The sequence below is a fragment of the Pleurodeles waltl genome, chromosome 2_2 (assembly GCF_031143425.1).
Source record: "Pleurodeles waltl isolate 20211129_DDA chromosome 2_2, aPleWal1.hap1.20221129, whole genome shotgun sequence".
Taxonomy (NCBI): Eukaryota; Metazoa; Chordata; class Amphibia; order Caudata; family Salamandridae; genus Pleurodeles; species Pleurodeles waltl.
Window position 1 is genome coordinate 737,817,391 of NC_090439.1, and position 72,089 is coordinate 737,889,479.

The window sequence follows — 72,089 nt, forward strand, 5'->3', positions numbered from 1 at the left end:
AGATTCAGTCACTCACTCATACATCACTCACTCACTCATTTAGTCAGTGATACATAATTTCATGCTTTCTCTCCGTCACCCATACAGCCAATAACGTATACACTCACTTGCTCAATACAGCCATTTATTTGTTCACCCCGTCACTTATCCATAGATGCACTCATACATTTACATACTCACCCATCCATACACTCATACACTCAATCACTCATACGTACACTATTCATCACAGTCAATCATCCATACATGGACTCACATACTCACTCACTCACTCACTCACCCATACATGCACTCATTCACTCAGTCACTTGCCTAAACATGCACTTATGCACTCACACACTCACAGATGCACTCAATCATCCATACATTCACTCATACACTCTCTCATTCACCAATACATGCACTCATGCACCGAGTTAATCACCCATACACACACTTATACACTCAGTCACTCACTCATGCATGCACTCATGCACTACCTCAGTCATGCACTCATGTACTCACTCACTGACCTATACACAAACTCATACACTCAGTCAATCACCCATACATCCACTCATACACTGACTCACCCATGCATACATGCACTCATGCACTCTATCACTCACCCGTAAAAGCACTCACGCACTCACTCACACACCCATGCATGCACTTATACAGTCTTTCACTTACTCATACATGTACTCATGCACTGAATCAATCAGCCATAAATTACTCATGCAGTCAGTCACTCACCCATGCACCAGTCATGCACTCACTCAGTTGCCCTAACATGCACTCGTACACTCACTCATTGACCAATACACCACCTATGCACTCACTCCCCAATACATGCACTCATACAGTCACTCATTCAGCCACAAACTAGTATGACATTCACTACTCACCCATACATGCACTCATGGTCTCAGTCAATCACCCATAGAGCACTTACGTACTCCCTCACTTATCAATACACGTACTCATGCAGTCATTCGCTCAGCAATACACATTCACATGCACTGCTTCACTCACCTATACAAGTCATAAACTAAATCAATCAGCCATACACCACTCAGGTACTCACTCACCCATGCATCCAGTCATGCAGTCTGTGACTCACCAATACAGCACGTGTGCACTCACTTACTTATCCATTCATGTACTCACTCACTCACTCATGCACACACTTATGCATTCCATCACTCACCCATACATGGACTCATTCACTCCTCCATACACCGTAGTCATACTTCTAGTAATCTGCTCATTCAGTCATTCATTGATCAACTTTAAATATAAGCACACACATACATTATCTCTTTTTTAACCATGAAAAGCAGTTCTAAGAAGAACCTTTTTTTGTCTTCTTTTTTCCTGGAACTGCTTTTCATTTTATTTTTATTTTCTAATGGTTTTGAACTATTTTTGGATTTTTTTTCTTTTATCAAAATGGCATCAAAAAGTAGAAAAACCTATCTCGAACAAGAGAAACACATCCCAAAAAACTGGGGAGAATTATGAACAAGATAAAAAGAAATAACAAGTGAGATTTCTTGCTGCTTCTAATACTAGGTCAAAGGACTGCTCTCCCATGGTGAGAGTGACACTGCATTTCAAGCAGTATGTTCCCATATCACGTAGCTCAGGATGGTGATCAGGCCTTTGTGATTGGACGTGTCTTGGTATTGTCTTTCTGGCAGCAGGTATTGTTGAGGAAGATGTACCTTCTCCTGCTGGTCTACGCTTTGCCCTCTAAAGATGTCTTCTATGGTATATCTTGAGGTGGTAGAGCATGCTGGTGGTACTGCAAGAATATCTTTTTGAAGTCCCTCTTGAGAGGGTTTTGTTGCACAAAGTGCATTTTTTAAAATTGGACACAGTTTTAGATTCACCGGAAGGGATTGAGAAAAAATATCATGCCACACTTTGTTAACGGGCTAGTGGCCCTTCATCTTCAGAGTCCTCTTCATGCTGTAGTTGGGCATCTGCTGCGGCATGCTCTGAAACCACCTGTACTTCTTCTTCTCTCTCTTGCAATACCTCAGCATGTTCACTTCCTCCACTAGACATTTTGCAAAGCACAAAATAAAAAAAAAAGTACAAATCTGGAAAAAACTACAACTGAAAGGAATAGGACTTTCGGGAAGAATGAAAAGGTAGGAACTTCCTATGAAAGTGTATGAAAGGTGTCTCCTCCAATTACAAGGCTCTATTTCTAGGTCACATGATAATCACGATGCCATCAGTCGTCACGGTGAACAATGTCACTGTGTACACTCAAAATACACTTAGAAACTACATAACAAAAAAAAGAATTACAAAAGATTTGTTTTAACACTGTACCACAGCAAAGCTGTAGTCAAACATCATGTATAATATGTATAAATTAGTGTTTTCCCAAAACACGCCATCTCCGTGATGTATTCGCAAAACCAGAACTTACATATCGCGAGTGTTTGTGTTCATCGCACAAATGAAACTTATGTTAAAAAAACATTCTTCTTTACTGTTCTTTCCTTTCTCCTTGTTTTTTACCATTTACATGACCCATTCTGTTATTTTATAATATTTGATTATTGTATGTAGGGTTCTTAGTTAGTTCTGTTTTAAAATGCTTGATTAATGATTTTTAGCACGTTTCTAAACATATTTGAAATTTTTTCTTTACATTTCTTACGTCAGCTTCTACATTTATACTAGTTTAAAACTCCTTTCTAGTTGTCAGTTTCTATATCTATTTACTTTTTTAAATTTGTATATCCTCATTCCAAGTCTTTTTGACTTGTTACGTATACTCTGTTTGAGTGATTCTTCTTACATGTTTGTCCTCTGCTACAGTCTGTGTTCTATTTTCTTCGCATTTTTTCATCTCTATTTTTCGCTCTTTTTAATTAGTACTCTCCTGTTTTTATCTTGTACCCATTTTGCACTGATTGTTTGCTCTCTGTTTGTCTATTTGACCTCTCATATTGCACTTTGAGAAAAACCTTCTTTTCTATCCATTTGCTGCATGATACTAATCTCTGTTTGACTCTCTCAGAGCTTCCTTTACGTATTTTACAACCCTTTTCGTGATTTTTAGCTTAGTTATTACCCTCTAGCTCACTGTTCTTACACAGTCACAAAGTAAAACACATATTTTAATTAACATTCAAACTTACACACTCCTTTGTACAGTCAGAAATCCAGATAAACACTGATGCACACTTTCATATACTCAGTCACATACTAAAACTCCCATACACAAAGTCACTCTCAGCTATTACTTTCTACAATTAACAAATACAATTAAAAAAATGACACAAAATCTCTAACAAAACCATACGTTACAGGGATGCACATTTTAGCAATTTATTTTTTAAAATCTTAGAAATTCACTTAAGAGGCAAAGGTTACAGATATGTTATAGTTAGGAAATAGACTTAAAAATACTATAGCAATTCACTGAAAAAACAAAGGTTACAAGAATGCTATAGGTGGGCTCACAATTTAACCGTACAAAACCAGTCAAATTCAGCAGTTTTAGTTACCTCATCTAACAATATCTTGTGCCCCCGTAATGCACTGCTTGTCACACATTACATCACTCATGACATGGTCAGTGACATCACTGATGACATATATTTCCCTCAGGGCCCGAATTACAGTTACTTGCGATAACCATAACTAGTACTGCTGAATTATTATGGTTTTGAGCGAGTGAACTCAGAACCTAACTGTAACCTCCCTGTAACCTTTGTTTTGTGGGTGAATATATATTTTTCACAGATATTTGAGGTGAGAAAACCTACAGTGTTGCTGGTGTTGCAGGGTGCTCCTTACAGGAGCTGCTCTCTACTTATACTTGGGAACTACCCAGAGTTCCTTCTTTTTTGTATGTGTGTGCACTTACTGCCACTCCACTCTACGCTATTCCACTGTACACTACTACACTGTACCTAGCTCCACTCTATGCCACTCCACTCTAAGCCACTCCAAGCCACTTCAATGTATGCTATTCCACTGTATTCCACTCCACTATACCACACTCCACTCCACTCTTCACCACTGTAAGCAACTCCACTGTACCACACTCCACTCTACTCTACAATACTACACTATATGACATCACACTGCTTGGCATTCTCCTACATTCTGTTGTACAACACTAAACAATGATCATTCAATGAAAAAACAAAGGTAATTTGTTTTTATAGTTAGGAACATTTTATGTATTCTTTCTATACAAACTAAACAGACTGCACAACCTTTAATTTATAATTTACGCAACACCTTCAAATTATCATAACTCATGTGCCTCCTTACACAGTGTATTGAACTCTGTAGCCTATAACAGATGCATAACAACCCATCTTTCTGTAGCAGGGAAATCCTCATCACAGCAGAGCCCTACATATCTTAGGAGGGTTCAGCTGGAACATTGAGGGGCAGAGACCATCTTTGACCCTTAAAAGGCAGGATGGAGACTGCCCAGTGTAAAACTTGGAGACAACTGTAGACTGACACAAGGCAGTTGTGTGCTGTCATCTTACTTGTTTGTGGTAAAAAAAAAAATCTGGGATGGGTGTTGCAGTAAATTAACTTTCTGAAACAAGAATTGAGTCACACTGTTGAAAGTACTATGCATGGAAACTGTGAGAGTCTTAGTTGGAATTGATTATGGGCTCTTGCAATGTTCCCTGTAATAGTTTTCCTTCAACAACCAAGAGTGCTGCAATCAAGGCAATGCACGCTGGAGATCTGCAGCAAGTTACAACGTAAATACGAGATCTAGCAACATTTCTTACATTAATGACTTCTAACTTTTGTTTAAAACTGAAATGCAAAAAGGTGCTTTTTCACACATTCAGCTCCTATTGATGGATTTTGTGATGTAATTATACACCCATCCCCATAACAGCATGAATTGTTTACTAGAGTAGAGGTTATACCTTCCAGACACAGTACTATGAATAAGTACCATTATGCACATCACTTGGGGGCTTTGAGAAACTATGCAAGATCAGGAATTTCAACTTTCAAAATACATCAAATGCATAGTTACTTTGCAGGTGTTTAGAATTTTCTGTACAAAATACAAATTAATAATTTCACTGTAACCTTGTAACCCTTTCTAGAGGCAGAATGTATAAAATATGTGCACACATGCTACACTGGGAGCTGGGAGCTGGAGTCAGAGTCATACAAGTCAAGTATTAGCACTAGATGTGTGACAAGTTTGCTTCTCCCGCTAGTCCTTGCCATTGTTCCAGTGCTGATAAACTCAATACAAGGTCAACATTTCTATTTAAGAGGTATGCCTTTGTCCTCATCAACATATCAGATGCCTCCATTCTAGTCTTTTTCCTGATTTGGAGAGAGTTCATGAGGCTGAATCCTCATTCATGGTCTGTGCTTGATGCTTTGAAAGTTGCACATATATTAGCAAGCAAGATTATTATACTGAACAGCATTGTGCAGAGTGAAATGTACCATGTCATACATGGTTTTAAACAGCCAGCTTTTCACATGTTCCACAGCAACACATTTGTATGCTTTGCAGTGTTCGCCAATATCATTAGAGCTTCCACAATCACCCAGAACCAGGGCCTTCCTCTACTTTTCAATATGCTTCAGCACAACCTCAGACCTCCATTCTCAGTCCCAAACTCCAAATGTTATTGTGTTGCTATTCCCTGGGATTCAATACCTATTCACTCCTTTAATTCATCTTCGGGCAACCAGTTTTACACATGCTCACAAAATAGGAAAACAAAAGACAAAACGGGGATACTTTTGAACTCTTGGTGTTCTCTATTCAAGACAATAACCACTGACTGTGCCGCTCCAAAAGACTGTTTCATCTAAGTACTGCTCCTTAATGTGCATACTCCTACATATTGTACACTTCCAATGGTGGTCAAAGAGCTTTTGTTAAGTACTAAGATATAAGTATATCTAACATGTCTTCCAGCTCTATAAGGGAAATGGTCCTAGCATACTAGACTATAATACGTGATAAAAAAACATATTAAAAAATTAAAATAGGGTTACACCAGGTTCCTATTCTCATTAAAAATTGTGTCCTTTAGTGCAGTGAAACCTCTAGGAAGTGTACTAACTGGTGATTTCTGTAAGTACAGGTGTCTGTCTAAATCCAAGTATATCACTCCATGTGATGTCTGCAACAGAGGAAAATATGTTTGAAACAACAGTTTTATATTGCAGTTCATCAGATGAACCACTAGGAGGCTCCATGAACTGATTACCTGATCTATTCTGTAATCAAACCTGAAAAATCTATGTGTGCCACTGTTTGTGATGCTTGTAACAGAAAACAAAGTGATTAAAGCTGTTTTTTATGATCATATACTAGACACAATTCAAGGCAGCACTATGAAACAGTGTGAAAAACTATTCACCTAGTCAGTTCTGCTTGCATTTGTGCCTGCCTGTCTACCTTCAGTTGGATCACTATCTATGAAGCCTTCAATGGAAGAAAATATTATTGAAATAGGTTGTTTTTTTACAGAGCACCAGACACACCCTCTAGGAGAATCTACACATTAATCTCCTACTCCTTTTTGCTTGTTTTATGCCTGCTTATCCCATGCCAAGAGGATCATTGCCTGGGAAGCCTGGAAAAACACAAGAAGACATGGGTCATGAATGTAATTTAAACAGCAGAAACCAATGACTCACTGGCAAATGCATGTCTGCCTGGTATTGCTACAACTGGAGACAAGGGGCCTGATGTGTAAAACTATGGGCCAGATTTAAGTGAAAATTACGGTGTGCGTCGCTGCATCAAATTTGGCAGTGTTGTGCACCGTCATTTTCAAAATACAGGAATGCGTTGTATTTACAATAATACGGTGCACCCCTATATTTCCCCCTGTGCCGTCGGGAAAATTTGCTGCTGTGCGCCAATGTAACCACCCTTGCACTATAGTTCAAGGATGGCTGCGTTGATGGGTAGATTGTTTTTGTGCAGGAAGGAACACCTTCCTCCACAAAAACAATCTCCAGTGGCGATTTGCTCCTTCTATGTGTGCTTCAAAACACAGTAGACATAGAAAGAGCAAACAATGAGGAGAAATGAAAGCATTTCTCCTCGTTGTGGCACTCTAATGCAACCCCTAGCGTGGCGTTAGATTTTGGCGCTGCCTCAGGTTTATGAAAACTGGTAAATCTGGGGCAGAGTCCAAATGCAATGGGTGTTGCTGTGGCATGCCCACAGCAACACCCATTTCATGCCCCTTCCACGCAAAGTGCTGAGTGTGAATGGGCCATATTTATAAGGTGGCGTTAAGCCACAAAAAGTGGCCTAACGCCACCTTGTTCATATAGTGCAGTGCATAGTGCCATCAAAGCATCACTAAAAGTGACGCTCTAGTGGCGCTAGGGGCTCTTAAATATGCCCCTATGTTTTTGTGATTCAGAAATAGTGATTTCTACAAAATCACTATTTTTGAATTACAAAATGTGATGTACGATGTGCTACTGTTACCATATAGCAACTTCCTTATATTTGCTATGTTTAAATTACGATTCCCTTCGTGTGGTTGGTTCTTAATCAAAATTAGCAAATCAGCGTTCACAAATTGCAAACATTGCGTTGTTTGCTAATAATGACATCACATACCCTGGAAGAGGTGAAATCTGTAGAGCTAATTCAAAACATTACAAAGACAGAATGCAGCAGGCCTAGAGAGAACATGGATCCATCCCTACAAGTACCCAGTGTGAGACAATAATAATTCAGTAGATATGGTGTGCAACTCCACCCTGGCCCCAGCTGCAAAAAGGAACCAAAGAGGCAAAAGAAGCCCCAACAATACAAGAACATTTAGGGGGTGCACCACTCTGGAAACATCCAATAGACACAATATAGAAGAAAAGTCCAATGTCGTAGAAATAATGCGAAGTTCCTTTCAGTTGCTTTCCGAAGAAATTTTATTGTTGACAAGTAGAACTTGTTGTAACAAGAGGTTCATAAAGGAAAAGGCAGCCAACGCGTTTCGCCTCATACACAAGGGGCTTCATCAGGGCTGCAAAGTAACATATAACCATGAGACAATAAAAAATGATGTGAAAAAGCCCATATACCACCAAAAAACCAGATGTTGACAAATAAATGAAATACTTGTTTTTAATACTAGAAGTTAAGTGGACACCTTGTGTGGTAAATAGTCAAAAATACAATATAGAAAAAAAATTCTAAATATTCGCAAATATTTTGAAATATTTTAATGTTGTGTAAACCAGAACAAGAAAGAGAAAACGCATGATCAAAAGAACCGGCAAGGATATGAAGCAAGCACCAAAGGAGTCCATAAAGTGCAACGTAAACTAGTTAGAAATTGAGGAAATTGCCGTTCAAAAAGCGTGATAAGACCAGGTTCCTCATAGAAGATGAGTATACATGAAATATTAGAAGTTTCAGCAAAGAGGGGGGGGGGAGATTTCCCTACAAAGGGGCACCCTTTCATGTGAGTATGAGAAGTGAAACGAGTTAATAAAAAATATTTTGAGTCAAAAAAAGGGGCACATACCAAATAAATAATTTCTGATGATGTAAGAGTAAGGTAGTAAAATATGGCCACACGAAGGTGTATATTAGGCCTAGTGGGAAGAAATGGGAGATAATATTTGACCTGAAACGAGAATAAAAAATGAACGTGTGAAAAAATAAAAATAATGGGAAATTGAATATCTCCCAAAGAGTCGCCCGGCAAATCGCCGTGTTTACCTGTACAGTGCGTGGAAATAGCTTGTTTTCTTCTTTCTATCCTTCTCTCCAAAAAGTGTGAGAGGCCGGTAATTCTGGACGTATACAGGGCCCGGCCGTATGCCGCCCGTATCACTTGTTGTGTGTAAGCGCGTCCTGTGCGCGATGCAGTATTTGGAGGAAGTGGGAATAACGGAAGTCATTGGACGAAAGCTTACGTCAGGCCAAAAACAGTGTAAACATAAAAGACGGACTACGTCTGAAATTAAATGCCTGTTATCACTATTCATAAATCCGTGCTTCCCATGTCCGATGCGATTGATCAAAGGAGGGTGGGGGACAGTGCGGAAGCCAATTCTTAAGTGCTTCCGTCATATCAAAAATAAGAAAAGGAAAAGAAAGGTAATAATAAAAAACGGACCGCAAATTAGCAGTCGCCATGTTATAATGTATTCACTATCGAGTCAGGGAAAAACAGAGAACTGAAAACAAAGGCGGCCATCTTAGAAAAGTAAAAAGGAGGCATGAAAAATATATAACGCGCTGAAAATGGCCCCTTGTAAGCAAATAATGTGTGATAAGGTAACAATATAAAAAATCAACAAAAAAGAAGAGAAAAGAGGAAACGAAGAAAGAGAGAGAGAAGGTAAAGTGAGTGGAAGGAACTATAATGTGAAAAAACTATAATGTGAAAGAAAGGGGGGGGGGAGAGTGGTTAATATTCCCAGGTAAAACACAGGTTGTAGGAAGAAATGTGTCATAACAAGTCCTAAAAGAAGGAAAAAAGAAGGAAGAAAAAAGGATAAAGTAAGAGAATCAAATAGAAGAATGTTACCAATAAGTTGTGAACAAAAAGAGGGTTGTGCATATTACAATTGAAAAAATATAACCAATTCATTAAACAATCCGATGGTAACGGTGTTGGGGTCACATAGACTAATCATACATGAAATTTGAGCAAAAAATACTGTTTGATGCCATAAATAAGAGATACAATTTGAGAGTATATACATTCACAGAGACTGGAAGATCTCCAACAGGTTTTCAATAGACGGATGACATTGTGTGAAGAATTGTCTGAGCAGAGTACTAAGTGCAGTGTATCATAAAAAGAAATGAAATTCATGATCAGTATTGAGTCCCAATTCTACTGCTCGTAATCAGCATATCGACGCAGCCTCCCTTTTGCGTAATTGTAATTCCCTATTACCTCCCCTAGGATGTTGTGGAATATGGTCAATCCCTTGAAACCAAATTGAACTATCACGAGGGTGGGCCAACACAATATGTGATGTCACTGGGTACCTACTGTCATTGTTCCTAATGGCCCGCACATGTTCCTGTATTCTCTGTTTAAGGGATCTAATGGTACTACCCACATATATCTTATTACAAGCACATCGTCCCACTTGTAGGGATGGATGCGTGTTCTCTCTAGGCCTGCTGCATTCTGTCTTTGTAATTTATTATTAAGGTCCTCACGCACTCCCTATCCCAACTCAACATGTCACGTTTTAAGGACAACCGTGAAGAATTGGCAAGGGACCTTTTCACACATCAAACTTGCTCGGTCTCAACAAGTACACTCACACGTCAGACTGACTGTTTGAGAGTTAAGTTCCAAAAATTGGAAAAACTAAGAAAACAGTAGCTAGCAAGATGGTGGGACGGGACCACCTTACAAAAATATTTAGACAATAACAAGATACCAAGAGGTCTTAGAATTTTTATTTTTCCAACCTATGAAGACTTAGATGAGGAGTCACTTAAGGACTGGGAGGACAATTTACAAAATGCATCATTTAACATGATGCGTATTTTAATCAAACATACTGACAAAAAGGTCACCAAATTGCAGAGTGACATAGAAATACTTGAGAAAGAGATTGATGAAATTCCTCAGAAAGATCTTATAAAAAAGAATTACGAGATTTTGGAAAGGATAGTGGAGGACTACCAAATTTACCTTCGCGATAAAAAATTACGTAAAGTCAAACGCGATGACCTTGATTATAAATTGGGCAGAATTTATACTTTCGCCCACAAATTTGACAACATAAAGGTCTCTGAGATCATGACTAACAGGGGTGGCCCCTCTAACGATACCGATCTTTCCAGTGGTAGCTCCATGTCCTCCCTTGATAGTAGCATGTCTAAAACAAGTGGTTCCTCCAAGCAACATCTTCACAGTGCTTCCAACAATTATTTAGTCGAAATGGAGCGACTACGTCTTGGTACAAAAACAAACCAGAGAGAAATAAGACCAGAAGGGGTGGTAGACAGTGGAGAAAAAGGTTCAGAAAAATAGGGGGTCCTAGTCCCTCTGGAGAATCGGGAGGTGACCTGACTATAGTCAATCTATCTGACCGTCATTTGAGCAAAACAGAATGCAATCTATTGAGTAAGGGCTTGGGATTCTGCCCCACACAGACTAATGATCAGGTTGAGACCTTTGTTGATCTATTTAAATTTACCCGTCAACTTAAACTGAAAAATTATTTTTCCTCCCGACATGGAGGGTTTTCTAGTGGCGGTACCCCCACTCCTCAGTCCGTTGATCACACACATGGGAATATTCACACACAAGTTGAATCAGTATCTGACCTGTATGGGATTCAACTTTTGATGTCCCTACAGGATGACGGTGAAATTAGTATTGACGACATCAGAACTGATCTAGAAATTTAAGGAGAATGTCAACATTACTAGTGACCTCAAATTAAGGTCCAAATTCATACCTTCTAACATACATAGTAACATTGACTTATTTTCTACAAAAGTCTCATCAGAGTTATCTAAATATTTCAGTACTTTTAAGTTTAACTGGCAGTATAAAGACAACCTTTCCTCACTAGAACGTAAGGCTCTTATCTGCCTTAAAAGGGATCAATCCATTGTAATTCGTGAGGCAGATAAAGGTGGGAATGTAGTCGTTATGAATAAGGGCGACTACTTGCAAGAAATAGATAGACAATTGGCGGATCCTACATGTTACAAACGTCTCACTGGTAATCCAATTTATGCACTGACAGAGTATATCAACAACAAATTGTGGGGTTGGCATGAACTGGGTCTCCTCTCTGACCACGAATACAAATACCTATTAGTAAAACATCCTAGGTATCCTTGTATATACATCCTCCCGAAAATACATAAAGAAGGCACTTTCCCCCCGGGAGGCCTATTATATCGGGGATCGATTCCCCCACAGAGAGACTATCGGAATTTGTAGACTCTTTTTTACAAAAATGTGTTTCCAACTTACCATCATTTATCCAGGACAGTAAAGACATCCTCAATAAGTTTGAGGACTTTCCGTGGTCTGAAGATCTTATGTTTGTCACTATGGATGTGAATAGCCTGTATACTTGTATTCAGAAACCGTTTGGTATTTGGTTAGTTACTTTCTATCTCAATACTCGTACTGCTGATAATTTCTCTCACAACCAGATGCTTCTAGAAATGATTGATATAATTCTATCAAGGAACTATTTCTTACATAATACCAAGTGGTTTCAGCAAGTACAGGGGACGGCGATGGGTTCTAAATTCGCCCCGTCCTACGCCTGTCTCTTCCTGGGATGGTTCGAGAAAATACATGCTTGGGGCAAACAAGCCTCCCCCTGGACTGAATTTATTGTATTTTGGGGGAGGTATATCGATGACATTATTTTGATATGGAATGGGTCTATTGAACAACACACCCAGTATCATGCCTTCCTCAACGACAATCCCTACAACGTTAAACTTAGTCTTCAGCATAGTAAGTTGTCCATTGACTTCTTGGATATACGATTCTTCATACAACATAATTCCGTACAAAGGCCCTCATTCTGACCTTGGCGGTCTTTTCGCAAGACCGCCGAGTTACCGCCGCGGTGAAGACCGCCGACCGCGGCGGTATGCCGCTGTGCGCATTCTGACCGCTGGGAGCGTTCCGCCGGAAAACCGCCAGCAGCCACACTGGCGGTCGGCGGGAAAGTGGAGACTGGTCAACCTCCACCGCCACGCCAGCAGAACACCGCCCACAGAATTACGACCCACATTTCTGTGTGGCGGTCTTCTGTTGGCGGTCTTCTGTTGGCGGTCACCTCCCCATGGCTCCCGTCGCCTCCCGGAGGACCAACGCACAAGGTAAGTTGACCGTCCGTGAGGGGAGGGGGTGGGGGGGTGTTGTGTGATGTGGGCGTGCATGGGGGTGTGCGTGTGAGTGTGTAGAGGGGGTGTGTGAGTGCGTGTATGCGGGCGGGGGGTGCTGCTGTGTCTATGGGTAATGTGTGCTGTTCGGCAGGTGCGCATGTCTGCATGTATGTGTGCGGGTATGTGTCCCCGTTGTGTATGTGTGTGTAGGGGGTGTGTATATGTGCATGTTGGGGGGGTGTGCATGTCGGGGTGCATGTATGTGCATGTCGGGGTGGGGGTGGGGAGGGGGTTCGTACCACCTCTGGGGGGTGGCAGGGGGGTGGAGGGGGTGGGGGGAGGACTCGGGTGGGTAGTGGGGGGTGGGGGAGACCCCTATCAGTGCCAGGGAAGGAATTCCCTGGCCCCGATAGTGCTTACCGCCATGGTTCGCACGGCGGTTCCCGCCCGCAAGAAACCGCGGCGGTAGGCAGGGTCATAATACCCTTGGCGGTCTTGGGACGACCGCCGGGCCGGAGTGCGCAAACTCCAGTCCCGCGGTCATGACCGCCGTGGCGGTCGGAGTGGAGAAGTGGCGGTCGGTCGCGGCGGGGACCGCCGCGGTCAGAATGCCATTTTTAATACCGCCGGTCTGTTCGCGGTCCGACCGCCGTCTCTCCGCCGACCGCCAGGGTCAGAATGAGGGCCAAAGTGTTCTATACAGGAAATCCACTTCTTGTAATAGCCTCCTTCATGCGACCAGTGCACATCCATCTTCAGTCATCAATAACATTCCCTTTGGTGAAATGATACGCGTACGACGCAACTGTACTACAGATGACAAGTTTCTGGAACATATTGGATTGGTTAAGCAAAGATTCACCAACAGAGGCTATGATCATATGATCCTTTCCAAAGCAGAACAACGCATCACGAATACAGCAAGAAAGGATACTTTGATTCTAATGCCTCATGGCAAAAATAACAAAAAACGCACCAAACACTTGTCTTTTGTTACTAGATACTCAGTTCTCAGTCAGGGTATCTACAAAATACTCAAACGACATTGGCATCTGCTAATTGATCTAACTGGCCTTAAAGGGTTCCTCCCTAAAACTCCCAAGATTACATACCGGAGGGGTAAGACCCTTAGGGACTACCTTTGTCCCAGTTATGTACCTGTATCTAATATTACAACATGGCTTACCACTAAACCCTCTGGTTTTTATACTTGTCATGAATGTAATATGTGTATTTTTGGTTTGGACAAAACCAAGACTTTTTGTTACAATAATACTGGGATACACACCATCACCAGTTTTATCAACTGTAACACTAAATTTGTGATTTACATTTTACGATGTGCTTGTAATAAGATATATGTGGGTAGTACCATTAGATCCCTTAAACAGAGAATACAGGAACATGTGCGGGCCATTAGGAACAATGACAGTAGGTACCCAGTGACATCACATATTGCGTTGGCCCACCCTCACGATAGTTCAATTTGGTTTCAAGGGATTGACCATATTCCACAACATCCTAGGGGAGGTCATAGGGAATTACAATTATGCAAAAGGGAGGCTGCGTGGATATGCCGATTCTGAGCAGTAGAATTGGGACTCAATACTGATCATGAATTTCATTTCTTTTTATGATACACTGCACTTAGTACTCTGCTCAGACAATTCTTCACACAATGTCATCCGTCTATTGAAAACCTGTTGGGGATCTTCCAGTCTCTGTGAATGTATATACTCTCAAATTGTATCTCTTATTTATGGCATCACACAGTATTTTTTGCTCAAATTTCATGTATGATTAGTCTATGTGACCCCAACACAGTTACCATCGGATTGTTTAATGGAATTGGTTATAATTTTTCAATTGTAATATGCACAACCCTCTTTTTGTTCACAACTTATTGATAACATTCTTCTATTTGATTCTCTTACTTTATCCTTTTTTCTTCCTTCTTTTTTCCTTCTTTTAGGACTTGTTATGACACATTTCTTCCTACAACGTGTGTTTTACCTGGGAATATTAACCACTCTCCCCCCCCCTTTCTTTCACATTATAGTTTTTTCACATTATAGTTCCTTCCACTCACTTTACCTTCTCTCTCTCTTTCTTCGTTTCCTCTTTTCTCTTCTTTTTTGTTGATTTTTTATATTGTTACCTTATCACACATTATTTGCTTACAAGGGGCCATTTTCAGCGCGTTATATATTTTTCTTGCCCCTTTTTTACTTTTCTAAGATGGCCGCCTTTGTTTTCAGTTCTCCGTTTTTCCCTGACTCGATAGTGAATACATTATAACATGGCGACTGCTAATTTGCGGTCCGTTTTTTATTCTTACCTTTCTTTTCCTTTTCTTATTTTTGATATGACGGAAGCACTTAAGAATTGCCTTCCGCACTGTCCCCCACCCTCCTTTGATCAATTGCATCGGACATGGGAAGCACGGATTTATGAATAGTGATAACCGGCATTTAATTTCAGATGTAGTCCGTATTTTATGTTTACACTGTTTTTGGACTGACGTAAGCTTTCGACCAATGACTTCCGTTATTCCCACTTCCTCCAAATACTGCATCGCGCACAGGACGCACTTACACTCAACAAGCGATACGGGCGGCATACGGCCGGGCCCTTTATACGTCCTGAATTACCGGCCTCTCACACTTTTTGGAGAGAAGGATAGAAAGAAGAAAACAAGCTATTTCCACGCACTGTACAGGTAAACACGGCGATTTGCCGGGCGACTCTTTGGGAGATATTCAATTTCCCATTATTTTTATTTTTTCACGCGTTCATTTTTTATTCTTGTTTCAGGTAAAATATTATCTCCCATTTCTTCCCACTAGGCCTAATATACGCCTTTGTGTGGCCATATTTTACTACCTTACTCTTACATCATCAGAAATTATTTCTTTGGTATGTGCCCCTTTTTTTACTCAAAATATTTTTTCTTAACTCGTTTCACTTCTCATACTCACATGAAAGGGTGCCCCTTGGTAGGGAAATCTCCCCCCCCCTCTCTTTGCTGAAACTTCTAATATTTCATGTATACTCATCTTCTATGAGGAACCTGGTCTTATCACACTTTTTGCACGGCAATTTCCTCAATTTCTAACTAGTTTACGTTGCACTTTATGGACTCCTTTGGTGCTTGCTTCATATCCTTGCCGGTTCTTTTGATCATGCGTTTTTTCTTTCTTGTTCTGGTTTACACAACATTAAAATATTTCAAAATATTTGCGAATATTTAGAATTCTTTTTCTATATTGTATTTTTGATTATTTACCACACAAGGTGTCCACTTAACTTCTAGTATTAAAAACAAGTATTTCATTTATTTGTCAATATGTTTTTTTTTGGTGGTATATGGGCTTTTTCACATCATTTTTTATTGTCTCATGGTTATATGTTACTTTGCAGCCCTGATGAAGCCCCTTGTGTATGGGGCAAAACGCGTTGGCTGCCTTTTCCTTTATGAATCTCTTGTTACAACAAGTTCTACTTGTCAACAATAACATTTCTTAGGAAAGCAACTGAAAGGAACTTCGCATTATTTCTACGACATTGGACTTTTCTTGTATATTGTGGCTATTGGATGTTTCCAGAGTGGTGCACCCCCTAAATGTTCTTCTAATTCAAAACATTGAAAGGAAAGAAAATGTCCACATAAGAGCCACTGAAGGAAGTCAGCAGGATGAGAAAAATAAAGTATTTTGGCAGAGTTAGAAATTCTTGTGGAGTAGTGTGTTGTAGAGAATGAAAGGTTGTTTAGGAAGTCTTACAGAGTGAAACAAGCAAATCTAAAGAAGAAAACAAACCAGAAAAAACTGATGTTGAGGTTGACCAACCAAAGTGTGGAAGGGATTAGGGAAAGGTGGTGCAAGCTGAGGTTGAGGAGCAAAATAAAAAGGAAGGAAACACCATCTCCTTTGGAACAATTAATCAAACCTTCTCTCCAGCTTGCCTTAGTATCAGGAGAGTCAAGTAGTCACTTTTTGAACAAAGAAAGAAAAGTGAATGTATTTGTGTTTTAAATACTTTATTACCTTTTAACATTTAATATTTTAATTCAGAATCTCCATTACGATTTCTAAAAAAGTTTATTACACAAAATCAGCCAATACTCTATGTTGAATTTTACAAAATCCTTTTACAGGGAATTATGAGTATTATAGTCAATCATTTGGAAGATTAATGTTGAAAATTGACCTTTTTGCAGGGCTGTCCACAAACATTTTTGTCTCTGACCTCCCATTTTTTAGTGTGTGCCGCATTTCGTTTTTTGCTAGTTTTAGGACTCTGCTGACCAGTGCTATAGTGAAAGTGTTCCCTGTCTAACTTGTGTTGGTGCTTGTCCTATCCAGTATTGGTGTATTTGATTTACTATTAAGTCCCCAATAAAGTGCACTATGTGTGCCCAGGGCCTGTGAATCAAATGCTACTAGTGGGCATGGAGCACTGATTATGCCACCCACGAGTAGTCCTGTAAACATGTCTCAGACTTACCACTGCAGTGTCTGTGTGCAGTTTTTCGACCTGGAAAGTGCACCCACTTGCCAGGCCCAAATTTTACTGCATGTAAGTCACCCCTAAGGTAGGCCCAAGGCAGTGCCATTCACAGGGTGCAGTGTAATTAAAATATAGGACATGTACTGGTGTGCTCTACATGTCATGATAGTGAAAGACTGCTAAACCAGGTTTTCACTATTGCAAGGCGTATCTCTCTTATAGGGTAACATGGGGATTGCCTTAAAATATCTTTGGAGTGTAATTTACAATTAGTAGCGAATAGAGATATGGAGTGTGGGGCTCTCTGATCTCACAATTTAAAAAATACATCTTTTGGTGAAGTTGGTTTTTGAACTGGGAGTTTGAAAATGCCACTTTTAGAGAGCGGGCATTTTCTTGCTTAACCATTCTGTGCCTCTGCCTGTCTGCTGAATAAATGTCTGGGTTAGCATGACAGTTGCCTTTTTCAAAGACAGAAATGGGTGTATGTACTTGACCTCAGACACCACATAGAATCCTTCTGTACTGAGGAAATTCTGCCAGGAAGAAGATCTGGGTGCTCTAGTAAGGACTGCCACTCTGCCTGTTCCTCTGTTGTGCTGGCCTGCTGCTTGCTGCTTCTGTCCTCGGAGTGAAAGGACTGGACTTGGCTTTCTACATCCTGCTTCCAAAGGTTCTCCAAGGGCTTGGACTGAGCTTGCCTCCTGTTAAGAAGTCTCAGGGGCATCAAAGACTTCATTTGCCAGGGCCTGGACTCTTCTGCTGAGAGTCCTGACTTGCCAAGTGGTGTCAGCTCCAGTCTTTCGGCCCTTGGAAGTGCAAGCTGGTGATCTGAAGATCCACTCATCAATGCCCTGCGCCAAAAGAATCGATGCAGCGCCTGTCTCGTGGCTGAAAAATCATTGCAGTATTTGTCCCTTGACAGCAGAATCGATGCTGCACCTTTTTCACCGTATTTCTATCAACACAGTGCCTCTGGATGTTCCATGCATCATCTCTTGATGCCAAATTTTCATCGACCCCGCATGGCAGTAAGCAACTCAGGCCGTGTGTCTGAAAATGTACACATTTCCTTTCCAGCAAGGAAAGAATCAGCGCATCACCTCCCCTGCGAGTAAGGAACGGACACATCATCTCACCTGCGAGTAAAGAATTGACACATCACCTCCCCTGTGCCGTAAAGAACCAATGCATTGCTTTTCTTTTCCAGTGCCTCATTTCCCCTGTGGCCTGCATCATCATAGTTTTTGATGCATCCTAGGTACTTTGTGCTAAAGAGATACATCCATTGATTCCTTTGGATTAAAACTTGCTTACACCTTTAAAAAGTGATTTCTTGACACCCCCACATTGGCGCCAACTTGATTTTGAGCAGGTGTCAATGTTAAGGCTCTGTTCACCGCAGGGCCAGCAGGTGGAAAAACTGTTTAATAGGTTCGGCAGAGTTTTGGCTGCACAGGTATGAGTTTGGCAGGTAGCTTCCCCCCTCCGCCAAACTCGTAATGAGAGCCCATGTTTGAGTGCAATAATATAACCTAATTTGGTATGTCAGATATTACTTAGTGGGTGAGAAAACTTTGTAATGCAATGCCATAAGAGACACAGGCAAATAAGTGTAAACAAAGACCTAATGATATGTGCTTACATACTTTAGTAGGTGTATTGATAGGTGGTAATCTCCAATGAGTAGACACATCTTTAACATGCACGTAGAAATGATACATCAGAGCAGTGATGTAGCCAAAAGTAAGGCCTAAATGTCACATACTATTGAAGAAATACAAACTGTAATGTAATGTGTCTAATAGTTCCAATATTCCGGAAAAGAGAGGAAGGGCCCAGTATTAGTAGTCTGTCTGTTATATTTAAATGTAGTCTTCCTGGAACAACTAAAAGTCAAACTGTGCGTAGCGAATCCAGTCTAACATTATGTCCAGTTGATAAATGGACTTTTACATCTTCTAGACATAAATAACAAGTTTGGCAGTATTGGAAAATGGGTTATTGGTAAGGGCAGGAAAATACCTACACTTAGCAATAGGCCATGAATCCCCCTTAGGTTCATTTAGTTCTCAATAAATTAACCCCAGCTCAACCCTTGGTAGGTTGACAACGAGCGACAAGGATTAATTTAGGAGACAAAGCGTAAAGTATTGAAGTATCACAAAACAGTAATTAAATAAAACACAGGACACAGTTTAAAAATACAAAACCAATTTATAAAAATAGGAAATATTTTTAGTGTTAAAATGACACCAAAACGAACAATATCAGATAAAGGAAACCGGGGATATTATTTTTTAAAGAATGAATGCTTTTTAGCACTTAGAAATAAATAGCGCCAATCTGGTCATCTGGTCACACCTCGACCAGGGCAAAGTCAAAGTTTAAGACCGACCGTGATGGAGCCCTGCTTGGTTACAGCCCCCGGGAGACCTCGTTCAAAAGTTTACCTTCTGACTTAGTTGTTTTCTTGAAGAGTTTCTTCAACGGGACCAAGTCGCCAGTCCAATCCGACCTCCTGAAACTCTTCCTTGGATAGGCGTCGTGGGAACCCTCAGTGCAGATTTCTACCTTCAGACTAAGGCCCATATTTATACTCTGTTTGCACTGGATTTGCGTCATTTATTTTGGAGCAAATTTGGTGCAAACCTAACTCCATATTTATACTTTGGCGCTAGACCCGTCCAGCGCCAAATTTATGGAGTTTGATTAATTCTTTGTACGTGAAAACCTACCTTGCGCTAATGACATGCAAGGTAGGCATTCCTGTGCAAAAAATGACTCTGAGGTATGTGCGCCTTGTTTACCCTCCGGCGTCAAAATGACACACAGGAGGAGGCGGCCCTTAAAACAAGTTGCTCAGCCGTTTTTACGCCGTTTTTTAATGCCTGGGTCAGGGCAGGCTTTAAGGGACCTGTGGGCTCATTTCAATGGTGGTAGACCATGGAAGCAGTCCACAGGTGCCCTTCCCTGCACCCAGGGACACCCCCTCCCACCCTTGCCCATCCTGGAGGACTCCCATGGATGGGGGACCCATCCATGCTGAGTGCAGCTAAGTGCAGGTAAGTATATATTTTTTTTATTGAGTGGCATGGGGGGCCTAACTTGGGCCCTCCTACATGCCACTGTGCCCAATGGCCATGCCCAGGGGACAGCAGTCCCCTGGGCATGGCCATTGGGCAGGGGGGCATGACTCCTGTCTTTATTAAGAGAGGAGTCATTTCCATGGGGGTGGTGCATCGAAAAATGCTGCTAGTCAGGTTAGAACCAATATTTTTTACTCTAACCTGACGTGCACCATTCTTTGGCGCACAACCCCCAGACGCTAACCAGGCCGCAGCACCGGCTAAAGTCATTCCATAAATAAGGTGCCCGGCTCGCACGTTGGAATGGTGTTAGCTGGCAGTAAAATATTTGTTAGCGCTGATTTGCTTAAAAAGGTATAAATATGGGCCTTAGTCGTTTTTTCGAGTTGAAAATCCTTCTACCGGGCAAACCTGAACCCTGATCCAACATCCTTGGAACCCTCTTTGGACACACTGCGTTGGAGGTCCAGGTCAAATTCTTACGTTCGGACGTAGTCACTTTTTCAGAGATTTTCTTCACTGGGATGAACCTGCAAGTCAGGCCGGGTCACGGTTGAGGCAAGCCGGCTAGAGTTGCCACAGCGGGTCGGTCCCTTTATGGAGCTTTTTTTCAAAAAGTTCTCCAAACTTCTGGATCTTCTCCCAGATGTTTTTTAAGGTTCTTTTGAGGTCCACTGCTCATCCCTGGGTTCCAGAAGCTGTGAGATGCTCCTTGAGTGTGTGGACTACAACTTCCAGAATGCACCTAGCGCAAACTCCAAATTGGCCACTGGACAGTGATCAGCTGGTCAGTTTCTTCAGGAGTTGGCGCAGGGGACTCTATAGTTAGCAGTTTTCACCTGTAGCAAACAGGGAGTCCCTCCTTTAACCAGTTGAAGCCAGGCAAAGTCCTTCTTGTGGTGAAGCCCAAATGTGCAGCTGGTGCAGTCCTCCAGAGTGCAGTGTCCAGGTGCACGACAGGGGTCCAGCCGAGCAGTCATTCTTCTCCTGTAGTTCTTCCTTGTAGGGATCTGAGGTGTGGGTACAGGTCTGCCATTTTTATCCTTGCTCCTGGGTGAAAAACAGGGGGGTCCTGGTTCTAAAATCAGGCGCAGGGTCCTTCCCCCTGTGATGACCACTTCTTGGGAAGTGTGGCAAAAAACAATCCCAGGGGGAAACATTCCTCAAAAATCCATCATGGCTGAAACTGATTTTTAGTGCTTACATCTGGCTGAGCTCACCCACTGGTGTGGCTAAAAATCTTTAAAACACCTCTCTCCTGCCCTCTCCTAATCTACTCAAGAGGGCACCCAGTTGTCTGGGTTTGCAGGATGTGAGGGAGGTGCTGGGTTGCTCCAAATGTCCTTCCCTGCCTTTGAAGACCAGTTTGGCAGCCCCCCACTTCCTGCTTCTCCATCTGCTGAGGGAAGTTCTCCTCCCCAGGCACATCTCTTTCTGTTCAGCCTAGGCTACTTCACACCTCATCAAGGCAGCTTAGCCAGGCTGCCAGAGGCTGGCCAATCAGAGCAGAGCTGAAGTTAGCAACTTTTTAGGTAGAGTTTAAAACTCTTTACCTGAACAAGTTATATTAAATCCAAACATTGTAAGTTGTGGGGTTTATTTTACCAATGAATTTGATACACAACTTGAGGCATGTGACTCTTAGGGGGACTTTATAAATTAAAATAAAGTCTCCCCATTTTAGCCTATGGAGGCCATTTTAAAAATTAAAATAAAGTCTCCCCATTCTAGCCTATGGAGGCCATTCACTACAATGAGGAAAAAACTAATTTGGCTGTTTTACCTCCACAGGGCTTATAAAACTATTTGTATGAGGCCCTTGCTTGTAGTTACATGGCACCCCACCCTAGGGGGACATAAGACATACCTTAAGGGTGACATGTGTAAAAATAAGGTCGTTTAAGATTTTGGATGTACTTTTAATTCCAAAGTCGAATTTGCATGCAACTTTAATTAAAAAACAGCCAGCAAGGCAGGCCTGCCTTTAAAATGAATCTGGGCACCTCAGCAGTGTACCTACCTATGCTAGGCTCCCTAAACCTACATGCCCTACCATATACTAGTGACTTATGGGTAGGTTAATATTGTCAATTATAATTAGCCTAATTGGCATATCGACTCTACATAGAGCACTGACCCTGGGACTGGTAAGCAGTGCCCAGGGCACAGCCAAGATTCAGTAACTGCCAGTATCTGTCCAAAAAGTTTGGGGGTGACCAGGGCAAAAATGAGGACTTTCTTACAGGCAGAAAACAAAATAAAACAATGTGTTGTATTATTTGTATATCTCAAAAATAACTGTTACTCCCCTAAAAACCTCTGCAATGTTGACCTTCAGCAGCTCTGGAAGCATCAGATTTTGATTCTCATTGTGAGAATCATCTAAGACAATTTCGCAAGGCATCCCTCTTCTTGTTGTAACAATTTCACATCATGTTGCATGGTCCTATTTCAGTACACTACTAGACTTACAAAAACATCAAAACCTCCCTTCCTGTAATCCAAATGTCCTTTCCATAGCTGCTCATGTTTGCTTGGATGCACTATTGTACCTCCTCTCTCTAGTCAACTTTGGTTGAACATAAGGTAGAAGACTCTAAGCTGCCAAGGAATATGGACTGTCATCTAAACAAATATATCACTATTTAATATTATTAACATATTTTTGCAATAATAATTGAATTTTGAGTCCCAAATGCATCCTTATGAAGCAGCCACCCATTACCTTAAAACTCATAATGTCTAGTAATGTGAGAATCATGGGTGCCTCCTGGAAACCATGCTACAATATCCATTTTGAGGACAAATAAGGATATTTAATTTGTCAAGCATAGCATCTAGAAAGTTCTGGATTATTTGAGGTAGAGTAATCTACGATATACCTCCCAGCAACTGTTAGTGTGCACTGTAACTCCAGGGTGCAAGTAGATGAAGGCTATATGAACATTGAATATGTGGACGGATAGCAACATTATGCTTAGTGGACTGCCCTGAAACAGGCTTTAACTTAAAAATGTTAATGAAAATCACATTCTTAACAAATCATTACCTGTCTATACCTCCAAATCTGTTTGTTTAACCAAAATAATACTCTGTCTAAATATCCTTTCTTCTCTTTATCCTCGTCTGCTGGACTCATAGACTGTGCACCGGCCCCACACCACAGCATGCAGTCCTTCCATAGTGAAAGAGTACAATGCATATTGGTTAAGCTCTGACACCTTGTGACCTTATTCAAGTTGATCTTAAATTGTACATGCAATTTGTTGGTTTTGCAACCATTCACAAATTGCAAACTGAGAGTCACAATTTAAGAAACGCAGAAAGCAATTTCAAAATAAGAAAATGTTAAATATTGAGTTTGTTATGCACTTTTAGCAAACCTACATTTTCCTACTCATGATACATCAACTTAGACATATTTAATGATCGCAAACCATTTTGGGAATGCTTTGCAATTTGTTATGTGTTAGGGACAAAAGGTTTGGACCTGGTTGTTGCAGTTGTGAATACAATTTAGATGACAGTCTCAGACAAATCATTAATAAAAGCAACTGAATAGTTACACAAGCTTTCTAATTTACACCAACACAAGTTTGTTCTAATACAATTTTTCCACTGACACCCTTTTAAATTGCCACCAAGATTAGAAACGTTTGAGAGAAGCAAGTAATTATTTAACAAGCATAGCACATAACAATGTGCTGTACAGAGTGGGCACCAACATTTAGCAAATGGCCAAATTAATTCTGTCAGCCTTTGGGTAATCTTCTGCCAAACTTTTTGTCTCGCCTGCTTTATTTATATTCCTGCAATTGTTTTTGTTTTTCTTAGGACTCTGCACACTTTACCACGCAAACCAGTGCTAAGGTGTGTGTGCTCACTCCAATCAACATGATTACTATGGCTTATACCCAAGTGGAATATTTAGTTTCCTTATAAGTCCCTTGTAGAGTGGTGTAACTTATTTCCGAGGACTGTAAATTAATGCAGCAAGTAGGTCTGCGGGACTGATTGTGCCACCCAACTCAAGCAGCACCCTAAAACATGTCCTTGATCTGCCATTACAGCATTAATGCACTGTCAAACTGCCATGTTAACTTGGCATTAAAGCCCTCTTACCATACCTTAATACATATGTCATCCCTAAGGTAGGCCTTAGGTAGCCCATAGAGCAGGGTGTTGTGTAATAAAAGTTTGGACTCACACTTTTAAGTTTTACATGTCCTGGTAGTGAAAAACTCCTAAATTTGTTTTTCACTGCTGTGAGGCCTTCCCCTCCTTTGGGATAACATTGTGCATTCCTTTTTACATTTAATAATCTGGAATTTCCAGTTGTGAGCAGGTAGTAAGTTACCTTTCGTGTTGTTGTAATTGTGGTGAAAAACCCTATTTAATGTTAAAGTTGGGTTTTGAGCCCAATTTAAAAAATGTCACTTTTAGAAATTTGTCATCTTTCTGCCCTTCTCCCTTTTTGTGCCCTTGGCCTGGCCTGGGTCACATGACTCAGTGTAACTGACAATTAAACTTTGAGAATTGTTCCCAGACAGTCACACAATAGAGGAATGTGTTGCACCTGAATGAGCCATCTACTGGCAGGATGGGGGGCCGAAGCTGATCACAGCCCCACTTTGAGCTGAATAACCTGCACTCTGCCTTCACTTAAAGGACCTAAAGAGCCACATTGTTACTGCAGCCAGCTTGGAGCCAGGGTAGGGGAGGCAGGAAGTTCCATGCACTTCCAAGTTACTGTCTAGAAACTTCTCCTATCTTCCAGAACCAGGGCGCCAGGGTATAAACACAGGACCTCAAACACTAACTCTTCAGTACACTTCTGGACCTGTGGATACCCCTGCCAGGAAGAAGACAGCTGTGGTGCTGGAAGGACTGACACTCTGTTGTACTGCTGCTCTGAAAGACTGCTGCTCTGCTGGTTTGCTGCACTGGTTGTCCTGCTGCTCTGCCACCTTCTGCCTAGGGACAAGGCCTGGATCTTCAACTGTCCCAGGACCACCAGAGTGACTCACAAGGGCTAATTTGCCAGACTCCTGTTCAGAATGACAGGGACACAAAAGGCTTCCTCCATTTTGAGCCTGCACTTGGACTCAGGGTGAGTGAGTTCTGTCCTTCTAAGTCCTGGATCCATGGAAATGGTGCTAAAGGTATCCACCCAAAATCCAAAAGTAGGGACTTAGAAAATGTTTGCCTAAAAACTGCTCTGAATACCCTGAGGGTTGCAGAACCAACCTACCTTCCTAACCGCCTGAAGTGCATCCCTAGTCAGATTGTTTTACAGCTTCTTTCGCTATGTTCTTCTCTGCAGCAGCAAGTCCTTTTCAGAAGTCCTCCGCCAAAGGGGTATCCAACCTTGTGGAACTCTCTTCAGACACAGCCCTCTGCCTCATCTTGCTGGAGATTTTTCACTTTCATCTTGATGACTACGTACAAACGTAGAAATCTTCATTTTTGCTTTGACACAAGGCCATCTGAAAATGACGCTTCCTCCTCAGACACCGCCTGCAGCCTTGCCCCACTGAACTTTGCCCTCTCAGAGCACTTTCCTCAAGAATATTTCTAAGTTCGAAGATAAGTGCTTACCGGGTCAAATGTCTGTGGTTGGCACTTTGATCTTTTAGGCACAGGTTTTTACTGAACAATTAAAAGTTAAGAACTCCAGTTCTGCTGATTTGATGTTTGACATTTATTTCAATTTGCATTATTTTTCAAAATTGGTTTGGGATTTTTCTTCAATTGGGTTTTCACTCTATTACTGTTTGTGTGTTGCATAAATACTTCACGCATTGCCTCTAAGTCTAACTGCTTTTTGTGCCAAGCTACCTAGGAGTAAGCACAGGTTAATTAAGTGACTTTTTGTGATTCACCCTGCAAGGGATTGTGGCTGTTACTTGACCCAAGTCAACCACCAACATAATTTCTAACAACCTTCTGCGTTCTTTTGTTGACTGCTTGATTGAAAACATATTCAGAAGTTTGCTTTCAATGCCATGTTCTCAATTGTCTGCTGTGAACTAGAATGCCTGTTTGATAGTCCAAAAAGATTGTGGCACATGGGGACAGAGCAGTTTGGGATGTTTCTTGTGTTGTGTCTTCACTTTATTACACTTTGTGTGGTGCATAAATACTTCATAGATTGTCTCTAAGTATGACTGCTTTTTGATTTGGGAATTTTCTGGTGTTGTGTTTTCACTTTATTACTGTTTGTGTGCTGCATAAATACTTCACATGTTGCCTCTAAGTCTAACTGTTTTTTGTCAATTTATCCAGGATTAATTTTGGGTTAATTTAGTGACTTTTTGTGGTTCACCCTGCAAGGGATTGTGGCTGTTGCCTGACCAGGGCTCACACCCAGGGGAATCTTGCATTGGACTGTAGTCTTGTGTTGTGTTGTCATTTAATTACTGTTTGTGTGCGTTTTACTGTGTGTGTTTGCTGCATAAATACTTCACACGTTGCCTCAAAGTCTGACAGCTTTTTGGTTTGAGCTTTTTTTTGTGGCACATGGGGACAAATCAGTTTTTCTTAGGCTCACATAATTTGATAAAGTGAGTAATATGCGACTCAAAGTAGACATTGTTACACAGACAAATCTAGGATAAGCAGTTCAGGGGAGCACAAGGCTACTTTGCTGCACTCATGATAGAGTCTGATTTTCCATGAGATAACAGGTGGGTGATCAAAAACGTGGCATTGACATGATTACGATCCTAGTTTTACTTCGGTCATAGCAAATAGCATGATATTTTTGCTATCTTTATCCAAACATAGAGGGAGAACATATATTCCCACATGCAAAATGTGCCGGTATGCATTTTCCATAGCCCCTGACTTCCAGATTTGCGTTTCCAGATTTGATCGTCAAAGATGAGTTTGTTGTTGTTCCTTGGAACAGGGAAACACAGTTTAGTGCAACATGTTGTTTCTGTAATCCAGGCACTACTGAAAAGTGTTAATTTGGTGAAATATTTGAAAGAGCAACAATTTAATATGTACTTTTGATGGATCACAACAACACCATACTATGGGCCATATTTACAAGAAAGTGGTGCATCACTAGAGATGCGCCAATTTTCTTGTGGCCCCTTGCGTCCTCTAACGACACCATGGTAGCATTGTATTTATAATACGGCGCACCATGGAGCATGTTAGAGAAAATAGCGTCTGTTTTTTTGATGCTATTGTAATGCTATATTGGATTAGCGTATCAAAAACTAAATTACGCTAAACCAGTATAGTACTAAAAGGCCCATTGAACTCAATAGGAGCCTCATTTTAACACCTGCTTCAAGCAGGCATTAAAATGAAGCTAGAAATGGCGCAGTCGAATCTTGTAGATTCCATTGCACCATTTGTAGTGACCCTCTAATCAGGGACATATATTATGCTTGATGTGGCACAATGGGTTTACAAGGTGGCTCAAACCTAGGTTGCAGCACCTTGTAAATATGGTGCTATGGTAGTGGCCCGTTAGCGTCACATCCGCGGCACAAATGTTGCCGCAAATGTGGCACTAAGAGCTGCAAGGACCTTGTAAATCTGGCCCTGGCACTAAGAGGTGCAAGGACCTTGTGAATCTAGCCCTATATATTTTGGTTCTGGTAGGCATCTACTAAATAACCAGTGGGGCAAAACAATGTACGGCTCATCCTGAGAAGGCCTCCCTCCCCTCCAGGATTTGTCAGAGGGGTAACACCACCCCAAAACCCATGTACATTACAGTAACCTGTGACACTCCCTGTAAGGAAATATCTGTACCCACACTTTTGCACAGTGTAGTAACAATTCGCCCATAAACACAACTACCTTTAACTTATATTTTCCGCACAAATCAGTCAGGACAACTGCCTTTGGTGACCGCTTCTTTATAACCAGGCCAGATTTTGTCACTGGCTTGTCCCCAAATATCAACTCGGGTTGTATTGTACGTAACCTTTCCCACACAGTAAAAAATCCTTGCTCCCACTCCATGGAGAATGCGCTCTTCATACTTGAGTGGCGCGACTGACTGGTTGATCACACAGTTCTTTCTCTGTGTTGATTAATCCATGCAGAGCCTGCAGCTGCCTCTGGTATGTTCATAGAAGCATCTGCAGGTTCCACATAGATTGATCAGAAAAAATGAGGAAGACAAGCACCTTCTGGGAGCCTAAAGCATCACTGTTTTTTTTCCGCAGCAGCTCGAGCCTGTGTGATGCAAATAAACAAACTTACTGTGTGTGCATCTCCGGTTACAAACACTGATATGGACAATAAGTCCAACTCCCCACTCCTACTGGGTTTAAATGTGACAGCCGTCCATTCAGTTGGTGCCTGTGCACAATCTGAAAATTAATGGGGGTAGTGCCAGTCAATGTGCCATCTGATGAAGAAGTACCAGGTCCTCCAAATATGCGCATTACAGCCATAGTGATGCAAGGACAAATAGGGAGAGGACCTAGTATTTATTGTTTGCTTAACTTACAACTAAAGAAATCCTCCTTAAATTGTAAATGCTCTACCAGAGGCAGGACTCCTATAATTTCTGGAGAATTTGTAAATCGAACCCCATACCTACGCTTGTTATATTACTTATCTTCCTGCACTCCTTTTCTATTTATTAGAGCCCTACTGTACTCCAGTTGACATTCACCTCTTTCGACGATTTAATGTTGCATTGTTTTGCCTTGTAATAAAAACATAGGTATCAGAAGTATTTGTACACTCACTCTACTGTCACGTTACATTGGTTGACTTGTTCATAAAACGATTTAAACACAAAAGAGGAGGGCAAAGGGAGACAGCCTGTTTTCCCCAAAAGACTCCTATGTATTTTCAAGTCCAGACTTGACTGGGTCATCGGCTCTGCTTTTCAATTGTGTTATAGAGCATGTAGTCCTCAATCTGTAGTAAAATAACCATCACTACAAGTCTAATAATGCACATAAATTCATGGACTAGATTACGTACTTCCGCATGGAACAGATAAACTTGACAGCATTGAAAGGATTGTACAGTAAATAGCAAACTCAAGAAAAGAATAAGGTTTAATTTAAATAAATCAGTCATTCGGATGTTAATGTCACACAGACATTCAAGAAGACAAATGTCACAGATATGCACATTGAGAACTTGGAAGCTCTATTAAAATCACTCTTCAGCTCGCGGGTTACCAGACTATAAGAATTAAGTTAAGGGTCCTAACAGCAGAAGTGTGCGTCACCTCCCATCAGATCTCTCCACCACCACAAAAAATAAACACTGAATGGCATGTTTACAAGCCCTGTGCGCTGCCAGACCGTGACTTTTTTGACGCTCCGACGGCGCAGACTGCAGACCCATATCTAAATGCCACGCAAATCCACATTGCATGATTTATCATGGCCTCATAGATATGAAGTATGGCAAAGCAGTACAAGTTGCTCTGCATCAGAGGGGCATTCTATGGGTGTTGCGGTAGGTTTTCCCACACAACACCCATGGGTTTCGACGCATTCCCAGATTTACAAGGACCTGGGAATGAATCAAAACCATTTGCGTTCTCAGGAGAGGCATAACGAGGATAAACATCTTCATTTCTCCTTGTTTTTTCCTCTATTATGTGCGCTGCATTCTGCAACACACATGGAAAGAGGAAAACGCCTCCATGGATTGTCTTGTGCAGGAAGGTGTGCCTTCCTCAACAAAAGCAGTCCTGCAAGCAACACAGGCACCCTTGCACCATGGTGCTAGTCAGCTAAAAGGGCAGCAGTGCAGGGGGAAAGGACAGATATGCACTATATTTCATCAATGCAGTTCATTTTTGTCCTTTCCCTGTGACACAGGGCAGCAGAGCAACTAAAAACGCCCCTACATTTTCTCAAAAGGACATAAAGTTTAACAGGTGAGCAGACCACTGACGTTTAAGAGCTAGCAAGAGGGAGAAGAACACCTATGAAAATAACACCCAAATAAATAAAAAACGTTTTTATTATTCGGTGCTTCACCCCTATGTATCTGTAACATCAGCAAATCTGTGTGTACGTCAAATACTTCAAACAAACCTGGAACAAAAACATATCTGTACTATTGTATTTGTTTACAAAACCAAAACCAGGTGTTTTTATTATTTCTTGTAAATAATCCAAAATTAACTATGATAGCATTAAAACTAACAGATCCCACACACGGGTAAAACAAATGCATAGAGGGACTATTTGCTTGTCAGCTTGTGATTGAAAGTCCTGACAAAGCTTAATGTATGAATTTCTTGTGTAGTGCGATATACCAAATGAATCACTTCATCTTTTGTATTTTCTTGGAGCAGACCAAGCCTGATTTGCATAAGGTGGGCCTCTCTCTAGAAAGACACAGGGGGTCATTCTGACCCTGGCGGTCATCGACCGCCAGGGTCGACGACCACGGAAGCACCGCCAACAGGCTGGCGGTGCTTCCTTTTGTATTCCGACCGTGGCTGTGAAGCCGCGGTCGCCCAGCCGGGTCCAGCGGTTTCCTGCCGGATTACCCCCGGCTGGGAGAATCCTCCATGGCAGCGCTGCTTGCAGCGCTGACTTGGGGATTCCGACCCTCTTCCCGCCAGCCTGTTTCTGGCGGTTTTCACCGCCAGAACCAGGATGGCGGGAACGGGTGTCGTGGGGCCCCTGGGGGCCCCTGCACTGCCCATGCCACTGGCATGGGCAGTGCAGGGGCCCCCTAACAGGGCCCCAGAAAGATTTTCACTGTCTGCATTGCAGACAGTGAAAATCGCGACGGGTGCAACTGCACCCGTCGCACCCCTGCAACTCCGCCGGCTCCATTCGGAGCTGGCTTCATTGTTGCAGGGCCTTTCCCGCTGGGCCGGCGGGTGCTCCTTTGGCGGGCGCCCGCCGGCCCAGCGGGAAAGCCAGAATGGCTCTGCGGTCTTTTGACCGCGCAGCGGCAAAGTGGCGGTTCCCGAACTCGGAATGAGGGCCACAGTGGGCAAAAATGATGGTCTCAAATGTGTATGAGTGATTGCAAGTGGCTGAGACTAAGTGAGGTATTCCTTCCATCAGTAAATGGGTTAAATGTTTTTTCAGTACATGGGTTAATTGTGTTGCATATGCCCAGGGACCTGGGCTGCTTGTGCCTCAGGACTCAAGCTATACCTCACTGATGAAACCTAAGTAGGTCAAAACCATGCTAGGTTGCTTGTGTTCTCATCTAGAGGGGACTTGCCCTGGGAGATAAGGCTGGACTTTTCCTATTGGAATAGTATTAAAACTGATTTGCATAAGGAAGGGTTCTGTCTTCAATAGTAGAGTGGTTGAGAAACAATGTCATGGAAAGTGGCCCGAACCGATTGCTAGTGGCTGAGGTTAATTCAAGCATTCCTTCCATCACTTTGCAATTTGTTTTAAAAAAGGAAATAAGGCACAAGGTATATGCCCATGATCACAAGATAAGAGATGGAGCAGAATTCAACGTTACTAGTGTTGAATTTGATTTTGTTATTTTTGTATGGAAACATCTGTATTTCCATTAAAACCTCTAAGCATAAATCTCAAGAGCCATACACACAACTATAAATTAATGCACACTGAAATATATTAAGGTATATTGATTATTCCGAAATACTTCAGTGTTCTGATTGATCAAATTGCCTCTCCATGAAAGTAAAGTTATTGTAACACCCGTTCCACACTTTACCAAGTGTTTTATGATGTCTGAGCAAACTGCAATATACTAGATTATTATATAAATTGCAAAGAAATATCAATTTTCCACACAACAGGCTTTAATCTACTTGGTTGGAAGAATACATTTTGTGTCACTGCCCATATGGCAACTGGAGGCCAACATAGTACCTCCTTCCTGCCGTCCAGACTCTGATCTTTCCATGTGTCAGAGACTCATGCTCCAATCCCTGAAAGTCTCTGCAACCCACAGGGCCATAGAAGATGGGAATGTACCTGTTCCTTGTACTTGATGCTCCTTTTTCAAGGATTTCCAATCACTGTGGTTGCTTTCTGCTCACCAATTCTGCTCCTTGGACACCACCACCCTAAAAAATGGACAGTTTTTGTATTGCTATACTGTATAAATTATCAGCCAAGTGCTGAACTCTTGCATGACGTGTTGTGACGTACATGGTACGTTACCGACTGCGCTTTGAGGGAAAGCAGGGTGCTCACACGTCCTATAATGAACACAGCGTGTCAACAATCAGAGACTGAGTTCGCCTTAGAATATCATGCCTGAACCTGCTTACGAAGAGAGGTGTCTGGTACAGAGAATACCTCCTGTGTATACTGGAAGAATTTCCAAATGTAAATAGGAAGACTTGGGAGAGTGTTGCCTCCAGTTCTATCTTGAATTTCTGGTGACATGAAAGCTGTTAGAAGAGCTTAAGAAGATAGCCTTTTGCTGACAAAATATTGGTTGAAGTCTTTCAAGGGGAGACTTTTAACTTCTGAGTCCACTCACCTAAACATGGACCCTGGAGAAAAAGCAAGCCATGTCAAACTGAAACAAAACCAGTAGACCAGTGACATCTAGACATTTCTTCCGTCAGCCCAAACGTAACCTTTATCTTCTGTATAGGGACTGAAGGAGATGCTTTAGACTAAGGGAACAGGAGCTGCCATAGACAGATCTTTGCAACCAAAGCAACAAAACGCATGGACGTGCTATGGATATTAAATGGAGATTTAGAAAAAAATGTGTCTGTAGAAAAGTGGAACAAGGTGCCCAGCCTATCTGAAAAAAACACAATCTCTCTGGTTTGGATTGGTAGCTTTTTCCACTCAGAGCTTTTAAACACCAAGCTCAAAGCTACAGAAGGCCCATTGAAAATACTGATTCATTCTTTTGAAACCATGTTTAACTACAAGTTAAGCCTTGGCCAGCTGAAGATTTTTGACTTTTGTACAATTTCCATTGTTGAAAGGAAAATAGTGGCGTTGGTCCTACTCTTTCACTTTTGACTTCAGTGAACTAGCAACCTTTATCTAACCACCATCAGCTCCCATTAGCCAACATGATTTTTTGAGATCCTATTGCTTGTTGAAGAGTAATACGTCTGCAACTTTCCCTTTACTGGGAAATAAGGACTCCCTTGTGCCACACAGCTCTGTCAGGGTAATGAAGCAGAGCTACTGAGGGGATCCCCAGCTTGCTGGTACACAACAGCACTCAATAAATCATAGTTGAGTCAGTATTTGTTCTAATAAAAAGAATAAATATTTTTATTAAATACTACTAAATACTACACATTAATTTCAAATATATAGACTCAGGTAGATGGAAATACTTTGGTGACACCCCATAATACTGGATGCAATAGGACAATATATGAATGTGTCATTATCAATGCGGTAGGCATACTGGCTTTGTCGAGGTGCAATCATATGAGTAAAAGCAGAAAAAATGTTAGAGTCCACCATTGCAACTATGCTGCTACTGCAGCTTTAGGACCAACAAATAAGGGTCACTGCATTCCAGAGCCCAGAGGCCCAGGTGCAAAAGAACCACCTACAGGAATGCGTTGAATCAACATGAGACTTTGGTTGTTGTCAGGTATTCAATCAGCTGGGTGATTTAGGACCGCCACACTTCCTCCAGACCACAAGTGCACTTGGCAGTTCATTGGTGGTTCCCTGACTTTCCCAGGGCACCATCTCAAAATGTATATCTTAGGCCATGCCCTAACCATTATGGGGCACTTCTAAGGTCCTGCTCATCGGTCCTGCATGGATAATAATGAGGGACTTTGTCGCAGGCTCTGAGGTCGTTTCCTCTGTGTTTTTTTTACTTGCTAGTGGATTTGTACCTCATTCTTATTGTATGATGGATGCCCTAGTCCCTCTGCAGAACCCCACATTTTTTGGGTGGATGGTCTTTCAGGGAAAGCATAAAAGTCCAAGCAGGCTCTGCCGGCACACCATGCCAGTGCACAGTTTCTAGGAAACCGATGTAGAAGCAGTTTTTTCCTTCCCCCAGGCCCATGTTGAATGAAGGAAGGAAACAACTTAGGGGTGCACCCGCTGCCTTCCAGACACAGGCACAGTGATGGGAGAAGCACCCATCACACTCCTGGGCCTCCTGTCTGGCCCACAAGCTTCCTTGCACCGATTCTTTGTCCCAGGGGATGGTGCCATATTCCTCAGGGACAGAGGAGATCTCAGAGAAGGCCGCAGGTGACCCCATCTCATAAACACTAAATTAATAATGATGAGTTCTCTGCTCAGTCCCACCAAGGGACCAAACTTTAGATGCCAGTTTCTCTGGCCTATTAGGCTGCCTTTCTTGATTTGGGGCTCAGTTTGCTCCTGGTGGTGAACCCTAGCCATGAGGTTCATTTCTGTCAGTTATCTTGGCCTCTAAATGTGATTTTCATCAATCCTAATGGGGTGGGTGTCTTCCACACCTCCTCCAAAGCCCGCAAGCAGGCCACCCTCCCTGCCACACACCCCACGTCCCACAGCCTCCTGGCTATTTTAAGGGCACCTCTGTGACAGCAGAGTGAAGAACCTGTCTATAGAAGTTCCAAGGTAACCATCCAGGGTGACCCAGCAGGTCAATTCACCCAATAGTTTTTCTGGAGGCATATAGGAGTCAGCAACAATGAACCTGGGGGGAGCCATTCTAGTCCAGGGTACACGCTGAAGTGCCAAAGTCCATCCTTTCAAAGGTGCAGCAGTCTTATTCCTTCTGGCATTGCAGTCCTAGATCCAGTTTCTTCACAAGTGTCTCCGTTTATTTATGGGGGTTGGAATTTGTAAAGTTCTTGAAGTCAGGTACCCTCGGCCAGTCCTACGGTGCCCCATCATCACTCCACCCTTGCCCAAACACTCCTGTACCTCATTCTGGGACAATTTAAGATGGCAATTTCAAGTGGTTTATGAAAACACCTTACCTATGAGTCTCAGATCCACCCCCAAATGGCACAGCTGCCTGATCCTTTTTTACCAAAACTTCAAAATGGAGCTCCTCCTCTTTTTTGCTCCAGAGGTGTAGCATTTATCCCTTTGTAGGCTTAGGCTTTCCCAGCCCAGGTGCATTGCGTGCACATGCATATTTCCCGCCTCAACTCTTCCTTTCCCAGGAAGTGGGTCATGCACTAATAATGGCTCTATTGTGATGGGGAGGACTTTGATCCTCCTACTGGCCAGTAGAGTAATTAGGCTGGCCCAGGAGATGGATCAATGGCCTGGAATCTGATTCTGAATAAGCCAGTGAAATATGGCAATTCCTAAAGTGACTAATGGAGGGTAGCTATGATGAAAGTGACTGTGGATCTTCACTCGGGATGCATGTTTACCTTACGATTGATACCTCAATGGGCCCTGTAGTTGTAAGAGGGGCTAAAGTGTACTTTGGTGTGCAATTCAGATAATTTCAGTAAGCACTACAGGCTTTCACATGTAAATACAAGCATATGCTCACTTATTCATGGGTAACCAGCCCAAATACTCTTACCCTAGCTGTGCATCAGCAGCCTTATTTTAAAAGGTGGACACTGGCAGTTAGAATCCATTTACACCGAATTTACTGTGAGTGAGACTCAGGTAGTGAGACTCACTCTGAGTGAAATTCCAACCACCAGGTAGTCAAAAGTGAAAATCCAGAGGGATTAAACGGGCGGAGCCCATTTCCCATAGTAATCATTTTAAGAAGGTTCCATCTTAGGGTAGCGTTAAACAGGTCTGTTTATTGACCTTCATTTTCTTTAACTTATTTTTGGCAGATTTGCATGACACTTGAGCTTTGGGTAATTCCTATTTGCCAAAATGTGAAGGGGACCTAGTGGTTGCCTACTCTTGTTAGCCAATTTAGTATTGATTGATCTCAAATCAACTGGCTTACAAACAGAAAACTTACTTCCTGGAAAAGTATTGTTCATCTAATGTATTACAATCGAAAATAAAAAAGTGTTGGTATATAGGAGGAGGATGTGGCACTCCTAATGTGTGTTAGGCAATAATATACTGGATATCTTTGATAATCAACAATATTTAGGAATATTATTTACAAAAATGTCACAGTATTTGCATTTTAAACAACTGAAATTTAAGACTCTTGCATCCCTGACAGGACTGTTACATTTTAATAATAGATATGGTGGTCTGCTGAAATCCAACGGTCAGAGCAATAGCAGGTAAAATTGTTCCAATGGTTTTATAAGGAAGTCAAATATTACTATTATACTATTGGATTTGAATAATAAACTTGATTATGGTGCTTCTGAAGGAGCAATTACAAAATGGGATCTGTGCCTACCACCAGACTGGAAGTTGAAGCACAACCGTTCTCTATAAACTAATGACTGCAATATCAGAAGATCATCAATTCTTCATTTTGTTAAATCTTATGAAATAAATTCTCAAAAACATTATTGTCAAGCTAAATAAATATGTTTACATTAGTTATAGTGTTAGAGGCTTAGGTGGTTATAAAAAATGGTATTATTAGTTGAGTTGGTAAGTACCCACCTCAAGTAATAATCAAACTCCTTGTCAGGGTGAACCACTAAAGTCATTAAATAAACCTGAATGCACCCCCTTGGTAGCTATATCACAGAGCAGACAGGCTTAACTTACAGACAATGTATAACGCATTTATGCAGTACCAAAACAGAAATAATGTTGAGATGCAACACTATAAAAATTGCAAAATGAATCAGAAAAAAATAGTCAAAATCCAATGGGGGGACCAGAGATATAAATGTTTAAGATTTTAAGTACAGCTAACCCCAAGGAGCATAAAGTGCATATGATAGGCAATGGACCCACATACAATTTGACATTGACCGTGGTGGAGCACGGATTGGATACATAAACCAGGTTTGTCCTGGTCAAAAGTTGTACCTTTTAGATTTAGACATTTAAGTCCCAATCCACCACAAGAGTATACTTCTAAAGCCCCATGGATCTCAGGGAATGCACATAGAGACTCAACTAGTAGCATGCAGAGGGTAACAGGAGCGTCCAGTTCAGGCCCCGTTGCCACTGTTCAGGCGTCTTGTAGCTGGTTGTGTAGCTTAATAAGAGATCGGGCTTATGCCCATTGGAGTCCACTTCTTTGTTTTGGGGACAATAGAGAATGCAGGTCCAGTCTTTTAGGCTCTTCTCAGGTCTCAGGTGTCAAGTAGCAGGGGCAGTCCTCTTCTGATCTTACTTAGGTTCACAGATTTTTTTAAGTTGGTGCCTGCAGATGCCACATTAATGACCGGTGTGAGCTAGTGGGTGGCAGTGAACCCTGAGGACATAGTAACCAATGGAGTAAAGGTTTCCAGGCCCCATTCTACCCACGTTGGGTATTTTCAAGATGGCCAAAATCTTTTGACACATTAAACTTGGGCTTTGGGTGCAGGGTGTGCGGGAGGGACTGTACTATTAGAATTCTAGTATCTTCTGACATCTAACACTGATATTTAGTTTAGGCAGTTCCTGGATCCCCAGCAAACTCTTAGACAGAAGTATGGTAGGACAAAGCTGAACTTTTAGCAACCAAAGAGTGCATATACACAAATTGTTTTGTCATTCTGTTTGTCTCCTTTGAAGTGAGCCCACAATGTCTCATGGAAATCCCCGTACAAGGGGGAAGTAACCTAGACTTCCACGGGATACAAAAGACTTAAGAAATTCTCTGTGTACCATAAATGTAATACAAATGGGGGTATGGTGAATCTGTGTACATAGCACTTTCACTGTTTTTTAGGAGCACCTACCAAGACGAATGTAAAATATAATTTGCTTTCAAGAACAGAATCACATGTTCAATCTATATTTACATGAAAAATGTCTGGACTAATATGATCAAAGTTATACATGGAGTAATACATTTCTGTTTGTATTACATTTATGTTACACAGAGAATTTCTTAAGTCTTTTGTATCCCGCGGAAGTCTAGGTTACTTCCCCCTTGCACTGACCTTTGACGCTACTACATTTATTACCCTGGTCATAAGGGTTAGAGGGTATTTGCCTCATTGATTTACCTGCTTATGGAAACCCCCAGCAGACCAAAGAGGTCTAAAAACTCCATCAGGATCTGAAATTGTGAGGTCAACAAGATGCCCACCGTGATGAGTGCTGGTCTGGCTGGAGGTGCAAAGTAGGGTGCAACCTGGATTTTAGCTACATCTGCTTGCAACAGGATAGGCCTTCTTATTTATAAGTAAAAATAAAGAAACCTACTTTAAATATTTACAGAACAAGGAAAAGGCAGCTCTTACAAAATATAACAACCTGATCATAATACCCAGGTCCTTAAATTAAAAATAAATTGTTATAATGGGAATCAGGGTTCCCCCAGGCAGATCCTTATTAGGTTTTGAGCTCAAATTTACAGCTGTATGATCAAGGCTCAAAAGGATACATGACAAACAATACAGAACATGTAGCAGAAACAAACAGATCGGAAACTAAATTAAAACTTCGAAAGAGACAAAGGATGTAATGTAAAGGCAGATGTGATCAGAAACTCACACAGAAACCATATTTCCTATTATCTTACATCTCCTGCACAGGCTCATTCTGGGTGAGGTCTAACAGCTTTGGGAAGGAGGATAAAGAATATACTAATATGCTTAGTCTGTAGAATTGCTGATAAGATTATTGGTTATACATGTATATAGATGGAGATTTATAAGTTAACAAAACACAAATATTTGCTAAATGGGATTTGAAAGTAGCATTAGGCAGATTTTTTGTTATGAAAACATAATCTCCAGCCTTTTGTGTTGCAGAGGAAACACATAATGCTCTGGATTATACCATTATTTCAAATTGAACACACTAGATGTCGGTTTGTGTAAATATCCTATTGTGTGAGCACGCGAACAATGTGATTGACCTGAATGCAAAAAGCAACCGTTAATACAGCCATCAATAACATTATCTTATCGTAAGGTACCTGTAGAACACAGTTTAGGCACCTCTGTCTTAGCTCTTTCACGGCTCGTGCCTTATTTTACATTAACACTCATTTTTATTGATATTATAGCAAGACTGCTTTACGATTTTGCTTTTACATATATTATCAGCTGCTTCTTCTAGGAAGACAATGTTGAGGCTGTACTTTTAAACAAACTAGTACCGCATGTATTCTGTACTCTTTGTCCAAGACTGGCACGCGTAGTCCATGATATGCTAATCTGTATTGCCAGACAAGGAGCCAGTTTCTGTCACAGAGAAACAGCATTACAGCAGAAATGTTGTCCAAACGAGGTGTGGGTCATTATACAGACTGCACTTAGGTGCAAAGGGGGTAGAGGACATTCTGGGCATGACCATCCTGAAATGCCTATCGCACGACAGACAGCCTTGCTGATGCTGTCCCTGATTTTTCTGGCTTCATCGCGGATTGCCACCAGCACAACAGGCAGACCCCTGCTATTCGATTCAGGTATGGGGCTAGGGCTAATCCCTTAAGTCGGACCAGGAAGAGGGTTTCAACCACTATGCTCTCAGATCTGGACGTAGGGTTTTGGTAGGAACCTCTAGAATCTTGAAATACACAAGTTGGTGGGGTTGTTCATCTTCTTCACTTTAACTGTGATGTTCGTGATTGTGCTCTGTTTCATCTGCCTGATTATCGTAGCACATGCTTTTAATATCAGAATTTGATTGCTTCAATAAATGCATTGAAAGCGATTTTACATCTTGTGTTTCACCTTGGCTTGCGTGAGTAACTGAGCAAAAGGTGTATGATCTGGGTCCATGACTTCACTGAGGAGTTAGAGGTTCATGTTGAGATTGCCATAATCACCTTTTACCCTGACAGGTTTGTTGGTCAGGGTGATGCACAGTGAGCTAGCCAGGAGTTAGGCTTACAGCTACCAAGGGGTGTGGGTTGCACTCAGTTTCCATACCTGGGAGTGTTGCCATCCTAAACATGCAGTCCTATTACCAAAAAGGGTAACCCCATTATAATCTCAAGTACTGATTCTGAGTTGACTTTTTACCCAAACAAACTGTTTGGGTAATTTGTAAGAGCAGACCATAACTCTTCTTTCTTAGAGAAAGAGTTGTACAGAGTGAGACTGTGGTACATACAGTATTAACTTCTGATTCCTGTCATAAAGACTCCCCCCTATTTTTGGTTCAACCCTGGTTTTGTTTTATTTGGATTATGAAGGGAAAGAACCACTCATCCTTTGCCTGCAGCCTCTGGCTGCATAGTACTACCTGATAATTGTAACTTTGTTGGGGGAAAATCAATGTAGTTCTGTGCAGTAATTTGGAAAATGTTGGTTGCTTGAGAGAGGGCAGGCACCACTGTTTTTGTCCATGTCTTACATTTTGTTTGCTGCTGAATGGCCTGAGAATTTAAATCAACATAGGCCTGAGTACTTTGAAGCTGTTGTTTTGTTGCTTGGAAATCTTTTTGCTCAGCCTACTGAGATGCAGAATCAATAGCTAATGATGTGACATGCATTTTCTCTTCACATATCCAACTCTTTATCTACTTGTTTGGAGTTAGTATGGCTTATCCACAAGTTTGTGTCTTGAGATTTGAGGATAAATCTTAAATAAACTAGGAGTAATATATCTTTTTTACTGCTAATTAAAGATGGTGTACGTTTATTTGCTGCAACATTGATAGACAAAAGAGAAATGACTTGTTGGTTAACAGGGGGAGTCTATGGGAGATCATGCAGAAAATAGGGCTGGAACCAAATTTGCTCATCTTATTGAGACACTTGCATTATGACCTTAAAGGCTCAGACCAATATGGCCCACAAGGGGGAATTATTGTCTCTAGTAAAGTCCATGAGAGGCGTTAGACAGGGTTGCATATTAGCATCTTTTTTGTTCCTAATAACTATTAATGTTATCCTAGAACCCTTATTATGAGCAGGCATGGATGTGCCAAAGGTGGGAGATTATTCAGTGCCAATACTTTTGTATACGGATGATGCAGTTTTGACCACAGGCACCCCAAACACACTGCAGAAGTTAGTAAAAAAATGTAACTAAATACATGGCAGGCTTGGATCAGAAAGTGAATTATTTAAAATTGTATACTAGGACTTGTGGGCCACTACGCATGAAATCTAAGCACTTTAGAATGGAGGCACTATTTTAAAGCAAACCACTGATTTTAGCAATTTAGGGACCCTTTTTAGTTCATCTTTAGGGGGGAAAGCACACATTCTCATGAAAGCCCAACAAGTGGGTAGGAATGTGGAAGGCATTTTTCGATTCGCTAGATCATTAGGGCACAAACCTTTGACAGAGATGATCGCCCTGTACAAAGCCAAATGTATTGCTGCAACCACTTATGGGGTAGAGGTTTGGGGACACCAAAAATCTGATAAACTCCAACATTCCTTTACTCATAGGTTGCTTGCATTTCCATTCCAAAAAATACAGCAAATTTTATATGCCACGAGGAAATGGGTCTCCCCTATATGGATGATCAAATAAAAATCTTACCACTCTTTTTGTGGATTAAGCGCTGGCAAAACCCAGAGGCAACATTAGTTAGAGCCTGCTTGTCCGAGTGCCTAGCCTTAGAAAAGGCAACAAGATACTCTGGTTGATGTATGTAAGTCGGGCTTTCACAAAGTAGGCTTAATAGAATGGTTCAATTCCCATACTTATTTTCCTCCAAATGCCAAGTCGATTTTTAAAACTAGGTATGCAATCTGTTGTGGAGAGGAGAGGTTAGGAGGTGTTTTGGACATGAAAAGAATTGATTATTTATGTGAAGATGGTCACTGTTAAATTTCTTGAACCATACTTGGGATGGATTGAGAATGCAAATCATTGTCTTCTTTTAACATATTTTAAACTTCATTTAATTAATTTTGAAGTGGCTTTCCCGTTACAATGCGTATGGCAGCTGGAATTACCCCCATGTCACTGCGATTATGGCACTAAATAAAGCACCTATCACTTTATCTTATTTTATCCATACTACATAGGCCCAAGAAGTACCTTTCTGACTTCATTTTTGCATCAGGGGGAGTTTAGGCAACATCGACCTGCAATGGAATTCCCACAAACATTAAATACGATAGATTTGTGCCATGCAGTGTTAAACTTTATCAACAGTGTAATCCGAATTAGAGACTGCTATGAGCTTGTTAGTTGTCATGAAAGAGTAGTAGCTTTCCCCTGATTCCTTGGAAGTTTACTGCACGCGATTGTTATGTGTCTTACTGATTACTCATGTAATTTATATGGAATTATATTTTTTTTATGTGTTTTATGCTTTTTGTGGTGTGCTGCTGAAAGAAAGCTGTGATGACTGACTGACTGGCTACATTTCCTGATGTGAACTCAAAGTTGCAGATGTGTGACCAAAACAATATAAACACTTTGGCAATGGCCCTGTATAGAGTGTTAAGCCATCTTTTCTGTTATCATGTATTGTACCCAAATGTGTAAATTACATCAACTTGAATCAGATACATAAATTCCATAGGCTCCTTCATGGTGTGTGCCAACAGCTCTGGACAGGAGGCTGAAAAATATAATATTCTGCTTACTCTCTAGAATTCCTGATAGGTGTATGGTTAATAATTGCATGTAAAATGAGATGTGTGAGTTAACAAAACACAAACATTTGGCTAAATGCCACGGCTTAAGATGAAAGTAGGGTCAGGCAGAAGTTTTGTTATGCCAGCATATTCATGCGTAATCTACACCATTTCTTTGCAAAAGAGACACATAATGCCCCAGATTATACCGTTATGCCACATAACGTAAACTAGGTGCCTGTTTTTGTAAATATCCTATTGCATGAGCATGAGAAGAATGTGATCGACCTGAACGGAAGGAAACATTAGTTCATTAATGTGGACACATATTAAATTACCTCAAAAATTCATTTTGAGTTGACTTTTTACACAAATGGAGTGTTAAGGTAATTTTTGAGAACAGAGTGTATATCTATATTTTAACAGAGGAAGGGTTATAGACAGTGGTAGCTGCCGCAAATCTCAAGGGAAGGGGTGGTGGAGGGAAGGGGAAGGAGACAGAGTGGGAATAAAACTTATATTATCACCGCCTCCATCTCCAGTCGCTTCGTGCTCCTCTTCCCTCCATGTGGTTTCCTAGCATTCACTGGGGCACCAGCACAGGCTCCCCAGCAATCCTGGCAATGCCTACATGCCAAACATAGCATGTAAATAGCGTCAGGATTGTTCTGAGTGGCAGAAGCCTGGGGTCTCTGCAGTTTCTCGGGTTGGAGTCAGGCGGCCGGCCAAAGAAACATGAGCACTTAAGTGCACTCTCTCCTCCTCCCCCATCCCACCTCCCGTGGCCTATCCCCACCCCTCTCCTGTACTGCTGGCTGAGCCCGCTGATGAAAAATGAAACAGTGGTATAACTATTGTTTCATTTTTCATTTCCTGGCCCTTGGCCAGGGGGGCGATGCTCCTTTGTCATAGTGAACGAGATGACCCTGGTTATAGAGATTGAAAATGCTATACATTCAGTATCAATTAATTTCCTTTTCTTGTCCTGAAGACTCCTCTCTGTTCTTTGTTCACAGCTTTGTAATTTTGGAATTGGATTCTAGAGAGAGAAAATGAGAAAGCACCACTCATCCTTTATCTACAACCTCTGGTGCATAACCAAGCCTGCAAAGTTTAACCCCTTGTGTGCGGATCATGACCAGGGGCTGACACCAGGAAGGGGGCTTAAAATGTTTTAAATAACCCCAGGAGACACAGAAGATCTTCTGTATCCCCCTCCCACTGCTCCTTTGTGATGTCAGAGCGCTGACGTCACTATCTGTTTTCCCCACCGTGAGGCCACTTCCTGCTCCGGTGGGGAAAACGGGCCCAAACAGGCCTCCCCGATGTCCAGAAGGCTTCGTTTGAAAGGAGAGATACTCCTCTTTTAAACGAGGCCTTCCTGAAATGGTTTCGAGCACTGCTGCGATTGAGGGCCAGGAAACCCCATCAGACACCAGGGATTTCACTGTGGGGGGTCGGCCCCCTCGCAATACGGGCCAGTCACCCCCGGGGGCATATATATATATATTGTTTTTAAAGTATGTTTACCCCTGGGGGTCACAATCACCTCCCCCAGGGCTTTAAAAAATGTAAAAAATATATATTTAAAAAAATAAATAAATGAGCAGGGCAACCCCCTATGGCACCCAGGGAAACCATACAACTATTAAAAAAACAAAAAACAAAATATAAATATATATATATATATATATATATATATATATATATAGCTATACACATCTATATAGATAGATATGTCTATATATATATATGTATATAGCTATATATATATATATATATATATATATATATATATATATATTATATATATATATATCTTCACATGGAATTGAGAATTCACTTACAGTATGGCTGCACAGAAACAGGGTATAAACAGCTGTTGGCCCATAAAAAGATCAAACTCTTGCATTGTTCGATGCTCTCCGATTTATTTGAATTGTCGAGTGCCACCAACACACCCCCTCCAAACAACGAGCAGAATTGTCTACGTGTTTCGGCTGACGCCTTCTACTGGACAATATATATATCGAGAGAAATCACTTTTGTCAATGCATGTGTGGTTTCCCTGGGGGCCGGGAACGGCCCCCAGGAAAACCACAACCAGATATAAAAGTGATCTCTTTATTTATATATATATATATATATATATATATATATATGTATATATATATATATATATATATATATATATATATATAGAGGGAGAGAGAGAGAGAGATATATTCGCCACCAGTTGCAGCTTGCGTCTTCAAAGCAATGCACATACTTCAACTGAGGCGTTTCAACTGTAGCTTTAAGGCAGCAATAAAAAAAGTCAAGTAAGTCTTATGATTATGTTTCAACTACAAAAGGATCTGACTTTTGTCTAGTGGCAGTTTTGATGCCATAAAGTAGCGCAGAAGGTTTATATGCCTACTGCAAAGATCAAATCTGTATGTTATGTGAATAGCTGAGTGGATTAGTAAAGCCAACCATTATATGCACTATAATACAACTTAAATGTATGTGCGAAGGGGGCTATGGAAAGATGAAGGGCAGTTTTACTGGGTGGTAGTGAGGGAATCCGAGAGGAGGTCATGGGAGTGGGAGCACCAATAATGATTGTTGGACTGGGTGCTAGAGGCGCTAAAGACTGTGGCGATTGGTATGTGATAAGGTGAAATAATACCTTACACACACACCAGCAATTCCGTGACTGTCTACGTAGGCTAGTGTTTTAAAGCGACAGTTTAGCCAGTAGCAGAGATTGCATCTCGTTGGATGACTGCTACTCAAGCCATAACTTGGGTTTTAGAGGACAGCTCTGAATTAGGCTCAGAGACTGAGACAGCAGATACAGAAACAGCATCTGAGGGATAGGACAATGGTGCTGACTCTGGGAGTGATTTTTTAGTCAGAGGAGTCCCATTCGATAATTCCTCTTCCATTGATTCTGAAGGAGGTGATGAGAACAGTCAGTGGGACAATAGCGGTTTAGCCCAACCCAGAAAGCAGGTTCATGCAGCGGCAAGGACAGAGAGAGTGCTCCCTTGCGAGCTCCCCAATTTAGTTCAGCCCCAAATTCCACCGCCCAAATCGTATTGCGGAGATGTAGGAGGGTGGGATTCAAGCGTGGAGTGATGATCCAGAAAACAAAATGCTCAGAGACCAAGATATCAATTGTGATTGAATTATTTTTCTTATATATTTTAGTCCTTTCTCCCGTCACTTGGAGTGAGTCTCCTGTTTTTCTTCTTGAGTGTTCTTTGAGGTTCTTTTGTTGATTCCTGGAAGTTGTTGGTCCGCGTAATTTCAACTTAGTCTTCTCTTCTTCTTTTGTAGATCTTTCATCCGGCGAGGTTTATTCGTACTTTGGCAGCCCCAGCGGTAGCAGCGGCGTGCTAGGATGGAAGTGCCGGAAAGAAGGGAAAAGAGAAGGTAAGTGCAGGTTCTGGGGCTTCTGGGAATGGTTAGTAAGCGGGTGTAGCAAGGTGGATGGGGTACCAGGTTCTCCATTTCACCAACTCCCCAAACAAGTGCCTCTGTGTGGAAAGAAAGTTCTGGGTTTTTCCCTGTTCTTTCTTGAAGCCTATAGGCGTACTCTAGGAGGTTGTTGCTCTCACAGACCTTCCCGGTGGTGTTAGTAGCGTATTTAGCTATTTATAGCCAGAACAAGCTAAAAGAGACAAATTAACTCTAACGAAACAGAGGGAAAGAGAAAAAATAAATAAACACGTGTCAGCCTTCTCTCTCTGTTTCTCTCTCTTCCTCCCTATAGGGCCTTCTTGATAATGCCCGTTAGGTAGGGGGCGTTTCCTTGAGAGAATCAGGCGCCCCATTCCCCAGCAACACCGCTCCCACTTCTCTCCCAAACAAGGTGGGGTAGTGGACACGAAGGCAGGAACCTACCTGCCTCAGCCACGTCCCTCCAGGGATGTGGCAGGAAAGTGGGCTCGTCTGTTGGGGCATGCTCCGCTTTGCCGGTATCGATGTTCGGACGTCTTCAGTTTGTCCCTGTAGTGGTTCACATTTCTCCTCTCCTTCTTCTTCGGTTTTTGTCTTCTCGCGCGCCGCACGCGTGGACCACGCCCCTTTTAATGGCGCCCCCCTGGATTTTCTCTTCTGGGTCGCTCTCTGCCGGCTCGTTGTGTTCTTCAGTGCCCCCGGGTCACTGGTAGCTAGGGCTGGAATCCGTCTCTGTGGCCGGGAAACTCCCAACCCGGTTACAGGAGACATCAAAATTATCTATCACAAAACAACCTGGTATTGTAAGGCAGGCACCTGCGTTTTTGGTCCTGGGGACGGCGGTCACATAGGGAAACCTACCAAACCCAGACATTTCTAGAAACTAGACACCCGGGGCAGAGCACAGCGGTGTGACTTGTGTGGATTCCTCAAAGTTTTCTTACCCAGAATACCCTGCAAAGGTGAAATGTTTAATAAAAACTCTATTTTGACTTGCATTTCTGTCACACAAACTAAAGGAATATGCTGGGATCCACAAAAGTCCTACCACCCAGTGTTTCCCCTCCTGTCATGATAAAAACAGTAACCCACTTGAGTGCCTGTACCTAGTGCCTGCATCAGGAATGGATCACCCCAGGGTCAACAGTTGCCGTCATGTAAGGACCAACATTGACCGTTGTGTGATCTATTCCTGAAACGAGCACTAGGCCTACCAACACAAGTGAGGTACCAGTTTTATCCGGAAACTTGGGGGAATGCTGGGTGGAAGGAAGTTTGTGGCTCCTCTCAAATTCCAGAACTTTGCAGCACCGATATCTTAGGTAAAAGTGTTTTATGCAAAAGTTTGAGGTTTTCAAAGGATTCTGGGTAACAGAACCTGGTGAGAGCCCCACAAGTCACCCCATTCTGAATTCCCCTTGGTGTCTAGTTCCCCAAAATATATAGGTTTGGTAGGTTTCCCCAGGTGCCGGCTGATCTGGAGGTCAAAATCCACAGCTAGGCACTTTTCAGAAAACAGGTCAGTTTTCTTTGGGAAAATGTGATGTGTCCATGTTGTGTTTTGGGGCATTTCCTGTTGCGGGCACTAGGCCTACCTACACAAGTGAGGTACCATTTTTATCAGGAGACTTGGAGGAAGGCTGGGTGGAAGGAAGATTGTGGTTTCTCTCAGATTCCAGAACTTTACAGCACCGAAATCTGAGGGAAAAGTGTTGTGAAAAAGACAAACAAAATATTTTTATTTTTATATTTGGTACACAGGTAAATGTAATAATGTGCTTGGCACAACTAGACCACCGAGGAGGACACAGCCATATTGGTCGAGATTAGACCTAGAAGAAATTTAAATTATGCTGGCATAATTTATGAAATTTCAAATTATGCTTGTTACACAAAGTTCCCCAAATTGCACTATTATATTTAGTATAAATATTTACTGCACATGCATGAGTTGTGGCAAAACATTACTGCAAATGGATGGAACAGCAGAATGTGAATGGCTGTTGTTGCTATGCTTTTTTTGTCGTGCACTATTTATTTAGCATGAAATGTGTCCTTGCATCAAAAACTGATGGGAGGACACATTTTGCGCTAAAATATAGCACTAACTCATTGATTTACATCTCATGTAATCATATGTAATTATATTTATTTGCACATAATTCTGCCAAATTTTCACACAATTATACATAAGCAAAAGATGTAATTTATATACCCCTAGTTGATAAGTGACAAAAAATAAAACACATTCAACCTCAGGGTCCTACATATTCCTTCAGACCCACAGTTTGTATTCCAATCTACACTATTGGCCCTATACCCACACTTCACATGCAGCATTTTACATAAAAGATCTCTGGCAAAGAGCACCCTTATAAGTGTCTGTAGGTGTCAGTCAGGCACTGCAGAGCAAGCCCAACGAGGAGCACCCTGCTGGATGTATGAGGGCTCTTGCTCCTGAGGTACCATACCTTTCCTGATAATTTAGACCTGAACCATACCTATTTTTTCATTCTTTATATTTTCTATAAAATAAATGGCATGCCCTTGTTGTGATATTTAATCTAGTTAGGAGCACATATACTGGACCTATAAGCACTCCTGACCTCCTCTTTTTGTAGATTTGGAAGTTAGGCTAGCCTTTTTTTAATTTTTGGTGATCATTCTGGATGAACTCTTCCACATGTCATAGTGAATGGTAATTTATTTGCATTTTTGTTAACTGTATCCCTGCATCTTTTGATTCTTCTAAAACCACTTAGTTTACATTGAATCTAAGACAATTATTTATTCTTACTCAACAGAAAAAAATCTGCAAGTACCGGTCATAAACATCCATTAGAGGGACACATCCCTATCTACTTCTATGGTAATAAATACACAAAGAAGTCTAGCTATACAGACTGCAAAGCAGTCTTTTATTCAGAATACCGCTAATTAGTGGAGAAGGTACATATTGTAAGTGATCGTTGATCAGTGTTGCAGATATGATGAGTAGAGCTAAACATTTTTATTTGTGGGTGATCATTCAGGATACATGCAGCAGGTTTTTGGGTTGTCTGCGATTTGTACAAGGTTTATCCTTAGTTTATGGGATGCCGGCATATGCTTTGTACTCTGATTCCTCGTGCAACTTGTTTTTCTTGACCCACAAATGCTTTATTTTCCTATTCTATTAGCCTTTTCTTCTGAAAAAGAACCTCCATTGTGCTCCTGCTCTGTGGTTTAGCTCCAAAGATGGACAAGAACAGAAGAATGCAATTGTACTATTGTATCTAGTATCATCTTTCTTAACATTTATTAGAACAATTTTGACTGTGTGTATTCTCACCATTGTGGACCTCCAGCCTAGATGGCTAGAACTAACATGCCTGTTGGCTGCTAAAGACTGTTTGACAGATTAACTAAACTGTCATTTTACTCTCAAGAAAGGTGGGCGACACTCATGCTGTTGCTGATTTCTCTCTTTGTCTTCCACTGTACTATGTCCTAATTCCCCTCACCCATCGATTGATTGAGTTACTCCTACTCTCCCCATAAATTGTGAGCTCAATTAGGCTGTTATCTATTTCCACCATCAACAGATCTTGCACCTAGTGTGGAAGATGTGGTGGAAGCAGTATTAAACAGCTGTAGTGGCAGGTTGATAAAAAAAAACTATTTTCCCACACCATTCCTTTTACCCTGGCCAGCAAGGGAAAGCACAGTGCTGAAAATAAATAATGTATGGCAAGGACTGTCTGTATGTACTTTTTTTACACAATGTATGCCACAGAGAATCATTATACCTGATAATTCATGCTAAGTAACCTCTTCCAGAGATTAGGATAATCATGACACACTGTAGTAAATGAATAGTGTTTGAAAGTGGATTATTGGTAAGGGCTGGTAAGTACTTACACTGAGCAACAGACCACTAACCTCCACTTAGGTCTAGTTGGGTCTCAATAAATTAAACTCAGATCAATCCTTGGTAGATTGGCAATGAGAGACAAGGCTTAATTTAGGAGACAAGTGTGAAAATAATTTAAAAATCACAAAACAGTAAAAAAGTAAAACACAAAACACAATGTAAATCCTGCACCAATTCATAAAGATAGATTATATCTGTATCTTTAAAATGACACCAAAATGATTAAAATCGGATGAGAGGAACCGGAGATATGAATTTATCAAGAATTAATGTTTTCTAGGGCATAGAAGCAACTAGCGCTCAAAGGGTTAATAAAGGTCACACTGTAAAGGGACACGGTCCAGAGTTCAGGCCACCTACAAGGTAACACTGTCACACTTACTTTCAGGAAACTGTTCCACAGCACCAGCCAAGGGTTCAGAGGCTCTGGTTTGCCTCTTGGGGTATAGGACTACAACTGCCACAATGCATCTCTTGAACTTATGGCATCACTCCAAATGTCTCCAAACTTCCGGATCGTCTTCCAGAGGTCCTTTTGGGTCCTTGAAGTGTCCACAACTTGTTCCAAGGTTTTAGAAGCTCTGAGTTGTTCCTTGGGAGTTGGGACTACAATTCCCAGAATGCACCTGGGCAGAATCCTCAAATGGGCACTGGATGCTGGTCAGCTGGGCTACTCTTGCAGGACTTGATGCAGGGGACTTTGGCAAGCTCCTTTGTACCTGAAGCAAACTAAGAGTCCCTTCTTGAAGCAGTAGAAGACAGGCAAAGCCCTTTTAGTGGTGAAGCCCAGGTGTGCTGCTGGTGCTGTCATTCAGACTGCAGTGTCCAGGTGCAGGTCAGGGGTCCTGAAGGGCAGTACTTTTTCTTTGTCTTGTTCCTTGTAGGGATCTGAAGGGTAAGTGCAGCTCTGCCATATTTATCCTTGCTACTAGGTGGAAAGCAAGGGGGCCCTGGTTATCCAATTACAAGCAGGCTCCTTCCCCCTTTGATGACCACTTAATGGGAAGTGTGGCAAAAATAAATCCCAGGGAGCAACAATCTTCAAAATTCCAACATGGCTGAAAGTGATTTTTAGAGGTTAGATTTGGCTGAGCCTACCCACTGGTGTGGCTAAAAATCATAAACACACCTCTCTCCTGCCCTCTCCTAATCTAATCAAGAGGGCACTTAATAGTCTGGGGTTGCAGGATGTGAGGGCGGTCCTGAGCTGCTCCAAATGTCCTTCCTTGCCTTTGAAGACTGGTTTGGCCGCTCTCCCCCATCCTGCTTCACCATCTAAGGCAGATCTCCTCCCCTAGACACATCCTTTGTGTTTCTCCCAGGCTTCTTCACACCTCATCAAGGCAGCCTGGCCAGGCTGCCAGAGGCTGACCAATCAGAGAAGGGCACTACAGGGCTGAAGTTGGCAACTTTTAGGTAGAGTTTTAAAACTCTTTACTTGAACTAGTTATATTAAATCCAATAATTGTAAGTTGTGGGATTTACTGTAACAATTAATTTGATACCAAACTCAAGGTATCTGGCACGTATGGGAACTTTGTTAATTAAAATAAAGTCTACCCATTTTAGCCTATGGAAGCCATTCACTACAGTGAGGGAAAAAAACATAATTTGGCTATTTTACCTCACCATGGCTTGTAAAACTATTTTTATAAGGTTTCTGCTTATAGTTACATGGCACCCAACCCTAGGGGCACATAGGGCTTATCTTAGGGGTGACTTATATGTAAAAAATAAGGTAGAAAAGCAGCCAGCAAGACAGGCCTGACTTTAAAATGACACTGGGCACCTCAGCAGTGCACCTATGGGGTCCCTAAACCTAAGTGCCCTACCATATACTAGGGACTTATAGGTAGGTTGACATAGCCGATTATAATTAGCTAATTTGCATGCTCATTTTACACAGAGTGCAGACCCTGGGACTGGTTGGCAGTACCCAGGGCACCATCAGAGTCAGGAAAACACCAGCAAAAAGTGAAAAATGGGGGCAAAAATTTAGGGAGCCTCTGCATTCAGCCCTGTTTTCTCACAGCTAGGTAAATTGTGTTGGTTTATGCTGGCCTGTTTCTTGGATGTTCCACATACTCAATATCTACATGTTGCAGAATGAGAATTTATTTCTGGTTCACCTGCTCCATTCGGTATAAGAAGAATTTAGTTTTTCTTGGCATCTTCAATGTTTGGCCTCTTAAGGCCACCAGCATTTATTCCCTTTGGCAAAACCACTACATGAACAGTTAATCATGGAAAGTGGCATAAAAATATATTTCCACTCTGCTCCACCCAAAACAGATCTACCCCACTCCCCAAACCCTAGAAATCACTACCAACTAATCTTTTTCCTTCCCCAAATCACACTGCCTGTGCACATACCACAAGCCTAGCCCAAGACAAAAAGCTAATTAAAAAAAACGACTCCTTCTTTAACTCTTCAAACTCTCATCACCTATAAGAGGCCCATTCCCTTCCTAATGAAAATGCCCCTCTAGAATATTTAGCCTTTTCACAATGTCCCTATGGTCCTTTTTAATTTTTTCCAGGTCTTGGAATACTTGACAGAGGAGGACCTCTGTGGCTGAGGAGGGGGTAGCCGGGTTGGCTCCTATGGGGCCAGTGTGCTTGGCTGCCTAGTGAGGAAGCAGTAATGAGGATGCCTTGGTTCCACCTGCTGGCTACTGGGGAGAGCTTTCAATGCTGCTGCCTCTTGCTTCAAAATTGGCAGCTGACAGAAGGCCATTGCAATGGCCTTCATCCTCTGGCTGCACAGTTGAGCAGATAACTCATGCAGTTACCCATGGGATCTCCTGAGATAAGATAAAAAAGAACATGAATTTTAGACCCCCTGCAGACACATTTTTGTATGGCCTGACAGTCACATAATGTTACTGTTTTTTTTAGGACCAGTGGAACGCATTCATGTGCTTTTCTTTAAGTGATTCAATGTCCTTGTAACTTGTGTACATATATTTCATATAATTTACACAATTACTATTTGGAGTGCTTCGAATTAATTCATTCACCACCACCTTCATATATATATAATATATAGAAATGGGTTTCTGGTCGGCTAGGATATGCACCTAAGCCAGGCAGAACCCACCCACTCTAGTCAGGGCAAGGGAGTTACACGTCCAAGATAACCCTTGCTCACCCCCTTGGTAGCTTGGCACGAGCAGTCAGGCCTATCCCAGAGGCAATGTCAGTAATACCCTGCTACTCAAGGAGGTGCCAGAACGTTAGACAATATTGTTACTCGGCAGAAATCAGCAGTAGTCACACATAACACCCAGGTTACTTATTATTCTGCAACATAAGTAGTGATTAGGAATCCCGTTACTAAAGAAATGCACTTGTCATAAAAATATCATAAATGCCCATACCAGGAACATTAGAAAACATATGGCAAGTCACAAAAACATATCAGCAAGTCATGCCCATAAAAGGAACATCAGCACATCCATGTCACACCACATAGGAAACAGGCTGCCTACAAGTCCCAGCATGCCCCTACCAGGAACATCTGAAATATGTATAGTCCATAAAGAGTACCTGTTTTGGATATGAAAGGCACCCCCATGAGGACCGCAACTGGCCTTCTCAGGGAGGAGGAACCAAAGCAACACCCCGATGAGCAGCAAAGGAGAGGACCACGTGGTGTGGGGAGCCTCCGGTGAGGCTTCCACCCTGTTTGCAGTCCCTCGAGAGGAAAGGAGGACTCCAGTGGGGTAGGAGGAACCTCCGATGATGCTTCCTCCCCCTGCCCGTCCTCCAGAAAAAGCTGAGGGGCCTGGTGCGGCAGGAAGCCTTCGATGAGGTTTCCTTCCCCGCATGTCCTCCCACAAAGGAAGAAACTCACCCAGGACGCAGCAGTGAAGTGGGCTGCAATCAACGCTGGTTGGTGCCCTGTTGGTGCTCCTCGGAACGTTCTTCACCCCGGAGGCATGCTAGGAGCACGCTTCACTTGATGGTGCCCTGGGAACACAGGACAAAGTGTGTTTTTGCAGCGCTTGTGTCAAATAAATGCCTGGGTTGTGGTGGTGAACCTCAGCTGCAGAATCCACCCAAGCGCTCCTCAGGCGCTAAGAAATTAAAATAGAAGCACTCTCAATGGCGCTATAGAATAAGTAGAAAGCACTCTTCCAGGCGCTATATCATGAAAAAAGGAAGCACTCCTCATGCTCTTCAGGCAGTTGCAGGGGTCAGGGGCCAAAGCACCCCACCCCTGGGAGACACAGCAGATGGAGCACAGGGCGGCAGGGCCCAGCAGCAGGCCAGCACAAAGGGTTTGCAGGCAGCTGGCAGTTCCTTCAAGTGATCAAGCAGGTCACAGGTCAGCACAGCAGCAGAAGTCCAAGGCGGTTCCTGGTGAGTTCCTCCATCAGCATTCTGTGCCCAGTTACAAGTAAGTTCAAGTCCAGAGGGTCTCCAAATTGTGGGGAAAAATCCCTTTTACTTATACTCAGTTTTGCAGTAGGTTAACAAAGAAGGGGAGAGGAGGTTCCAACCAGTTACAACTGGTTCTGAAAGTGCCCCCTCTCTCCTCCAGCACAGGCTTCAGGCATCATTTTGGGGTAAATGACCTTTTTGTGTGAGACCAGGGCACAGCCTTTACAGATGCCTTGCCTCACCCTTCTCCCAGCCCAGGAAACCATTCAAAATGCAGATGCACCTATGTGACACCTCCCGCCTCCCTGTGTACAGGCTGCCTGAAATGCATGCACAAAGCCCAACTGTCACTTTGCCCAGACATCATGAGCACAGACAAATGCTCACTTTGTAGAAATGGCATTTCTGTCATATAATAAAAAATCCACCTACACCAGTAAACAGCATTTCATACTACCATTACAACCATACCAAACATGCCTATGCTACCCCTCATACATCAGACATTACCCCCAGAAATAAGGCAGGGCATTTCCAATGCAATTCTATGAAAAGGCAGCACCAACAGGATTGAGAAACCAATTGGGCTGTTTGTCACTACAAGGACAGGCCATGCCCTGCCTTCAAATACATAGCACCCTGCCCATAGGGCTAGCTAGGGCCTACCTTAGGGGTGACTTACATGTAGCAAAAGGGGAGTTCTGGGCCTGGCAAGCAAAGTTAGATGCCAGGTCCCTGTGGCAGAAAACTGTGCACGAAGGCCCTGCACTAGCAGGCCTGAGACAGGTTTGAAAGGCTACTTCTATGGGTGGTGCACGTAGCACTGCAGGCCCACTAGTAGCATTTAATTGACAGGCCCTGGGTATATGGATACCACTGTACAAGGCACTTACAGGTAAATTAAATATGCCAATTAGGTATAAGCCAATCATACCCACTTTAGAAGGGAAAGCACCTGATCAGCAGTGATAAAGTGCTCAGAGTTCTAGAGCCAGCAGCAAGAGGTCAGAAACAATAGGAGGAAGGATGCAAAAAGACTGGGGATGAACCTGCAAAAAGGGGTAGGTCCAACTATATATATATATATATATATATATATATATATATATATATAAAATTAAAGGAATCCTTCAGCATTGTCATACCAAAAGAAGGGGCCACACTCAACGTGTCTGCATCTTTGCTTTATTCTTTATTTGACTAAGCATTTCAACTCAAAGGGTCTTCGTCATGGCCTAGGTAGAAGAAATTTGCCCAATCCACCCTAAACATAAATACACCATCTCTTTAACAAACATAGAAACAATACTGAAAAAATACATATATGCTCTCTTGCAATCAACTGAGTTCATTATTTGCATAATGTTAATCAATATTTTACATGGTCCTAAAAAACTCAAAATAATGCAAATGACTTCAGAAACCATAATAATAAGACAGCGAGTCATCAATATTGAGATAGCACCTTTCAGAAAATATAGGCCTAGATGCCATTTCACCATTCAATACATGTATATATATCACACATAATTAGTTACATTATCCTGATCCTCTTTGCATATAACATTTTCCCATTTAAGTTTTGATCTTAAACCATGAAATTTCAATACTCTTTAATCATGAGACAAAGTGAAATTTATGTCCAAAAAACACTCTCTTCAAAACATCCTCTATTCAAAATCTCCTCTCTTCAAAAGATATCAGCCAAGTGGCCATTCCTTTGTGTATATTTGATTATATATATATTTGTAAGTCATTATTGATCACATTATCAACAAACATATTGCCCATGTCATTATAATATCTCAAATTACATCATATACAAATACTTATGTAAATCACAGACCTTCAATGGTACATCTGCCTCATAAACAACCAGAAGAAAGAGAAACATTTTTAAAAAGAAATTAAAAAAAAGGGTAAGGAAAAATAGCCTAACCCCAAGTAAAGTAAACACAGATTGCACAAATTCTTCAAACTCACTTTATATGATTCAGTGGAAGCGCATGAGGAGTTTCAACAGGGAAGAACATTACAGAATATAAAACTGGAAAACTCCAAACTAAACAAACATGGGAAAAACAAGAATAGTGAAAAGGAAAGAGAGAGGAGAAAATGAAGGAAAAGAACAGGAAAATAAAAGGAAACAAAGAACAACCGCAGTAGTATACGCAATAATAAATATAAACACCAGACAACGGGGACTGCAAATAATGATAATACTGTCACATCAGCCGACGTGTACATAAAGCTCTTTATCCTCATTTAAGCCTCCAGGCGATCTACTACCAAGTAAGATGATATATTCTGATTCTTTAACTCTCAATCTCCTTTCTCTGTCTCCACCACGTATAGTCTTCTCAATCCAATCAATGCCAAAAAACATCAAAAGATCAGCATCTTGGTTATGTACTTTAGCCCAATGTCTGGCAACAGGATAAGAGACTTCATTCATTTTAATCGCTCTGTAATGTTCTAGTACTCTCTTTTTCACTGAACCAGTAGTGCTACCAATATATTGTAATCCGCAAGGACACTGTAAGACATAAATACAATGATCCGCCCCACAGGAGATGACTTTGTTTATCTGTCTAGTCTCCCCCAAAGCTGTCTTATATGTTTTCACATTTTACTTCTCTTGCATGCCTTACATTTCCCGCATTTGAAAAAAACTTTCTGGTCATTAAGCTATCAATTTTTTGTTCTTCGTATCCCTAAATGGCTATATACCAAAATGTCACGCAATGATCTTGGCTTGCGATATGTAAATTGAGGAGAAGGGGCTAAAATATTCCCTATCACAGGGTCTTGCTTCACTATATACCAGTGTCTCATCACCATCCTCTTTATAGCTATACTTACCCAATTAAAAGTTGCTATTAGTCTCATTTCTTGCTCATTTGTCACACACTTCCTCCTTTTTAAGAAAAGAGTTTCCCTGGTGATTTTCTCTGTTTTCTCACTAGCCGCCCTCAGAACTTTATCGGAGTAACCTCTTTCTCTAAATCTCCTCATCATTCTGCTTTCCTTCTCTTTACAGGATTGTAGAGTGCTGCAATTTCTCTTGGGCTTAAGCAATTCGCCAGAAGGAATGCTCCATTTCAAATTTGCAGGTTGACAACTGTTCGCATGAAGGATATTATTCCCCGCTGTACTCTTATTATGTAATTTAGTCTGCAATTTTGCTCCATCTACCTCTAGTAGCGCATCTAGAAAATCCATTCTTGTAGAGTGCACTTTTCTAGTAAATTTCAAATTCAAGTATTCAGGGAAATATGTTCCAAAAAATCATCCAATTCCTGCGCTGTTCTCTCACAAGTCATAAAGAGGTTACCTATGTATCTAGTCCAGATAGAAATATGCCTGGTCCATTTCTAATTTTCCTCCACCCATCCCATGAAAATACCACCATAGCTTAGGGCAAAGCAACTTCCCATCGCTGTTCCGACCAATTGGCAATACCACTTATCCCTAAAAACAAAAAAATGGTTATTCAAACAAAATTTTAGCATCTCCAATAGCATCACGGAATAGTCATATTTGCAAAGTAGCCTGTCACGGAAAACATATCTGCATGCCTGGATCCCCAGATCATGCTCAATGCAGGTATGTAATGACACCACATCTAAGGTAACCAACAAAATATGTTGTTCCTGTGGAATCCATCTATTTTAGAAATGAAATGCATGCTGTCCCTACAAAAAAGATGGTAAGGCCAGAACATGGGGTAGAAGAAAAAAATCAAGATACATCCAGGTTCTAGTAGACTGTTATTAGCAGAAATAAGAGGTCTAATGGGAGGATTTTCCTTATCCTTATGTACCTTTCGTAACATGCAGAAACAAGGAACAGTAGGTTTTTAAACTAGGATAAATTGTTATCCTGAAATAGTAAGTAAACCCCTATATCTCGAGTCAAACAATTTTGCATGATATTGACCTATAGATATATTATAGTTTTGAATAGTCATTTTCTCATAGTTTCCAGTGTCATCAAGCTGCCTCCATGCTTCATTACAATATTTATTGACATCCCATAAGAAAACATTGCCTCCTTTATCCAAAGGGTTGATGATTATGTTATGATCATCTGAGAGGGTTTTAAGAGCAGTTTTCTGTTCTTTATTAAGATTGGACGCATATTTTTTTGTTTTTGCCTTACGCCAAATATTAATAAGGTCACAAATAATGACCTTGTGGAAAGTGTCTATTGAACCATGTGGAGTAGATGGGTTAAAGATGGATTTTGGTCTAAACAGGGTAGTTTCTGATCTATCCAATTCTAAGTCCAGGGACTCCACAAATTCCAGCTAATTTATCCAAATCATCCCAGCTCCCTCCAATTCCACCAAAGTAGATAATCCCTCTATATCACCTAAGCATAAATTATCAAATGTAGCGTTGTGTTCATGTATAGTTAAAGCATCATCAGCCTGTCTCTTCTTATTTTTCTGTTAGAGAAACAATTTCTTCAATTTTAATTTACGTACACAGAGAAATAGGTCAATTCTAGTTCTACAAAAATCTAAATCTGCTGTAGGGCAAAAGGACAAACCAAGTTCCAATAAGGATTGCTCTGCTGGGGTTAGCTAATGTGCAGAAAGATTATTCACTGTAAAGGAATTTTCACCCATCATTTTGTTTTTGTTTGCCTTGTAGATATCACATGACGGATTGAGTCTTTGACTGTTCCAGTTTCCTCTTCTGAGTTGCTTCCTCCTTTTCCTCTTGGTGATCTCTCCTGTACAGTTTTATTTCTCTGTAAAAACGATATTCTTCCAATGGCGTGAAAGGAAGAGGGTCCTTACTAGATGTTGCCTGTATTTCCTCATAATCCGATGAATAGTTATCAGAACCTGATTCCGATGTCACCAATTCCTGTTGTCTCAACGATCCCACCTGTTTGTATTGTCTGATAGCATCATCAAATCTCCCCCCAAAGGTTAAAATTCTTCCCTGTGCACAATCCTGCTTGTCCCTCAGAAATTTCTGTCTTTTGTTTTGTTTTATTTCTTCCATATATTTCTCCAACCTACCCTCCATCTGGTTTTAAACATTCTTTATTTCCTCTTGTTCCGGATGTTTGTCCAGAATTTCACTTCACTATCTCCTCTGTGACCTGATACAACTCCAATTCTCCTAGAGCGGAGCCAAGGATTTCTCTCACTAACAGGCCCAGGGAACCCTTGCCAAAACACATTTAAGGTACAATCAAGACGTGTAAAAGACAAAAAAGAGTTGATGTTACCAAATGCCCTTCTCTGAGAGAAGACACTCAACCCACATGAACAAATGTTTCTCATCCACAGTAAGGCCCATCAGGGCCTTACAATTGAGATGGATAATGTACTCTGATTCCAAAATCCGACACCACCCTATCAATGCCAAAGAAAGAGAGTGTCTCAGGATTTTGAGAATGCACTTCCTTCCAATGTCTCACTACTGGGTAATTCTGATCACAGTGCCTGACTGCCCTCAGATGTTCAAGAATCCGCTTTTTGACAAGGAAGATAGTACTCCCTACATACCGCAGACTACAAGAGAGGTCAAAACATAAACACAAAAATCACTACATGTAATGAGTTTATTGATATTTCCCCATTTTCCATTGGGCAACAAACAGGTCTTAATGTTTTTATTCCTGCTTTGCATCTCCCACACTTGTAGAAGCCACTTTGTTCTGATAGCCAACCCTTGTGATTTGATTGGGTGCTTATATTGCTTTGTACCAACATGTCTTTTACTGACCTAGATTTCCTGTAAGTGATCAATTGATATGGTGAAACTTTCTGTCCAATGAAAGGGTCAGATTTGACCAGATGCCACTGTTTTGAAATCACTCTTTTAATTTTGGCTGATTATGCGTTGCAAATGGTGATTAACCTTACCTCCTGAATCCCCCGGAAGTCCTGGTTTTTGGGCCAAAAATATCATTTCTAGTAAGGGGGTCCACATGGCAGCCAGCAATACCTTCCATGGATAACCTCTGGCTCTGAATCTTCCTAACATAAATTTCTCTTCCTTCTCATATGCCTATGTACAGCTACAATTCTGTCTTGTCCTAAGAAGTTTCCCATAAGGAATACTTCACTTCAGCTTAGTCGGATGATGACTGTGAGCATGTAGTAAACTATACCTGCTGTCTTTTTCTGAAAAAGGGAGATATGGACCCTGCCCTCCTTGATCTCAACATGCACATCCAGAAAATCCATTTCACTAATATGTATCTAGTGTGTGAATAAAAAATGCAGATTATTGTGTGACATGCGTGCCAATAAATCCTGTAGTTGGCTCCTGGGACCATCCCATATGATGAAGAGCTCATCAGTGTATCTTGTCCAGAGTGTCATGTGCCTGGCCCACCTCACATTCTCTTCTGTCCAAATGAGTTGTTACTCCCACCAGCCCAGAAAGATGCCTGAAAAACTTGGGGCAAAGCAACTGGCCACCACATTGCTTGTAATCTGCCTGTACCATACATCATTGAAAAGAAAAAAATAGTTTTCTAGACAAATTTTCAGCATGCCCAGTAACATCATGGTGTGGTCAGATAAACAAATAGATTTGTCTCAAAAGAAATTCATGTATACAATGAGACCACATCAATAGTTACCAGAAGATATGAGGGCTGCTGAGTGTATCTCGTCAACCTTAGCGAAGAAATCTGCACTGTCCCTACAATATGAGAGTGGTTCTAAAAGACTGCCATTGGCTGAAATGATTGGTCTGCTGGGGGTGATTGCATTTGTTTTTATGTATCTAAGGAAGCATGTAAAAACAGGGTGCTACAGCTTTTTGAACACACAGAAATAAAAATTAATCTGTACTAAGCAGACCTCTTTCTCTCCATTCTCGTAGCTGAATGTGATATTGTGAAATGGACTGTTTGTAAGACTAATAATCAGAAAGTTCATAGTCTCGCAACCTTGTGTGTTGTCTATTTGCATCCTGTCAGAAGGCTTTTTCACAATACTGGAGTCCTCTGACAATGAGTGCAAACCTAATTTTTGAGGTGTAGTCTAGTTTTCAGCACAATGATATTTACTCTCCTTCCCATTCTGTAGGAGATCTCTAGTCAGCACCTCATGAAAGGTGTCCATCTTATTGTGGGGTGTATTGGGATTGCACCTAGATTTAGGTTTGAGAGGATTTGGATCTGGTCTGTCTAACTCAAGATTCATAGAAATCAAAAAATCCCTTTCTGTGTCACAATCCAACATACCCCTTTCCAATTCATTCAAAACAATCAGGCCCTCATTGTCACTCAGATACAAGTTATCATATGTGTGATCTACAATATTAATGTTAGATCACACCCTTAAGTATTTCCCCTTTTGTTGAGAAAAAACCTTCAGCAGTTTCAGTTTACGAATTAGCAAAAACATGTCCATATGTGTTCTGCAATAGTCCATGTTGGCCACATGACAAAAAGACAAAACCAAATCCAGAACAGATTGTTCACCTTCATTCAGTTTATGAGTTGACAAATTGATAACAGTTAATCCTCCCTCACCCTTAATTTCTTCTTGGTCGGCAGAGTAGACCTCCCATGTGGCATGTCGGCTTTGTCTCTCCTTCCCTCCACTTCAGGTTTTTCTCCTTTTTTGTTGTTTGTGCCTTTTCCTAGCCTGGGTTTTTTCCATGGGCCTCAATTCCATTGTAAAAAATAGTACTCAATCAGGGTGTTCGGGTGGCCCATCTCTCTTGTTGGTGTTCGGCTGCTCTTTCAAATCTGAATAAATCTCAGATCCTGATTCAGCCTTGACCAATTCTTGATGCCTTAATGCCCCCACATGTTTGAACTGTCTCACGCATTGTCAAATTTCTTCCCAAAGGTTAGAATTACAACCAGAATCACAGTCCTGTTTATCCCATAGGACCTTTCCCCTCTTTTCTTCTCAATCTCCAACTTACTGGTGTTTTAATGGTGACAGTAAAGTTGTCACTGAATTCAAGTCACCGCTTACAGCTGCCACTCTCACCATTAAATCCCATTTCACTTGTCACTCTGCTTTTGCAATTTATGTCCTCAAATGTCCCTGTGACCTTTTGTATATTGGGAGTACTCTACATCCCACTAAAAAAGGATATTGGAGCATAGGAGATCCATTACACATTTGCAACAACACTACCCTGTGGCCCGTCATTTTCATGCCCAGCATAACAAAGATATCTCTAAACTTAGATTTTTTGCTATTGACAGAATACTGGACAGTAAAAGAGGTTGTGACAGAGTGAAGGCACTCAGAAAATAGAATCACAATACATATTTGGACTTAACAACAAGGTTCCGAAATTGGCTGAATGTCGATGAAGAACTGTCTGCAGTTAGGCTGCTGTAAGCACACTTTTATAAATTTTATCTGAGTAGGGTACCTCCTGTTCCACACTACCACTGAATATGTTTCCTTTTTGCTCCTGATGGACAGCTGCTTCTTTCCCCTGGAATGTTTTTGTAACATTATTGATTTTAATGATTTATACTCAATGTTCTGCACATGTCTCCGCTTCATTACACTTTTGCTTGGGTTCCAAGGTTTGTACATATGTTTTTCTATTAAGTCTTCTGCAGATATTTTGCTAATTGGAAAACACGGCCTCTACTTTCTTTTGAAAACTTGGATATTTTGTACTTTTGTGAGTTATCGATGACTGTCCTGAACCAGTAACATTTATATTTTCATTTTGTAGGTGTTATTGGTCCCTATCATTTAGAATTAGGATGCAAATTACTTATGTTAAGTTTTGGTTTATTGGCCAGGGATAATATATATTATGGCCCACATGATCTATTTTCCATTAGTTTCTGGACATGAACATGATCACAGGAGCATTATAGAACAAATCTTAATTGTGATATTCTCTTCTTTTTTCTTCCTCCTCTTTTTTCCTATTACTCATTTAGATGATGCATATCATTAGTGACACTTACATGTGCCTCTCCTCTAACTCAGTAGGATGCACTAACGCTTGCCATTCACATTATTTACAACATTTTGTTTTGGATTAATTTGTGTCATTGCAGACTGCTCCTTTGGGAAACATTCTAATACTATCCTTACTCTCTAACGGAACTGTGGATCATTCTTCTCTTGGTAACACTTGACAGATGTCTCCATGTTGAATCCAGTATTTGCTTCAGTTTCATAGCATGGACATAGTATGGTATTGCCCACTTGGGCTGATGGTATTTAATTAGGCTATTTTACATGCTCACCCTATATTATTGGCAGCTGCCGTTTTCAGGACTGACATATCCAGCGGACATGTTATGGAAAGATATATATGCCCACTTGGGCATTATGAAGTACGGTTGGGTAACGTATTTATTTATACTTTCATTTATGTTTCCATTTATCCAATGAGTAATTTTGTTACTTTTTATTCTTGTCTGTGGCCTTTTGGCACCTTCATCACAGACGTTATTTGGTATAATCTTTTATGCTGTTGTCATTCCATTGTCAGATGCATATTATTTGTGCACTCACCTCTGTAAGAAGTATTATGGGATGAGACGGGCTACACTTGTCGTCTTTCACTTGTCCAATACTATCTGAGGCCATTACATATGATTCTTCTAACACCAGATTGTCTTTTGTGTAATTTAGAAGAATATCAAGCCTTATTGTTCGGAGATTGTTTTTCATATTAAAATATCACTATGCAATGTTGCTATGCTGTTATATTTTCTATGTAGTGCTTTCTAATTTGAGGTATTTAAAGATGGATGCTAAACTATGTCCCTGCATGAAGGAGATCAGAGTGTTCTTTGTTTATGTTCATGTTAACGTCTTTCACCTGGTGATAAATGTTGTGCAATGCTATGGCCACTCACTCATGACCAAGGTGCGGGGAGCGCCAAACCATGTAGCGTGTTTGCATTCACTTGCTGTATTATGCAACTACATTAAAGACTTACATCAAGCACACATTGCTGGTGTGCACGTCTGTGCTGCTGGGAGAGCAGCAATTGTTCCCAGTGGATCTGCGAATAAACGTACACATATATAAATACAAATAAATTTTCATTGAGAAAATGTTGTTTATATACATGTGTGTATGTATATATGTGTGCATATATACCCATAAGTATATTAACACTCAAACTTATATATGATTAAACATACATGTACATATATATTGATGTGAAGCCAAACCATTCCAGGTAAGTTTTTTTGTAGTACTTTTATTGGAAGTATAAATCCTGACATCCAGCAGGGCAGCCAACAGACGAGCAACTGCCACTACTCAACACTCTATCCCAACGTTCCACTTCCATTACATTGGTTACATGCTCGTGAATAATACAACACATCTTTTCCCCTTAAAACAAAATATTAAAATAGTAAAGCATAAGAATATAATAATAATAATCAACAGAACCAATTACATATATAAACAAAAGTTAAGTCCTAAAAAGAAAATGGAAAACTAAACAAATTTGTCCTATAACCTTACAGCATGAGCTATTCAACATACTCCTGCAACCATGCAGGTTTCTTTTTTTCCTTCCTGATCTTCTGTATTCCACCGGTTGATTCACACGTTGTTTATCACCAACTTTTCTGACCACTCCTCCATTTCTACCCAACAACCTTGAAATACCTTCCTCATTCTTTTGAACAGCTACTCTCTCGTTATTCCACAACTTACCATCCTCCAACTTGACTACGCACCTTTTCATACGCACCACCCTCTTCGGAACAGAAAATTTGGAACTCCCTTTGAAAATAATTCCTGGTAATCTAATACAAACCCAGTCACCTACCTTAACATGTTGCATTTTGCACTTCCTCACATTCACATACTTACTTTGAGCATGCTCTTGCCTCTTCAATAAACATTTTGTCTTTTCTTCAAAAGACTTCTCACCACACATCCATGGACGCACCAACTTGCTCGCTGCCTTCCTTCCTTTAAGTAAGGCAAACGGTGAAACCTCAGTAACAGCATTGGGCATTGTAAGTAATGCCCATAATAGTTCCTCCAACTCTTTCTTCCATTCCAACCCATTCACCACAGACAACTGTATGTTATCTTTTACAACTCTGTTATATCTCTCCACCAAACCATTACTTCTTGGATTGTATAAAGACGGTGTTACAAGCTTCACCCCCCAGTTCTCCAAAAACTCCTTAAATTCATTAGACACAAATTGTACTCAGTTGTCAGTGACTATTTCAGATGGACAACCCTCTCTAATAAACAACTTCCTCAAAAATGTGGTCACTTCTCTTGTATTTGGCATCCTGACCCATTTAACCTCAAGCCAACGTGAATAATAATCTTCTAACACAATTCCAAACCTGTGTTTCTCCCCCAACATATTCATGGGGCCAATTATGTCCATACCTAACTTATACCAGGGTTTCTCTGGAAATGACGCAGCCTTAACTAGACTGGATCCTGTCACTTGCGATTTGTCACTCAACGCACAAGACATACATTCTCTCACCCAATGTTCGACCTGTCTGTCTACCCCTGGCCACCAAAATGTTTCCCTTATGCTTCTTTTCATTGCACTCATTCCTACATGCCCCTCATGTGCCAAGTTTAACACACTCCTACGCATTGCCTAAGGACAACTAATACATTTTCTCTTCTTAATATGCCATCAGTCCAACTTAACTCCTGAAATATCCCCTTGTACATCTTCACTTTATCACACATCTCATTCTCAATCCATCCATTACTCAAACACCTAATCAACTCTCTCAACACCTGATCCTGTTTTACCACTTCCTTCTACTTCACCTCAGCTGTACATTCTTTCTCATCCAACATTGTACACGCAACCACCTGGAGATCATCACTAACATCTTCATCTTCCCCCTTCATTTACGGGAAGAAGCGATAAATAATCCGCAAAAGTGTTTTTGACACCAGCAATATCCTCCAACTTGAACTGAAATTCTTGCAACCTGTAATACCATTTGGCAATCATAGGTGTCGCTTTGCACGCCCCTTTAGTCGAAAACAGATTAACTAAAGGCTTATGATCAGTCCTCACAATGAACTCAGTTCCCCACAAATATTTCCTGAAATAATTCACACCCCACCAACACGCCAACGCTTCCTTCTCAATGACTGAATAAGTACTCTCAGCCCCTCTCAAAGATCGGGAAACAAATGGCACTACTTCATCCTTTCCATTCCTGGACTGATTAACACAACTCCTAAACCAAACTGGCTGACATCTGTCACAACTATGCTACGATCACTCGTATCAAACGGTTTCAATGGCATAGCAGCAGCCAATTCACATTTAATCCTGATCCCTATCCTTAGTCCATTCAAACTTGATTCTATTCTGTAATAACTCTTGCATTCCCTTCGTCCTTTCCGCATATTTAGGAATAAATCTTGCATAAAACTCCACCATTCCAAAAAATGATTTTAGTTGATCCTTGTCCATTAGCGCTGGAAACTGTCTTATGGCTTTCACCAAACTTCCCTTTGGCTCTACACCCCTTTCCGACAAAGTGTGTCCCAAATAATCCACGCTATCCATACCAAACTTGTACTTGCTATATTCCAATGTGACTCCTCTTTCTTTCAATATGCCTAGCACAACCCTCAAAAGTTTGTCCACCTCTTTCAATCATCTCCCCAAATCAGAATTTCATCCTGAAAACACTTAGCTTTGACCAAACCCTTGAACATAGCCTCTATTATTCTCTGGAGAACAAAAGAAGCCGAAGCCAAACCAAATGGCATACACTTAAAACGATACGCTCCATTTGGTGTGAAAAACTACGTCAAATGTTGCGAATCCTTGGGCAAAACTACTCGATGAAATGCTGATGACACATCTAACGCTGCAAATACCTTTGCCCCCTTAATCATAGTTAACATCTCCGTAATATTGGGCAAAGGATGCCGATCAACCCAAATTCTCTCATTCAAATCTCTCAAATTCTCAAAGCTCCATTGGATTTCTTTGCTAAAACTATGAGAGAAAGCCATTCAGAACACTCAATGGGTTCTATCACATCATTATCACACAACCTTTGCAATTCCCTTTATAATTCTCCCCTCATGGCTATAGGAACATGTCTGGGTTTGTGGACCACAGGCCTCACACCAGTCTTCAATTGAATTTGATGTGTGAATCCTTTTATCTTACCCAATTTGTTATTGAATACTTCTAGAAATTCTTCAGCCCAGTTACTATTTTTCACTGAAATCAAATTCACCATGTCTGTGCGTAACATTACTTGTTCATTGCTATTAGGATCCAAAACAATTCCCAACTTTTTCTGGTCCATCCACCCCAACAAATTTCCTCCTGTACGTGCCACATACACGGTAGTTTGTGTTTGATTATCTTTAAAATCCAAACATGCCCCAAACTCTCACATCACATTGATCGATTTGCCCCCATATCCCACAGGTTTGACCATAGATTGTTTCAAGTCTACACTGTGTAACTTGTTATATTCTTCTAGATTGATCAAAGTGAATAATGAACCAAAATCTGCCATCATCCTGTAGCTGATTTTATTAATTTCAACGGAGCACAACGTTTTTTTAAAAAGAATTTGTGAGACCACAACCGTGTCCCCACCAACAATTTCACTTTCCTCCACCACTAGTACAACACTTTCATCACTAGATTCACTATGACTGCTTGTCGCTGAATATGCCTCCACAGCGTTAACTGATTTGAAATTTCTAGTGCCTTTTATCAATTCTCCTTTACACACTTTCATAAAATGGCCTTTCTTCTTACCTTTGTTGCACCATTTATCAATTACAGGACAAGACTGTGCGTTCCCCAAATGCTTTTTACTCCCACAACGATAACAGTCCAAAGACTTTGTCTTTTCACTTGTTCCCCCAACACTTTTCTCTTTTTGTTTGGTGCTGCATATTGTCTGCACACTTTTTACCTCAACCTTCAATTTCATTTGTTCCATATATTTAGTTGTGGACAACGTGAGGTTTTCGATTGTCAGCAGCTTCTCCTGGAACTTCATGCTGTTTGACTTTTCCACTACTTGGTCTCGAATAACTTCATCCTCAAAAGCTTTAAAGTCACACGTCGCAGCTAGAATTCTGAGTTCACTTACAAAACTCTCAATGGGTTCATCTGGCATCTGCGACCTCCTATAAAATTTATGACGTTCCATTATGACATTTCTTCTCCTCTTAAAACGTACATCCAAAGCCTTCATGGCTGCTGCATATTCATCAATCTCATCACCTTCTCCTACAATGGGCACAATTGGCAAATGTTTCAACATTTTCCTGCCCACCCTACTTAATGAATGTTTCAACAAATCAAATGTCTTTCTCTGCGTGAAAACGTCCCCTTCAATTGTATCCAAATATGCCTCAAAACCTTCTTTCCATGGCTCCCAGTCTTTAGGAGGTAGTCCAGGCGAGGACAAAAATGGAATTGGAGGCATCACAGTTTGCTGCATATTTTTATTTTTTTTAATGTACAGAGACATGAAATCAACACCTGTAATCAACACTGATGTATGCAAATCGCAATATTCTGGTTAAATGATAAATGGAATGTAAACTGTTGTCCAAATGTGACATACTAGGTACCCATGCAGCAATTAAAAGAATATACTGTAAGTCATGAAATAAAATGGCGGAGTGCAAAGTAAACAACACATAGAAGAAATGCACGTCACTTGCTGCTCGGTTACGTTGATCAAACTTGCCTGAAATAGTACCACGTGCACCGAGTGTGATTAAGAGTCCCGGGTTGCTAGGAACCTGAAACACTGATATTAACTGCCACAGAGCCTGCCTTGTGCTGTAATTACAGCAAGAATTCTTGAAGGAAACAAAACAAAAATTGAAGAGAAAGGTTTACGTTGAATCCGACGTAGCACGCAGCCTGTGTTACCAATAACCTTAGCAACGCATGTAGCGCGTCCCTGGTAGTCCTGGCAACGCCTGCACACATCACCCACTGCGCGCTGCTCATGTCTCCACTACTGTTGCGCGCTGCGCGCATTCCTCATTGTTTCAGTGTGTTCCTCATTGTCCTGGGGACTTCAACACGGTTCGCTGCACGCAGCGTGTGTTCCTCTTCATCGGAGCAACAGCCGTCAACACGTGTTGGTTCCTCTGTCATGAGCCGGCGCAAACATGCGCTGGCTCCTCTGCCACGAGCCGCTCTCGGAGCTGAACTGATCCTTACTCACAAAATTAGCACAAATCGACAGCATCCCAAAACAGAAACGGGACTTCTCACCTCTGCAGTCTCACTTCAACCGTGGCCAAAGCGAAGTGTCCAGCATCAAATCAAAATTATCTTCACAAATGCACTTCCGCTCACAAAAATATTGAATGAACCGCCGCCCTGCTGGAACGCGTGGCTCACAACTCGTCGCCACCTGATGTGAAGCCAAATCACTCCAGGTAAGTTTTCTTTGTAGTACTTTTATTGGAAGTATAAATCCTCATATACAGCAGGGCAGCCAACAGACAAGCAACTGCCACTATTCAACACTCTATCCCAACGTTCCACTTCCATTACCTTGGTTACATGTGTGTGAATAATACAACATATATATATATATATGTGTGTGTTTTTACTTTACATAAAACAAGTAGCAATTATTTTGTAGGATTTTGCAGTGATCAGGGATGGTGGGTAGTGGGTAGTGGTGGTAAGGAGTTTTAAGGGTTTAGGGGTAGTATGGGGCTTTATAGGGTATTAGGGTACATATAAAATAGGGCATGTAGGTTTTCAGCCCTGCACACACACACACACACAAACATAATATATTAAATGTAATATTAGAACTTCCAAAGTTTGTCTAGCTTAAGTTGGGTTTGTATAGAAAGGATAAATAATGTTTTCCCAACAGTAACCTATCCCTAACCTTTGATTTCATATATATATGTATATATATGGAACAAAACACAATAATATTGTTTAATCAATGATAGTGCAATTAAAAAAAGGCACCCATATTGTTTAGACCAAACTTTGTTTTCGTTCTGTGTTTTAACGTCAATAGCTTATCATTCTTTTTGTAATCTATGTAAATGTCTATAGAGTTAGGGGAAAGTATTTTCATTGAATAATATATGTTTTAAAAAGTTCATGTTGTACCACAGGGCATTCTTGAAAGGAGGTATTGAAATCTAAAAAAAAACAATACTACTAAAAATCTAAAATAAGTTAAGAAAATTAACTAGTCTGCAGCAATGACATTTAAGAAGCATTAGAAAGGCATTTGAAACACACACTTCTGACCACTTGACAATATAAATGAAAAGAAAACTAGGTAAGAAATAAGACACAAAGCATTATCTAATTGTTTAACAACACAAAGTGGGCTATAAACACAGCTCAAGTTTACTAAATACCAACAACAACCATAGACCAGCTGCATGATGGAAAGCAATAGAACTCTATTTCTTTTTTAAATACATAACAGAGAAATTGAAAATTATATCTCATCACCTCCATCTATGTATTTCTGTGAAGAACATACATTTCTATATGGCTTTGTATGGCAGTTTTAGGAAATTGTACTTATGACCTGTAGTTTGATGGATGATGACAGTTGTGAAAATCTGCACAAAGTATTGTCGTTTACTATGCTATCACATATATCAAATGACTTAGTGCCTGATTTACAATTTATTGGACAGGGTTACTCCATCACAAATGTGAAAGATATCCTGTCTGCCGTATTGTGATCCTATAATAGCCTCTGGAGATCATAATATGTCAGACGGGATATCTGTCATGTTTGAGACAGTGTAATCCCTCTGCCAAACTCAAAATCAGTCCCTCCCTCAGATACTTTAACAGATACAATAACAGTTAGACACGCACAGCATCTATGGGGATTTTTCACAATCCAAATGATTTTTATCTTCAGTGATTCATGATGACTACTACCCTATAATCATCCTAAACTGTAATTATTCTAAATGATAACATAGTAGTGTAACAGAAATGCTAGTTTTGTCTGAAAACACATAAAAAGGAAAACCATGATGGACTGACTTTGTTTTCTGTTTAATAATTGCACTCAGAAATCACTGTAGTAGTCTATTATTAATTTAGTGTCTAATATGAAGCTACTACGGAGGACTTTACTGCTGTATTACTCTATTATATTGCAATGCTGCCTAAAAGGATGTATTGGCACAGCAGTACCAGGAACAAGTACTGGTGGAGTGGCAGATGCACCAGGAGTTGGTGGAGTTGGTGATAGAATACAAAGATTAGAAGATGCTTCTGAAGGGACAGAGGAAGCAGGTGGTGGGGGGGAGCTGACGAACCAGAAGAAGTTGAAAGTGTTGCATTGTCTAAAGTAGTGGCCACTGCTGATCTTCCTGTTTTAACTACTACTATTGCCTTCTGATGTGTTCTTTCTACAACTGCCAACCTGGTGGAATAAATTGCCTACAGTTGTTTTTTGATTCCCGTGATACAGAAGGAGGGTTGTATGTCGGAACGACGCCTGCCGGAACAACGAATGCC